The sequence below is a fragment of the Ischnura elegans genome, chromosome 11, assembly GCF_921293095.1.
Source record: "Ischnura elegans chromosome 11, ioIscEleg1.1, whole genome shotgun sequence".
Taxonomy (NCBI): Eukaryota; Metazoa; Arthropoda; class Insecta; order Odonata; family Coenagrionidae; genus Ischnura; species Ischnura elegans.
The window spans coordinates 15380862-15452950 of record NC_060256.1 but is presented as its reverse complement, the minus strand read 5'-3'; the positions used below and the strand labels follow the sequence as shown (position 1 = coordinate 15452950).

Below are 72089 nucleotides of genomic sequence, written 5' to 3'. Positions count from 1 at the left end.
TCAATCAATACGCCCACCCATTCCTAAGTTGAGACGCTGATGAAATAATGTTTCCCTGTTTCTAAGAGAGTAAATGGCTGTAGTATAATTTGAAATACTACCTTTATTGAAATATATGTTTCGTAATAAGAACCACTACTATTCATCTATTTAAAAAAAATGTTTTAACATGAGAACATAAAAAGACTATTTAAGCAAAGCACAAAATATGTCCTTTTGAAAACAACCTACGGTTTTGAAAACAATGCATCTCCGATAACTGCATAAATGTGCCCTACTAGGCTTTCTCCGTTCCAAATAGTTTTATGCTTAAGGAGTTTTCCTGATACCATGAGTAAAGGACAGACTGGAAGTGTTTAAATAATAAAATACATCTCGGATATAGATGCAGCCATCACAAACAAGGATTATAGCTGAAAATAAAGATCTGAAAAATTAACTTCAACTAGGTGTTCTCTATGATCGCTCAAGGTAATACCAACTAAAATATCACACACCAACCGAGAAAGAGTCACTTGACGTGTGATATATCGATGTAAACCTTCCGTTTTCACCTGCAGACCCTTTCCCTCCAGGCACCAGGTCACCGGCCGACTCGTTAAATAGATCGCCACGCTACCTGGGACGGACGGCGACTGGCTCAATCCCTTGACAAATGACGGCGCAGACCCGCACGCCCCTTTCTCCAGTTAGTTGGTCCCACGGACCGAAGGGAGCACCAGAGGGAACATAAATACACGGAATGGAACGGCGACGTCCACTTCACTGTGCACTGATACATTCACGTGTGCATATTGATTGGCAATTTCGCCCACGATCCACAAAGACAACTCTCAAATTAACGATTTTTCCATTGGAATAGATTTTTTTTAAATCCAATTTCCCGCGCAAGGACTGATAGATAGTCTTGTGAGAAGTTTGAGTCAAGGCATTTGTTAATATAAAGAAGTGTTTCAGACTTGACTTGGTGGAACTCATAACATAATAATAAAATAAAAGTACTCATTGCAAACTTGTCTGTATCTTTTAATTTATTGATGTATATATTAAGAGGGAGGGTCATAGCTTAGTGAATTATACGCTTAGCTGCTGATAATACTAATAAATAATAATTTATTTAGGTACTTCTTCATTTTGTTTCTGCAGCTGAATACAAGATAACAAAGTGAAGCAGCTTTAGGTGGTCTCCAAGGTCATAGGACCAGAATTGAGCCACCATCGGATAACAAAAATGTATGCCAATAGAAGAAAGTAATAATGCAGTAAATAATACATGAGCGTTTTAAAGAAATAACATAAAAGTAAATGTTCAATTATTTCTTGTGAGGAAAGGCAGTCTTTGGCAAGTCTTAACATTTATTTGGTGACTTAATTTTTTAAATTTTTGTGGGCAGTAAATGAAGTAACTTTGGCCCCACGTAAAGAAAACAACGTTTATATAATGTTAACCTTGGTCTGTTTGTTGCTACACATGACTCAGTCGAGGGGTTCCTGGTTCAAATCCTGGGCGAAGCCCTCAAACGCCCTCAAACACACTATCTGCTACACCACACTAACACCTCGGTTGAAAGCCGCTAGAGACTCGGAGGCTGCGCTCTAGGCTTAGATTTCTTAAGCAACTAAGAATTGCAATCTTTAAGAGCGATACGGAAAACATACTACTGGAACCCCGCACCATTTCCAGGTCCGGCAGAAATAATAAATTATGAGAGATAATTTGTCGAACGGATAGGTATGGGAATTCGTTTGCCCGCATGATAAAGGGCTTTAATAAATGCTAGGTGGAATTTCGTTAGGGGATTTCCTTTTTATTTGCCAACGGCTGGTGCCTCAACAACCTCCGCCACATACCTATAGAAGCAGCTAGCTGGATAGTCTGTAGATGCAGATGGAAAAAAATCCTCGAAGTGCGAGATGGCCCAGGGAAAGGAACACGTTATCTTGAATGTTTGCACGCCTGTAGCTTGGTTCAATATGAGCTCTACCCTCATCTATTCAAGCCAAAATGCGAGTTGAATCACTTAGTGAGTAAGTGAGCACTAGTTAACGAGTGAGCATATTATGGATTGCATAAGTAGGTCTTGATGAAAGCAAGACAACCTAAACACACATCGAATTATCAGCATATCACTAAAAAAACATCGACCAAGGGGAGTGTTTTCAAATCCTCGTAATTTTCCGTAACGAAGTTCACCCGAACTGAAAATTACTGCTAACCGCTACACTTAATACTACGTGTTTTATTCATTACTAATATTGACATAGTAAAAACAAATGCCTTCATTAATACTTAAATTATTATTCAAAATTCTGCGAGTGTGATCAAAGTAGCCTGGCTCTAATTTTCGGTCATATAAGCTATTGGTTGAATTCTGAAACAATTCATAGCTAACCGGTACAAATATAGGTAAAAACCATATGATTAACTAAGCTAAACACACATCGAGCTATCAAATTGTACAGAGAAATGATATAAAGCCAAAAGATGGATGTGGTTCCATCAAAATTTAATTATCGATCCAGAGGCGAAGAACTTCACTGAAACTTGAAAATGTTTCATGCCAATTTGTGATAAGGAGATTAGTCAGCCATGAGACATGATCGCCATCACTAAGATTGGTTATCCCTGCCAAATCATGCACATGTGCACTGTTAAGCCCTACCATAAGACATGCGGAAAGAAAGGGATAACTCATTCGACACACAAAAAATATAATTTGTTTCTTTTTAATCACTGATATAATTCGAAATAAATATTCTAATCGGCATACACACCGGAGTATGATAAATTAGAGAGATATACCCAATCCTTCCTTTTCAGAATTATTTCATAGTTTTTTTTAAGATTACTATATCGATGGCTAAGTTCTAACAACACTTGTCTCAAAATTTGGCCGGTTTGACACAGCTATCTTAAACAAATTGTAATAACATTAAAAAAATAAAATTCAAACAAAAAACACTTCGTTGATAAATGCATGCTTCTTTTCCAGCTTCATAAATTTTTTATTAGAAATAAAAAATTAATTACAATTAAAAAAGTAATCGTTTATTTTCTCACCTGAAAAGTTCCTATTTTTCAGATACGTGTTGTTAAAACTTAGCCATCGATATGCTACTTTGTTATAACTGAGAAAGAAACAATACCGTAACACTATAATCTCCCTCAGTTACATTTAATGCAATGAAGGACCAGTAAGTAAACGAAACGCTGAAACTCATTTCGAAAAAGTTAAACTAAATTTTCAGGATGACCAACGATTTACTAGATAAGAATATATTCAACGTAATCACAAATGAGTACATTGAAGGCTTGGATAAACCACAGTAAGGCGCAAGTCAAAAAGGGCACAATAACTCTATAAATATTGTATCAATGATTGAAAGAGTAAGTTTGCTTTATGGAAACGAATACTACACAACTGAAATGTGACAATCGAAAAGAATGAGATATACTACAACTGAAATTCTATTCTATTCTATGGATTCTATGCCTTAAACAAGAAATAGGGATGAGGAACAATTAATTGAGAGGTAATCAAAAGCAAAGAGGAGAGAAAGCGATCACCTAATGAAGAGACATCAAATGGGTTGAAATACTTCGGCCGCGTTGAAAACCTTATTTCCTTTTTTTATCCAGTGGAAAAAGGGGAAGCCTTTCCCTAAATTCATGTTACATAATCCGCATTGCATTTCAATTAGAACAGTTAAAATTGACAGAACTAATCGATCAAATCCCACCAACCGCGTTCTAAATTAACGCAAATGAATGGCCTCTCGTTTTTCACTTTTAATTGAGTTCTTTTTCGAACCATCAGGATTATCTCGTAAATCTTCCGCAAGCAAGGAAACAAAAGATAGAGGCCATAATTTTCGACAAGGGGAGGGTTTTTAAATCCACGTAATTTCCCCTAACATAGCATACCCGGCTGAAAATTACTGCTAACCGCTATACTTAACACTACTTCTAACTAACACTAAACACAAACAAATGCCTTCATTAATACTTTAATTATAATTCAAAATTCTGCGAGTGTGATCAAAGTAGCCTGGCTCTAATTTTCGGTCAAATAAATAATTGGTTGAATTCTGAAACAGTTCATAATTAACCGGAACAAATCTATATAAAAACCAGCTACATGATCACGAATTGCAGCTCTGCATTAATAAATAGCGTTTAAATAACTTTCTCAGATATACAGAAAGCAAGGGGGGAATAGTTTTAAGGTGTCAAAAACATAGCGAGAAAACATATCATGTCGATATGCAATAATGAGATCCCGATGTAAGATATATAACAGAAAGGTGCAATCACTCATCATTAACATATCTACAAGGTACAAAATATAATTTTTGACGTCACTACAAAGATTTCTGAACCAATAAATCCCTATAAAAAACTGGAAAACACAAAGAGAAACGGCTAAAAAATGTTTATCATAATGTTTTAAATATACGCTGTGTTTTTCAAGTAAATTGCCCAAAACGTTTCCCCGGGACTGGGAATCGAACCACGGTCATATAACTTCTAGGGTCTCTGCACAAACCACTACGCCACCCACATTCCTTCATTTAAACGGCAATTTAATGGATGTTCAGCGGTGCAAGATGTTAGGCCCTTGAGGTTCATCAGCAATGGCAAGGCAAGGGAATATGGACTTCCAAGAAATCACGATCCGAAAGTGGGACCCGATTCCCGCGCTAACGAACCAGGGGATTTTTTTGCCGTGGCAATTAATGTGAATTTCACCGTCGGGCTCCAGGCAAGCTTGTAATAAACCGCGTTTTACAAAGATGAATTTCGTACTCTTTTAACGCTGAGAATAAACACCGCTAAACGCGATGGAGATCTTGAATAAGTGAACTTATTCATATCACGAAACCCTGAGCAATGACAAGCTATGAAGAATACGCAAAAACTTCCCTTGAACAGTCCCATTTTGACTTTTTCTCTCAAGATTTGCGTAAAATTTGAATTATCATATCGAAGCGTGAACTGACGAAGTCATACGTAGAGTAAACCGATTTCAACACTCACCTGTATCTAAAATAGGTGATTATTCCGTTTCCTTTAAGGTAAAATTCGCTTTTTCAGTCTTTATACTCTCACAATTTCTAGATGAAAGCGTAAGACGAATTATGCGATGGTAAATAAACCCGTTCAAGGGAAAGTGAGGTGCGTCTTCTAAGATTTAAAAGAAATCAAGTCAGAGAATACTTATGGAGAGATCTCATTATTTTAATAAATTTAATTAATCATATTTATTGCATATCTCGCGTTGCGTGAAAATAAAGAATCTTTTCCCCACCTAGCAATGATAGGTTGATCTTGGGGCCCACAGGCTTCAAACGATCGCCTCCCCTCGGCGCAAAGGATCTTCCATTCAGCGATCACACGGAATACTGTCGAACGCGTCTATTTCGTTCAAAGATTTGACGGAATTCGCGCGCGAAGGGGTCACAAGGAAACCGCACGACATCAGTATAAAGAGTCGCGCTTCCGGAGCCGAGTAATGGACCTGTCATTGTTGACGGCTCGGTGCGAATGTCGCCCAGGGTGACAGGGCGTAGCGTCGCTGCGCCGTTACTCATCTGTTTCGGGTCGACACTACAGGAACACGTGCTTCCCCCTGTGTTCTGGCATCCGAGGCCGCATCAAAAAAGCATTTTTTTCCCGGTATAAAACTACTCCGAACGTGCAGGTAACAGATCGGTGCGGAGAGGGCTGGGATGAGGAAAAATGAACACTGGCTGCCTATATGTACCTGTCGAAGGGAGAGGATATTCATTCCTACCTACAAACGTCCCTCGCTTCATCAGAATAGGGGTAACATTAAACATAGACTTTAAAGCCTGACGTCAATCTACCAGGAGCTGAAAAATGTGTTTGCTCCCTAAGAGTAGGATATGTAAATTTATTCATTTTAATCATTATTTCGGGTTACATTCTATTATGCGCCACAATCTAACAGCAATAGTCACATAAAAATATTTTTTACTACAGGTTATAGCTCAATTTCCTTCATTTTCCCCATTCCTACAAGAGAAAAGGATTCCAAATTTCTAAACCTCACACCGCACAATGCAAGAAGTCACTGCATATAGCCGATATTAGTAATTACTACTGTGATATAGAAAAACTGCAAAATAAATCCCTTGTCCCATATTGCACAATAATGCTACAAGCCAACTTTTCAGATTTAAGCTTCGTCAGTCCAACATTTACAGATCAGAGAGATCATAAGATGAAAATATTTATTGCAAATTATATTAATTTTTCTTCAATTCATTTAAAATGTTTTAAAATGTGAATGAAATGAGCAGAATGATGTCTTTTCGTATATTTTAGTCAATTCAATAACTAACTACTTTATAGAGAATTGATATTAATCAAATTTTCCCCAACAACCCAACGAGTTTCCTTCATGATATCCTAATTTCCGTGCCGAGTTTTCATTTATCTGACATTTCCTGAGATGTCTATCTCGCCAAAATAAAGTCACTACTGAACAAGTCCTGTACTGCAAGTGCTATGCGTAAAACGAAAATCCATAGAATGAGTTTGGCTGATAGAAGATAATGATAGGCTATTACGAAAAAAACGCAGTTGTCTTCCTCATTCAGCCATTCTATCAATATTTTCAAATAACAAACGCGGAATTTTACGCCCATTGATCAACAATCGGTGACATTATTAGAGTTCCAGTTCATTAAATTGTGCATGTGAAACTAACCATTGAGCGGACAAATAGGTGATCATGAATTAATCAATTACCCACCACACGAATCCGATGATGTAGTTCAGAAGCAGTGACCTTCTCGGCACGATCACATGACGTCACCCACTTATCTGCGAGAGGGTTAAAGATGTCGATTTTTCATCGCAAATAATACGAGAAGTTGGCAAAAGTGGAAGCCTCAGTGAAAGTAAAACCAAACCTAAGGTTCCGGGTTCGAGTCACGGCTGGATAGGTTGCCCCTTCCCAGGGCACAAGTGTTTGTGATCTTCCTAAATTTTTGTTAAATTCCCCCGCTGCAGAGGCCCATAAATGCGCTGTTTCTGGAGCGGTGAAGATAAAACAAGGGAAAAATATGGTTCTCTATAAATTTTCAAACTCTACTACAATCGACAGTTGAAAAAATAATCCTTGAACGAGGCTTTTATGTTTTGGCGAAAGTGACAAGGCACAAATAATGTCAACTTTCATAAAAATTAGAGAAGTGGAGAGTATAATGCGGGGCTGGCGAAAGTTTGCAGTGGAGATGAAAGTCGCCCGTCACAATATCCGAGCATGACCGAGTAGAGATCGATTCTGCGAGCCGGCAGATGTTATTAACGATTGCACGTCGAGGAGACATTATTCCGAACCTGTCGCTTGTTTACGTGACTAGAGAGAGGAGAAGAGAGGACGAAGGGTGCAGGGTGGCCGGCTCGTACTAGAGCAAGAGAAGGAAGACTTAAACCCTTACAAGGGTATCCTTTTGGAGCGATATCATGTGTTTACGACACGATATAAAACTTCGGCAGCCACGCCAATCAATAAGGCGCAGGCCGGAGCATAACTACTCCGCCAATAAAAGTCGAGGGGAGAAAGAAAGAAAAAGAAAACTGAATCCTGCGATGCGGGCGAATGGAAATTGGAAAAAGATTCACGGCCAGACAGTGGCCAGCATAGATAACGACATGCTATACGCGTCTAGCCGGGAAGAGAGCGTAATGCCGGCATAAGAACGGGAAGGTGAAGTGCTGATGGGAGTAATAAAAATGAGACACTACGACAAGAAAGTGTGAACAGTGAAAAAAGACTTGGGGTGCAAATCTTTCGTGGTAATACCCATGGATCAATAAAAAAAAGGTGGATGGAGAGTGGCAAAATACTTATTGTAGCCCAAATACAGAAAAACACTTGAGTAAATCTGTCTCCACGGGCTAGATGAAAAAAATGTTGAAGATAAGATGAAATTTGACCCATATCTGCTCAATACTAAGTCAAAATGGTTTGCTTCACGAGTAAAAGCTAAGTTCGCCCTTTGCTAAATATGTAGCATGCAAGGGAAAGCATTGAGGCCCTCGGAAAATGTCAATTTTACAAAAAATCTGCAATTTGCCAGTACGTTCTAATCGAATGGATCACGAAAATTTGAACATAGGACCCTTGGGCCTAATAATAATAGGCCTGATTGTGAGTCTGTCCGTTATTCGATAATTGACGTTTTGAAAATGAAATGGTTATGTATTTTCAATTATAATGATTACGACCCAGGAAATCATTTTTTTTAGATAACTTTGCTGAAACGTTTGACCGATAAAACGATACAACGCATAACAAATCAGTCAACACGTACCTGTAAGATAAATTATATTTTTGTTAACCTTGTAGAAATATTTCCATCAATAGCCATTCGAGTGACAAAAATCAGGGAAATGGATGTCAATTCCTAATTAACAAATTTTTAATTAATTAATAAAATTAATAAGTATAAAGATTTAATAAATAAGGTAGGAAATTTAAGGCTTTTTATGCTTTACCCGCTGTTCAACATTATATAAAAGCAAAAAACACTTATTCACAAATTATTGATGCAGCAATAGGCTTATCTATATCTTTAAAACGATACATTAATGCTGATAAAAACGTTAATGCAGCCCCCATGACGGATCACGGACAGACAACGAAAAATTGTAGGCGGGATGAGCTACCTAAAACCATGACTCCATTCAATAATTTTACCTAACGCAACGTGATACCGATAGTCACACTGCAGACCAGGAAACACATGGGACTTAGTTCGGAAGCATTCCTGGAGAGATAGGGATACGGGAGACAGATATGTGATGCTCTCCCCAACGACAGGAACTGTCGTAGACCTGAAGGTGGAGAGGGTTGTAGAATAAGCGTATCTTCCTAGACAACTTTGAGTGACTGGAGGGAGAGATGGGGTCTAGGAGGAGCAAAGCCGTGGGGTGGCACTATGGAGGAAGGGCGGGTAAGGATAAGCACGCTGCTGGTGTGTTGGGGGAGGGAAGAGCGTAAGAAGACCGTGCGCTTGCCCGATGTCTCCGAATCGCTCCCTTCATTCCGAGAGCTTGTTTGCTTTCGGGGGGAAGAAGAAGAAATGCTGGTAAGGTTGAGATCAGAAACAAGACACGGGGGAGAAAGCGAAGTTGGAAGTTGGCTTGAGGGGCCGGATGAAGGGACGAAGCATAGATCAAACATGAGAACAGACATGTTTAATCTGTGCCATGCGCAAGAAATGTTTGCGATTAAAAGTAAAGTTCAATTCAAGAATTAGAGGAAGGACCTCAAACAGACTACCGGACTTTCAGCGGTCTGCGGGTTTACAAAATTAAATTTATCTACGGCTAGAAGTTGGATCCAATATCTCGTACAAAGATACGTTTGAGGTAGTTCTGCAAAAATCTAAAGTCTTAGGAAATGTGATAACGCCACATTATGTGACCGAAACATAGATTAAATATGAAAATAGACATATTTAATCTATTTCAAATGGTAAATACGTTTTCGCTGGAAAGAAAAGTTCGATTCATGAATTTGAGGAAGAACTTCAGAGGGGAAACGAGACTTGAAGCGGTTTGCAGGCTAACAATTTGTAATTCATCTATTACGAGAAGTTGGACGCAATTAAATGTTGCATCCAATGTAAAAATGTTGAATACAATTTCTCGTACAAATATAGGTAAGAGGTAGTACTGCAAAACTGAGAATATTTGGAAAATGAGAAAACACCACACAATAAAAAAAAATAAGGGAATTATTCTCTGGATGGGAAAAAAGTATCAAGCTCTCGAACGAAGTAATTTTTCGCATATAACACATAAAATGCCTGATAGTATTAGCCGTTTGAGGAAGCGCCCTGAGGCTGGAACGTTTGAGTGGCCAAGAATTCATTAATGTCACACTACTGCTATGATTGCTCTTATTTTGCAGTTAAGACTTTAAATTCCACTTCACTAAGGTTGTATAACAATGCAAAATGGACGCAAGCCTTTTGTAATTACACTCGCTTTGTAGTCGAACCTCTTCTTTGAACATTTATTCCCATTAAGACTTTTGGACGGAAAGCTTGCCTCAGTAGGATAAAACAGGATTTTACTAAAAAAATGAGTGTGCACGTTAGAGCTTTGTAATTAGCTATTTGCTGAGGATATGAACTCCATCAAGTCTAACAATGCGGGTAAGGTTTTGTTTCCTTTTTTTGGCCTGCATATCTGAGATTGATAAATGTAAGCGAATAATAATCCTCTTACTTGCTCATTCAGTTACGCTTCTTGTGTTCTCTTTTGGTTTTCACGTGGTTTCGCTGGGTGGTACATTTCTTTAGTTGTCTTCATTTGGAATTTTTACTCTATTTTTTCATTGTGTTGACAACAAAAAATTAATTTCACTGATTCAAATATCTTTCGTCGCTAAAATAAGTATTGCCTCTTATGGTGTATAAATAGTATTTTTGCAATATACTGAATGGTTTTCCTAGCTTATATTCGCATCTAATAAAAGCTTCATGGCTACTAGGTACTTTAAAGGAAAGATTCCCGTTGATTTTCTATAATATTTACACAAAGGCATCTTATACTTTTGGTTGAATACAACTTCTCAAAAGAACGGCGAAATTCAGGTCAATTGCGTGAGAAAAAAATTGGGAATGGTATTACTGACAACTACGCAGATCACCCAGCTGCCTAAGTCTATTATGTTTTTATGAATATTAGTCACCAAGTTAAGAGCAGACAGAAAAAAATAGAGCACACCAATGTGATCTATAAAATATTATTTTCCCTCGCCAATGAGAACAATAAAATAGGGAAGACTAGGTGGACAGCGCCTTAATTGCTCAAGAATAGTTTTGAAAAGGTTTTTAATGCAAGTGAACAAAGGCAAGGTTATGGGATGGAAAAAGGCAAAGAGGTCCCTGAGAATAATGCGAATCCAAGAGAAGGTCGATGAATTAACGGCCAAGAAGTCCAGGTTTTATGCAGAGAGCCCACGAATATGGGCTCGGGGTAAATAGGTTTGTAGAAAGACAAAGAGAGACCCCTGGCGAACTTGGAATCAAGCGTTCTTTTCGCAGTTGGAAAAAATGAACATCTCTGCACAAAGACGACATAAAAAGGGTTTGGGCAGCCGTGAAAGGAAGATCTCTTACACAGAAAAATACGCCTTACCAGAAGCACTGGAGGGCTGAACCTTTTCTTTTCGTGATGAAAAAAATACTGTGGTATTTATGCAAAGGAGTTACGCGTCACAATAGATGACCAAAATCTTTCATTACCAAAGCTATGAGAAGCAATTGGGGTTGGTAACTCAGATGTGAATTCGCTATTCTTTTAAAAATATTAAGATAAGGCATTTTTCTAGACTAGGGAAGCAGAGTGTCCACGACCAAAAAATTATAAGTCTCTTTCCAGGAGATTTCCAGGTTTTCCAGAGGAATTTCTTTGTTTTCCAGAGTGTTTTTCAGTCTGACAAGGTAGCAGTTTTGGAAAATATTACCAATTGCGTAAAATTCTTGACCACCTGAATTCATAGTTGTACATTCATTATAAAGTCATGTGTAAAATTATGAGATGATAGAAACTAATCTGCGAAATAAGTTACCCCAATTAGAAGAGTTCAGAAAACCATCCGGAAATTCCATAAAATTTAAACTTCTCTATGCAACGTAAGGAAAAAATAAACACAGGCTTCATCATACTTTCCTGATGTTTACAAACGAAACGATTGCGGATATTCTTAACAACCTTCTTCGGATGATATCCGCCTGATTATTCTCCTCGTGACTATGAATTTATGGTAACACCATTTAATCCTACCACAAGAAATTGCCGTCATCTGGAAATGAAATCCAGTGCCGGAACAGTTCTGCCAACTAGTTTCAAAGTATGAGCTGTATATAGCAATGTGAATAAGTGAAGACTTAAGTAAGCAACTCCTGAAAATTCTAGTAAACGAAAGTTATTGAAAGATTAGCTTATTTAATGCTTTAATTTTTATTGAAAAAATCTAATAAAAACTATTTTAGCATTTTCTTACAGTTTTTTATGGGCCTTACGGCCTTCCGGGCCACTGCGCAGATCACTATGCTATCCAGGTTCCAGATTTCCTATGGGAATTATACTAAGGCTATAGATATTAGAAAACATCATAACTCATATACAGCAATTAAAATGACTACAAATATTAACCCGTGATGATAAGATTACAGTCATAATATACTATTTTCAATCAAATATATTTTTTATTTTGTTCATATTATTCTCATTATACCACGTCCCAAAGGCAAGGTTTTTAGGGCAAGGAGAGAGTTAGTCTTTAAACAACAAACTAAATAGGCGATAAAATTTAGTTATTTTGGCTACAAATATCATAATAACTCCGGAAAAGTAATTTTCTAGATTTATGATGGTATTCCTAGCCAAAAAAAATAGGCAGTAAAGCCATAGATGAGAAAAAATAGTATTTTTATTTGCATTACAAAGGAATTTTGTAATCATATTTAAAAAGAAAGAAAAATATTAATTAAAAAGCACATTTTGAACAACTGCATTACACATTTGATTCCTCTATAAAGACAACATAGCTTTTAAGCACATTATTGAGTAATATCCGTAAAATTTAGCCTTCATGAAGTTGTAATTTAATTAAAATCATTGCTCTACCAATAAATCCCCATAAAAGTTATGAGAAGTATACTCTATTAATTATATCGGCAAGCAATGACACATACAAACAAAAAGAGACTCTATCTATGAAATACGAGAAACGGTAGCGAAAGATTCATATTACAGAATCTATATTTTGTTACGGTAATATCTATAAACACTGGGTTCATAAATAATGCCCCCAGGAAATGTAATTTTCAAGCCATAAATAAACTACGTTACCGCAGAGTAAACCGTAGTATTTTACACGATAATCTTATTCTATTGTTCATCATTTAACAATGTAAATGAACGCGCGAAATTAGCCTGTTTAGAATCGCAGTCGTTGTTAACGAGCAAAGGCGTGGATTTTGACATTAGCGTAATTTAAACAACAGAGTTACTTCCACGTTAATTACACGCTTTATAAAGCATGAATAGCTTATACGCATGCTGCTGTGAAAGCCAACAAACTGACTAATAAGCGATTCGTGACGCAAAATTAATTCCACAGAAATAATAAACCACAAGAACTCAGCTCAACGAGGGGTCTCGAATAATTTTTCACGCCCAAAAGAATTTGATTTCATCGCCGCGGTCTACTTTGATAGTACAATGGGAAATTAGAATAATAGAGATCTCCTAAAATAGGTACCTTCACTCCTAATTCCATTTGAGCCACATTTGTGATTTATTTATACATTCTATGAAATTATTTCACACTTTCCCACCGGAATGCAGGGGCGAACTCTTTTCGGGCTCTACACCAAGAAATGTAAATGTAATCCTGTCCACGTTTCGCGTTGTTACTCGTCACCCATCTATTAGGCATTCGTCCCTAATTTAATTCATCTTCTGCTTTCAAACGGACATTGGTGGTTGGGGATTGGTCGAGCTCAGATTTTTGGCCAACGGTCCTGTACTGTCTCCTGGTCCAACAATAGGATGTAGACAATTGCCTTGAGGATAGGTAACGAGTGTATACCCCGAGAAGAATTCATCAATCCATGAAATGAACAGCCACAACATTGAGATCACAAAGCAACTTTTAGTGATGACAAAATGCTCACTTGAAACACGGAATAATTTAAACTGACAAAAATAGCACATCAAGTGAATCAAGAAAAGAGATAATAATATATTGGGTGTAATAAAAAGCTACGGAAATAATATGTACCTAGTCCGCAAGAGTTAATATCATCCTCAGCTCATCCTCATCACATAGATATGTGGCCCCATGATTGAACAGAAAAGTAAATAGACCTCAGGCGAAGGTGGATGGGCATCAAGTTCATCAATAAAATAACTATACATGTATATCTACTACTATCTATACTACTATGTATATCTGGAACAAATCTAAAGTTTGCCAATCCAAGAGATATTTACGTTGCAATTAAAATCAATAACAATATCTGTACTTCCCAGAACCTGTATTATATAAAAACCAATTTCATTTTTCAGTGGAATAAGGAGAAAATCATCCTTATATGACGTTTGAAAAATATCTTCTTCTCTCAGATAACCATTCACAGCATTCCTAGTCACATCGTGTCTCTATTTCGAATGGCTTTATTATCCTGACCAAATGCTTTCCCACGTGGATTCGAATACCTCGGATATCTAAATAACGGTTGAATCATTGTTAATGACTTCAATCATGCCGAGAATCCTTTAATTGTATCACACCTAGACATAAATTGCGTGGTTCCTAATCAATTCAATCACAGCGCGGCTGCGCCTTCTATTGTCATGGAAATGATCTAATAGCTTCACGGCCACCATCACGAATCACAAGAAATAAAAGCGTGTAGGTTTTCGATAGGCTTTTAATTTTACAGCCTATGACTTACCCTGACAATCAATCAACATTCAAGCGTGGATATTGAAGATAATCAACAGATGCGGTCAATGCAACGTAACAAAAGGCCAGGAATGCTTTTTCTCATAATGTATCTACTACAGCTTCGCTGCTAGTAAAAATTACGACACTAAACAACCTGTAAGGGATCTTTTTGTCCACATTTACCTTTAAGTGTCTCATTAACATACATCAGTGCTTAAAGGAACAAATAAGTAACTTAGTGAGCACGGTGTAGTAAAATAAATAAGAAGATCAAATACAAAAAATTATAAAACCTCGCTCTCTTAAAAAAATATCGAAACTAATAAATTGTTCCACTTAAAAAACTTATTGAAATAAAATAACCAAATTTTGTATAGGTGGATATCCTTGAGGCCGTAATCTTTGATTGGGGAAATCATTTTATCTATGTAACAAAGGGCCGTAGAACGTCCAAAAAATAATATACCTAAATTCTGGTTAAAATAACGTATTTTTTCTGTCTATGAAAACATTTACCAACGGAAATGTACACAATTATGATTTTAGCATTGGAATGAGGTACTATAAACTTTTAATATAGTTACTTATATCAGGATTTAATTCAGTTTGGGATCCGCGACGTTCCTCACTCATTCCGACTCACACACTCAAGCCTTCCAGAAAAGAATGCGTACACCTTCAAACAAGTCGCAACACACATCAACACACCCTTCTCATTTCAAGCTTTGCATTCATTCCGCTACAATTTCAATGCTCCCACGGCATACGCTCGACGCGCGGGGAGACATCGGGGATGAAGACGCATCGGAAAGCCGACCGTGGGAGGCAAGAATAGGAGAGGATGAGGGCGGAGAGGGTAAGGGTGTAAGGCACGGTCCATTCCTGGCGAATTAGTGGTTTGGCGCAGGATTAGCGACGGGCTGAACAGTCGCCGTGAATCGCCCGGGACGCTGGGCGGGGAAGGGCAAAGTGTCGGATCGAGGTGTAAGGGAACGGGACCCTGGACTGATCCTTGGTGTACCCCTCGGCTAAGGAGCTTTCAGCCGCGCCCTACACGGACAAGACTCCACTGGAGCGTGCTGGTTGTTAGGCTCTTCGGTTACAGGGGTGTACCCTCATCCCTCAAACCCTTTCCCAGGTTACTGTGGGAGGGGAGGGTGTGGGCTTTGCGGATGGAGAGACAATGTATCGGTTACGAGGACGGGAAATGTCACTTGCGTCGAGGAATCTGTTGAGTGAGAGTGGCGGGATGAGATTGGGGGTGTAAAGGAGTTTGTACCACGCACGGTATGTGGGGAAAGGCCTCTCGCTATTCCTGGAAGGCATCCACACGCACCCTCCTCCAAAAATCCTCCTCTTCAATCTCCCGGGGAGGGAGGGGCACACGCGTTCTTCCATCCTGGAATGCGTGCTTTCCTCGCCCGCCCGGCTGGAGAGAATTTGGCTGAGGGGATGCGGACAGTGGGCACGGCAGCGAGAGGATCTGAGGATTGCCATTCCGACAGCTTGAGGATTCTCCTTCACTCAAAAAGGTTGATTAAATTGGACGCAAAACTGCCGCGGCGAAATTCGTCCCACAACGCGCCCCGACTGTTGATTTGCGGGAATTAGATTAGAGCCAAGCAGAGGCGGAGTGAGTAGAAGAGATACAGTAAGGAGGCGAAATACTGGGTGAAATTACTTCTTCCTCTCTAGCCACTCAGCGCATGGCGTACTAAACAGTAAGCAAAGTGTTGAAGGATATATGCTAATGTGAGCCCTTCAATTATTTAGGCTCACATTGTTTGAATAATTCAGATACAACATGACCATCAACAAAACAGTGCATGATCCTTTCAAACAGTGGAACTCCCTCCGTGCTTTGCAACCGTAGAATTAATTTACACCGATCAGAAAAAAATGATCGAGGTCATGTGGCAATGTGAGGATTCACCACAAAATACCATGTGAATTGTAGCAGAATGAAAATCATAGGAAATAGTCGTGAATCATAATTATTTATACTGATATTTCCGATAAAACTGCATAAATGATTTAAATTAATTTTTTACTGATACACATATCAAATTCCTTTTTGAAAGCCCGTATAATTGCAAGGAATGAGTTTAATCAGCTCTATAGGTAACTGGTTTCTTTCAATTATTGTCCTGATGAGGAATGAGAATTTTTTTAATATTCACTATAGGGATCTCTGTTTCACTTTGGACGGATGAAAGTGAACAGTTCCAAGCCTCCAAGAGGCTGAGATGTGAAAAATTCGATAATTATATGAATAAAAACAATTATACAGATCATATGTTAAAGTGCATTTCATGAAGACAAGGGTGAAATATGCTGAAAATAATTCTTGGTTGGAAATATCTCTAGGCATCACATTTTACTGTCAGATTGAGACGAGATAATCTGAGAAACCATTCAAGAATGGGAGCAAAGGGATGTTTGAGGAGAAAAAAATCGTCGGCCCATCATTCAAAGGTTCAATGTTGGAGGTCCCAAGGACGAGAAAGCAGTGAGAAGCAAAGTGGACGGACGGAATGAGGAGCAGAGAAGATGGTCGATCAGAGATGAGGAAGACAGGGAGGAATATGCGCGTCAGACGGATTGTTAAGTGGTCGTGACGAATCTGGCCAGTCCACGGTCAAGTGGAGGGCATCAGGGAAGGAATTAACTGAATAGCCAAAGCTGATCAAATCTCCGACAGTAAAAATTGTCGACCAAACTATTAAACATCTTTGCGACCGTGCATAGGACACCACAATAGTCTAAGTTACGTATTGAATTATAGCAAAATTTGGGCTTTCGGACCAGTTATTGATTTAACTAACATTAAAAATAGGAACACAAAACTGGAAGAGGAGAATGAATTGTATTATTTCGGAGGAAGAATATCTAACGGTCGAAGGAGCAAGGAAGTAATTATCCCAGGAATAGCTGAGGTGAGGAGAGCATTTTATATAAAGAAATATCTAACAGGGGAATATTTCAACTTTGAGGTAAGGAACGAACGAACTTACATTTCGTGTATGCTTTTATGAGTATAAGAAGCATGGAAAATGAAAACAGCAGAGATAACAAGAGTGGATGATTTCGATATGGAATATATTCAGAAGAATAATAAAGAACAAATGGAATGACCGAACAAATAATAATAATAATAATAATAATAATAACACGTCTTTATTGGGCGAGATTGGGACTAGAAAGTCCCATCTTCCATCTAACCCCTCGTCAAACAGTAAATAAATGCAGTTAAATACATTGTCTAGTTGCTCATGAAATAATGAGGAAGTCCAAAGACGTGTAGGAGGAACGAGATGCCTATTCAAAGCCATAAGGGGAAGGTGGTAAAACTTAATCATTCACATCTTGAGAGACATGATGGTCTGATAAAACATTCGTCGGGGAAAAGTGGATGGCGGGAGCGGAAAGAAGGAATTTGAATAAAATATGCGAAAGAGCCAAAATAAGCACGCAAAAGAGTAGAAATACGTAGAAAATATTAGAAAAATTGACTGGCGAGCAGCGTTAACCCAATCTTAGCATTGTTGACTATTGACGGTGATGATTGGCTTGATCAATACAATCGAAGTCAACGTCTAGTCACCATTAGGAGACCGAGTTTAAAGCCGCTGGGCGAATAGCAGGAACAGTTGGGTCATGGAGCCATGGGGTTAGGACAAAGTATGCATATTCTCTACTGAAGAAACGGGAATTAGAGGGCTGATTCCAACACTCCCTAACTTAACCCTTTAGAAAACTCCCACGAAGTGAAGCCCCGTTTCGTCTCAGTACTGCCTTACAACATTCTCATCCTTTCTTCCCTAGAACAATCTCATCGCTAGTCAGTCAGTAATCACACTGCTACAACAAATACTGCTCCTCCAATCCTCCTTCCACATCGTACTTTCACTTTCGTTCATAAATTTTACGCTTGAAGTCCTACCTCATTCCAGGCCGATAAAGTTAAGGGACTGTCCATCCGAAATTGAGTTTTATAGGCCATCACGACCACTATTTTTCATATTATATCTTTGATTTTAACATGAATAACATTAGTTTCGGGGCTTTATATCCGAAATTATTTCATACAATCCAACAAAATCGAATTTTTGAAAATTAATAACTACCGTTGTTTTTTTTAATAACCCCAATTAGTAATATCGATTCTCAATCGAAGTAAGTCAAATTATATTTATTTGGTATGTTAGCATAAAAACTCTTAACAAAAATCTGACGTTGGTTTAACCTAACTGATATTGGCTACCCTTTAATTTAATTTCAAAAAAAATTAGTAAGAATGCAAAATTACTCTCAAAAAGAATGAAAAAGAATTTCTCAGCAAAAGTCTTATTGCATATTAATTTAGCTTTTATTTTGATATTATATCTCTGATCATAACATGAATAACATTAGTTTCGGGACTTCGCATGCGGACTTATGTCATACAAGGCAACCAAATCGACATTTTTGAAATAGTATCTCCCGTAATTTTTTAAAAAGATCTTCATTAGCAATATCGATTCTCAATCGAAGTAAGTCGAATAATATCTGAGGTAGTTAGAGCGCCTCTATAAATGTAAAGTTTGAACCGAATTTGGTCACATATTCTTTGAAAGACCCACTGGCAATGACCCAAAGAGAAAGGGGTTCCCATGCGCCGTTTTTGATACTTGATGGTAAAATTAGGATAATTTAACATGAAGAAATGAAGAAATACGTTTTTTTTCGAGCTAGAGAAGCTGTTCGTAATAAAACGTTGCTAACACGGCATTCATTAGAACCACAATTTTGTGAGAAATCTAAAAATGTACGGGAAACTATAAGTTCGTGATGAAATACGAAACATATTCGCGATAAACTGCCTGAAACTGCCAAGATGGCTGCCGGGATCTCTGGTACCGATATCGCAAAACGAAAACCACTACACCGACTTTGCCTAAATTACGAAAATATATTTAGTTTTCCGGATTTCACAGACATCTCACATATTTTTTGCTTATTAAAATTTTTTATATAGGATTTACCACTTACATTGTGAATATTTAGTCAAGGTGTGTCATCAACAGTTCAGTGCCCAAGTATTCGATGTAGTGCTGAAACTAGCCAATTTAACTACTGTAAATACATTTTATAAGTCATTTTTGACTCTTGCATTGCGCAGAGGTGCAAAACTGCACCCACATTTCATTTCTAAGTATATTTTCTTTTGTTTCACTTTTTTAGCAACTCTATTACGTAAATAATAGGTAGTCCGACTGCATCATTTGACTTCAGCTCTAACTACTTTATACGATTCTCGATAGGAGTACATTACTATGAGAAATCTCACCGAAAGTCTATTTTTTTGGCTGTCATAGGCAACTGCTCAGCAAACTCCAACGAGGAGGAGCTTCCTATTCCATCACAATCCTGTCTTCCAACATTCTCATCCACAGATCCTTCCCATCGCATCTCAGCCACAAGCAATCCCACAGCGACAGCAATTACTCCTACACCCTTTCTCTCTCTCTCCCTCCACAAGGATCTGCTCCAGGGCCTCCGCCTTCCCACGCCATTTTCATTCGTGCTCGCAAGGAAAGTGATTCCCTCCCCCCCCTACTCCTCCTAAGACGATTGAACATCCCGCTCCGTTGGGGAGATCAAAGTTTTCCCAAGGACGAGGCGTGGTTCGGATTTCGGCCGCAAAACCTCGAGGGTGGAGCTCTCATCCCTAGCCTAGATCTCCACCTATCCTCCTCAATTTTCAGGCCACACAAACAAAGTAGGCATTTCTCAAGAGTTACTTGTATCTTAAGTTCTACCTTCGTAGCAGAACAGATAAGGTGAGATCTACGGCCTAAATCGTGAAATAGAAAATATTCTGCAATGGCCATAACGTAGTCGAAATATGTGATTTTGTGAATTAAAAGAGGGTAATCTTTAAGTACCGATTTGGACTGAGACATTTGTTGCCTGATTGGTATCTAGGTGACCTCGGAGTATGGACCGGTAGCTAATAAAATTGTGACCTTGCCAAAGTATTAGTCTTTATCACGGATAAATTACGCTACTGCCGTTGGAGACTACTTTCTGCTGTTAGCTCCATATTCTCTCATATGTAACTATTTTACATTTGATATACAAGATAAAATATTTACAAATTTCTACTCTGTAAACCCTAATTTTCAATTGAAGTAAATTTTTTTGGTACAGTACATTTTTTTGAATAGTGAATACTAGTTACAACGCGTTTTGAATCATAGCGTTATCGACAGGCCAAATCAATAATTGCCTTTTAAAATGAGTGGGCAATAAAACAAGTTTCCCTTATTTTAATATTCACAGGGTTTATGGAGTAGAACACTTCCTATTGCATCAATAAAATCGATCATCGTAATCACTAGTCAATAATTATAACATTGGTTTTACGATGCTCTCTACTAAATTCTACAGTCAGCTAATCTTTTCTTACCTACGTATTTCTTTTCTCTCACATCCTTCTATACCTGTTCCATATATTTTGTTCGCAGTCCTCCTTCTCCAACCCTGATATTTACTTGCCTTTTGATTCGTACGAAGATGCATGACTCCTTCTCGAACTGTTACATTTTGCCTTTTCGATGACGAATTTCTCGTCAAATAGACTTGAACAGGTTTTATTACAATTTTTATCCAATTATGCTACTACATACGATCCAACTTGGATGGGATGAAATATGTAAACACGGAGGGACCGTATTGGATAAATGAGAAAGCGATTATAGCCAGAGAAGAGGAGAAATAGTATGAGACAGAATAGACAGAGTATTATGTCAAATAAAGTGCCATTTTTAAAACATGCAAGTCACGCATATTTTAATTTTTATATCTCATTACCTCGAAAATGAAATAAGTTCAAATATGCTTTGCAAGATATGTTGGAACAAAATAATGAGTTAAAATTAAATAAAAGTTTCTACATTGCCTACTAATTTTAAAAGGCAAGTGTTAATTATATCATGTTGATGAGAGTTTTCATTGAAACGCGCGTTAACTAGAATTGACTATTCAAAGACTGCACAAAACAAAACTTGATATATTTTTCAAGAAAATGAGGGTTGATAATGAAGGACATATGCTTACACATCTCATGAAAGAATAAAGACGAAGTAATAATATCCCTGATAGCAGAGCGTAATAAATATTTGATCTCGTATCTCAAACTTTAAAAAGTTACGAATGAAAAATATCGAGAAAGAAGTTTTAAACTTGGGATGCTATTGAAAGACGAAGAAAACTAGAGATAATATTGAAAAATGCATACTTTATGAGGACTGAAAGTTTATCTCATGATGATAGAATAAGTGAAAACTAATAATACGTAACCAAATAAGAAAATTCAAGCGAAAGTATAGCACCCTTTTTAATGATGACACTGATATAATAATTTTTGATGACACTGATTTAATAATGATACCGATTTCGCGGTCCAGAACACTACGGTTTCGGTAACTTTTCGTTCCAACTAGATTTTTTATGATGAAGCCTCCTTCAAACAAGAAAAATACATTGCTACCACCAAAAAATGTCAACTGCATTCAATCATTTTTTCCGGCGAAAACTTTGAAGGCCCTCCACAAAATATCAAATCCCCACGAAAATGGAACAGATTTGCGAACGAAAACAAAGGCAGAGCTATTAAGCTCGGAAAGGGAAACTTTAAAAAGAAGCCGAGCTCTTTTAACTCCCGACAAAGAACCTTTCTGATGATTTTTCTGAGGCGCCTCCCCCCGCGTAACTGACCTCTGCGGTACCCCAACCGAATTTCGTCATGATTGGACGCCTGGAGCAAACCTCAGCAAACACTACCACCCACTTTTCCCAGCCCGAAACTCTTTTATATACCTACACTCTTCCCTACACCACACGTTCCTAAAAAAAATCCCTCCTCGCTTCACGTAGAAGATCCTGGATTAACCTCACCTCCGTCAGGGCAGTTTTCCAACCCCCCGTGGGCTTCCGGACGGACGCGTCAAAAAACAAAGCGGACCTACCGACTGCTATAAGTTGGGATGGACTCCCCATGCGAACGAGGAATTTAATCAAGCCGCCCTTCCCAGGCCTTTGAAGCGGGTCCGACGAACGTACTGGAGAGCAACCCGGAGGGCCACCAGATTAATGGGAGGAGAAGGCAAGGCGATGGGTGCATGCGGTGTGTGGCGTGTCTAGCAAAACGGCAGTAACGGTCACCTCCTCCCCCGAACGGGTTAAGTGAAAAAAAATAAACTCAAAAAAAATACGAGACCACCCTCACAAAATTTCCCTCGGGGATGGCAGCTTCTGCATTTAAATTCTGGAGCCATTTTATTAGTTTCTAATCAAAATTGGGGAATGATGCTATTGAGAAAAGATATAAGAAGGCCACATCGTGAAAACGAGAAAATTAAAAAAAAATAATTTTGGTTCTTTCATAGATAAAATTTATTTGCTTAATATTTCAAAAACACGAGATCGCCCTTCGAAAATTTCCCCTGTGGATACCAGCTTCAGTATTCATATGATTTTACCATTTAATCATATTCTAATTGACGTAAGGAATTATGATATTTAGGAAACATTAAACCCTCATATGTGTCAAAGTTAGCCTTTATTCACATGTTTTCTGATTGATAATGTTAGTTACATCTATTACCTTCACTTCGCTTCGTGCATTGCTAAATTAAACCCATTATTGTGGAAGTTATAACAAAAAATCTTGAACGCTGAATTCTTGTCCATTTGTTACCGCAATGCTCTCTATTCCTGTTCCCTGTTGTCAGGGAATTCCTGTTGTCTGTTATTTTCAAATTAAAGTTTGAATTTCCTGTGTAATGGTTGTTTTAAATATTCTTACTGATATGAAGTGCTGGAAAAAATTCGCTTTTTAATGTTAAAATTCTCTTATTTTTTATGTATACAAATACTAAAAATGAGGACCGAATAAAAGTCGCATATGCCCATCTGATATAATTTTGCTTCACTGCGTCCACCCATGTGTTATAACTTTGCAGTGTACATATGATGCAAAGTTCAAAAACGCTATAAATCGAACAGTTATATGTGAAGTGAGAAGATACGAGTGATACTTCGTGATTTTCACAGGATACTGACGATCAAGACAAATCTTACGAATATTCTGGGAGCTCTATCCTACAATTTCTAAAAATGAAGTCGCATTGAGGCCAAACAACAATCTAGAACAAATCCTTTTAGTAGATTTTTCATATTAAAATGATTTGCTTCCATAAATACGGGACCTTTCCTAAAACCTTTCCCCAGGCAGCTGAAGTTTCTGTATTCCAAATCTCGAACTATTTATAATAACCTTATTTTCTTTTATGCCTGAAATACACAAAGTTCGCACTTCTCATTCTGCAACTAGAGATCAACTTTGATGGCCACTAGGGCGTAGAGAAGTGATAGCAGGCCTAGTTCCAGTACGTGTAGTGACTAGAAAATCAGCAGGAACGGTTCACCTATCTGTATTTGACCAATGTGAAATGAAGTTAAAATACCACACTAACCGTAAGCATCCGTTATGGTGACTGGTAATATTCTAAGCGTTTGATAACCGAAACCCTTGCCTGTTCCCAGTACTACCAAATTCATACGAGAGATGCGGAGGTGAAATACATTTCAAGAATTAAGAGGAGAATATTTTCTTCACTTGTGCTCAATTACCAATTTACCACTTTCTTAGCTAAATTGAGATAAAGGATTTTGTAATATTTAATCATAATGAGAACACCCGGGGAATCCTGCATACGAATTCCAGATAATTTTTAAAATAGGGATAGTAGATTTGTAACACTTTCACATTTAATTTAAAAACAAGCTGATACTCCATCATCAAGCTGATACTCCTTCGGACATCAACATATCTTCAAAATACAAGCCTTCAACCGCTTCCTATTCACATTAAAGTGATTTCTTTAGGAGATACTGAGGATGAATACGAGCTCATCCATGGTAATAGACTCATGAAAGACGACAAATACGTCGGAGTAGAAAACGAAATATACCCTTCCACGAGTCCACCAAGCAGAGAAAAACCAGGAGGGATGCTTGGTTAGTGGAAGAAGAAGGCTGAAGAGGCGTGTCGAGCAATGAGGCACAAACTATCCACCCTCCCTGGGAGGTACGATGAAATAAATTAAGAGACCTCCCTCACTATATTTCCTCGGGGGATGCCTGCTTTTTTATTTATATTTTTCACCATTTTATAATTTTATATTCCATAGATAATGAATGATGGCAATGTGGAAATATTTAATGGAATTGAGAGGTCCCATGCAAACGCTTTCAAAAATTGATAGGTTTAATAGTGCGCTCACGCCATTACTAATGCCGGGCTTAAGGTTTGTAACAACCTTGCGCTGTTGGAACACAAATTTATTCAAAAAATTTCAAAATAATCATGCGCATAATTCTTCCCGATTAAAAGGAGAAAAAGAAAGACGATGATCAGTAGCATGATAAGAATTTCCCATGTAGCATTTAAAGACGCAGGCAGTGTAAAAAGTGAAGGTTTTTCGATAAAAATACTGAAATAAGGGAATAATAAGGAAAATAAAGGAATAATAAGTTGAAGACTTCAGCGATAAACTATCCAAAATTAAAGTTTTCTAGTTAATTTCATTTCAATGCATTGATCATACTAAAATTAAAATGGCTTTCGACCACTTTCAGACTAGCCGACATTAGATTCAATAAAACTGCGCTTCGAGTATCTTTATTTTCATCCAATGAAGAGGGTTTAACAAAGAAAGAATACAAAATAAAAAGAATAATTCGAATACCTGATCACCATGAAAATTTAGATGCTTCTCACGAACGTGTTTCAATTAATTTTAGGCAAACATTTATGCCATTTGAGCTAGTTTTGATCCAGCACTATTTTCATGCATATACTATAACTAAGTGTGTGATAGTAAATATGCTGCCTCCATTTCTGTGCATGTAATGAATAATGTAAAGCTTAGGAAGATGAGAGGATATTTTGAAATATAAACGATGAAATAAAGATAATTTATCACACGAAGGTAAATATGGATTATGGGACAGATATTTGCAAGCATCAACTTTTTCACAAGGGAAATGTAAAATAAACCACATTAATTACTTTCGGAATTTTCATGAAGTATCATTGAAAGAATCTTTAAAAACTTTTTAAAAGCTTTACTCGATTCTCCTGGAAAAAAATTCGATATTTTAGACAATAGCTTATGAGAAACCAGTAGTCTCTATAAACATCCCATCAGATAATAAATTCCCAAAGACTATTAAAACTCATGTGATACAATCATTAAATCGAGCTCTCCAGTTAGGTATCGAAGAGGGTGAATAGTACGAGAGAGTGGAAGAAGATTGAAAAAAAAAAAAAATGATTCCACACCACCTACCTCAAGTCCAATTTCCTGTCGCTCCTTTTTCGCGCTACCCGAACCCTTCCTATTATGTTGTGGCTACTCTCCCGGTGAGGAGAGCGACCAGGGAAAGAAAACCGTAGCACACACACATACAAAAAGAGACACTGCTCCCTCGCAAAGCTTCAAAAACCCTCGAAGGGTAGCGAGCCCATGGTACATAGAATATTGCGGGTGACGACGCAAAGGCGAACTAAGTTATTACGTTCTCTATTGTTTTGACGGGGGATAAAATAGAGATTGGGTATACAGTGTGAAAGGGCAAACGTTGTACGAAAAAAAATATATGTTGAGAGGACAAGAGCATCTGTTTTTTTTCGAGCTGGTATATTACCACTAGCCGAGGGCAAATCGGGATTATAAAGGACATAAGCCCACCCACCGTGAGCAAGGACACTGGACTTTGAGTGAGATCGAGGTTTTGCATACATCAGATAGAGAAGCATGATATTGTATCAGCGTCCGAGGTCCTAATTTCTTGCTGCGTATCCATGGTTCCACCAAAGGGGTCATAATCATCTTTTGCCTTTCTTGCGGCTGAAGGATCAGGATAAAACCTTTCAAGTGATAATACAAAATGACAATTATTCATGCTCAGCACTCGTATATACTAGAATACGCTTAAAATAACGTCCTCACACCCGTGGAAAAGGAAGAACTTTTTTCTTACTCATTTTTAAACAATAGAATGGAAATATCCCGTCATGCCTTAGCAGACGAGATATGAATCTAAGTGGAAATTTAAAATATCATGAGGATTTTCTGCATTCTGGTAGCATGTCTTTTTCTCTTATCTCTCGTAAGGTAAATTTGAAAAAATATAATTAGCAGAAAAAGCATTAAACAAATTTGCAAAATTGAATCCAGTCGCGTATCAAAAAAAAGTCTGACTGAATATAAAAACTATAAAGCTTTTAAATAATTTGGACCGATTGGATAGCTTAGTCTATCCATTCCGTAAAACTTAAGATACATGCGATCTCAAGCCTTTTTTAGGGCATAAAATGTTTTTTTTAATGTAGGTGCCTAAAAATAGACGTTATCAAGATTTTTTCCTATTACAAGCTGAACAGATTCAAAGTGCGTTAAAAACAGAATACGCAAAAAAAGTACTATCAATTCTTGATAATTGATGCTTCTACTAGAGACTGATTTTTTGACGCAAAACTACACTAAAAATGACAGAAAGATTACATAACCATATTCCTACAAATAAAATGAAATTTTTGCAACACTCATGACCATGGTGCTATTACCTATGGTTTCAATAGTATTATTTTTGATTCGATCATACCGGATTATCAACCGCTTAAAGACTACAGGAACACAGATAATCTTAGTAGATCCGCAGTTCAGGAAAAATGAGGAACCAAATGATCCAATATAGGCAAATAAAACATATTTGCTAAATTTATACGAACATTATCGATCCATCTAACATTTCTTCAAATAACTAATTGCTTATGTGTTAGTCTATTCACACATAGGCTTTGAGCATTAAATATTCAACTGTAAAATTCGATGTCTATATCACTTCGGATATTCACTTTTATATCATTGACCACCCATTACTACCAAAAAATCTACAATATCTATAACTAAGTATGATCTGTATTCACAGCTATGCGCTGGCTCTTTGCGAAGGGCAGTATTTAGGAAAAAATCCTATTAGGATAGGATTAAACTCTTCCTTAGAGACTCCAATATTATTACCGAGTAAATAGGATAAGGACGTAATCTCACAGATAACCACACCTCCAATGCTGTAATTGAAATTCTAATCGCCATACTTAGCAGTAAATATCCACTCAGGACGTTTACACGCCAAGTTGCATCACATTGTTTCTCAGAGTCCTTCACGTCCTTCTTTAGGCACCTGCATTTGCATGAGAAACCAATTTCCGAGGAACTATGAAGATATTGAACAAAGGTAATGTAAGGACCCAATTCCGCATGGTAATGAGGTACGATAAGCAGATTCAAGGGTTTTCCGGGAAAAGACCAAATGTTGAAACGCTCAAAATTCTCTCTTCTGCTCTATTCAACAGCCAAATCCAACATTTTACCCTCATTCCAGTACGTCAGCTACCTACTCATTTAGGAAAACTACAGCCTTATTCAAGTTGTTACCTACTACGGCGGAAAGAGAGCGTTGGAAGAAGAAGAGCCCGAGAAAAGAGACTGATGTTATTTCAATCCTCGCAGTGTCTGGTCAACGGACGAAAATTCCCAAATTCATGGAAGTGGATGAGAGCAGAAAGAATAATATTTGATAAGGCCCGAATATTTCCCACGGTGCAATTTCAGCAACGAATACCTCCCGACCAGAGGCCACTAGTGAAAACAATTTCGTGCATTCCTCTATTAAGACAAAAACTAAATAAACAAGCTGATGAGAAACAACGTTGTAGATCATGGAATATTTACGATTAACTACCTCTCCCGGAAAAAGGTATGAGGTGATTGCCCTTACCTTAATAATGTATGTTACCTATGAATGGAAACAATTGCTAACAATTAACGATATTACATTATTAATACCATATGAGTAAATTAACTATGGATTTATAGATAAATCGTAATGCCACTATATTTTTGGAATATCCAACAAATAAGTTTTCTAGAAATACAGTATATTAAAGACGTTATCTTGCCTGAAACCATCAATAATATACTTACGATTAGTGAATGTCCTGAACAGAAAATTCACATCAATCAACGTATCAAGATGGATTCAAGTAATAAATAGAGTTCAATTTATATTGTACATTTCATCCGATTAACTGTAATAAAAAAATGAAATATCTGGTGCTTTCCCGAAGAATAGACTGAAAAAGGCATTCTCGGGTTTTCAACCACGCGGGAATGTCCATTTTCTCCAACGTTATGAGGTCTCACAGTTCCGCATCATCAGGGAATAATGCTGCTCATTGCACTAAGGTCCTGGAACCAGCATCTTTCTGTAATGACGAGGAACCTTGAAATATCGGAGAAAATGGACACTGTCACCCATCTGGTAACCCGAGAAAACCTAATTCTGAATAATAAAGTATCTTGAAAACTAAAATCGTTTCAGGCATGGCTTGGTGGAAGTTCGATACATCCAAGATAAGCACTACAAATGGCAATTTCCACCCTTTAATTCAAAACTCAATCACCAACTTATCCTCTACTGTCTTACCACCGTTAAATTTTTTGCTTGATAAACATAATAAATGGAAATAAACACATCAAATGGCTATATCGAACTTCCACCAAGTCAAGCCTCATACGATTTTATGCGTTCGCATCGCAAGTAATGCGGTTAAGGACAAGTTGGTGGTTGAGTTTTGAAATAAAGTATGGAAATTACCATTTGAAGTGTTTATCACGGATATCTTGAAAAATAGTTTTGATGACTATCACAAACGGTTAGCAGGGCTAAAAACGATAGGACCGAGATACAGGCATATAAATACCCCCCAAGGTGAGGGTAAACTTTAGTGTACACAAAAAAATATATAAAAAGTCTCAATTTGTTAAGAAATAGCTATTAACACGGCACGAGAGCATTCTTAAATATTTTTCCCCACTTACGAGAAGAATTTATTGTAATGAAGGAGGTTCTGCATAATTTCCATAAAAACAACGACGTATAACAGTTTAAAATATTACCTTCATTACGCGGACGCGGATAAATATTACGAAAGCCTTGAGGGGAGACCAGGAGAAGGAAGGGTTTATCGTGTTCTGGCCGAGTGGCGTTCATGTTCGAAGGAAAGGACCGTGCTTCCACGCAAGTGCACACGCATGGACGAGAGCTCGGACGTGCGTGAGAAAGATCTTCGGACGCGAGCGTGATTCACAAGTCACGCCTTATTTCGTGTACGCCGACCAAATCGTCCGTCTGAGGTGTTTTTTTTTTCTCTCTTCGCCGACTGCAGGAGAGAACGGATGTCTCAACTGTTGTGGGGTGAGGGGCAAGTGACGCTAGGGTCGGACTTCTGGGAGAACACGTCGATAAGCCCTGATATAAGAGCCAGGGAGAGAGGGTCCCCGGTTTGTTATTCGACATGCGATCCCGAAAAAAAATAAATAGAAATAAAATGAGAAACTAATAAAAAGGCAGGAGAGAAAATGTCCCCCAGGTCAACCAAAAAACGACACAGCGAAGGAGGAGCAAAGAAAACAAGGCCAGCCTCTTACACCATTTAGATTGTTTGCTCTAGGATCGCGAGAGCTACACAGAACGTTGTACAGCAAATACCTTTCTGGACGGATATTTTTGAAAGATTATTCAGCAGCAGCATTTCCTGAATATCATCGGTCTATGCCCATGCAATTTGAAATAGTTGCATAATTTATAAAAATAATAATTAATAATATTCATGAAATTCCAATAGCATCATTAGTGATTTGCGAGCAGTGCTTTTTAATCTCGAGTCGAGTATCGTGTCGAGTTGAAAAGTACTCGCGAGTATCGAGACGAGTCGAGCCATGGTAATTTCTGGACCAGGCAATTCAACAATGCATGCTCCAGCACATTCTCTTTTTTACAATCACTTTGCATACATTCTATTCTGAATGCTCATTCTGATGTAAAAAGGAAAAAAATAATGAGGAACATTGTGTCAGCATTAGGAGATGAATGGAAATTCTGTGTCTTGAACAGTTGAAGCTCAGTCTAAATTAATTAACCCCTAGTAATATGCCCAAAATATAATAATGTGTGATTCGAAACGGGTTGGAAGAGCCTTGAGTAAAGGCATTTGCACAATAGTAATAAAGATTACATACGTAAATTAATCACCGGCTTACTGGCCTTGAAAGCTCTGCAACAGAAACTACTCGACTCGACTTCACATTCGTTATTCTACTCCAGGGGCGCCGACTTATAAAAAATATTGGGGGGGCCCATATCGGAGGTCTTGCCCCGGGGAGAGGTTAAATTCAAAGTGTGTCGCAGCACCGAAACACTATAATGATTCACACCATTTGTTTTCAGTTAACCTGCTTACTACCGAATGTATTTGTTTTAACACCTTGCTGAATTTATTTTAAAAGGTAACTATCGTCAAGCATGGGAAATAAAAAATACCAATATATTTTTGTGATTTCACAAAGCATAATATAACTAAATTATTTTCTTGAATTATTGAGGGGGCTCCGCCCCCCCAAACGAATCTTTGAGGGGGCCCGGGCCCCCTCAGGCCCCATGGAGTCGGCGCCACTGTTCTACTCGAAACATTCGAGTCGAGTACCAACTACTCGACTGGTCGGACTCGAAATTTTGAGTACTCGCACATCCCTAGCATCAATGCTTATTAATAATAGACTACAATGGCATTTGAATTTTTCATTTCTTTTAAAGCTAGAAAAACACGTAATATTGCGACTACATATTCGGAACATTTTTCAAGTATCGTCGAGGCATTAGCAATTATATTTCCTGAAGACCATCACTCGCTATTCAATATATTCAATTTAATTCTTGCAACATTCATGCATTTACAAATGTACGAGACTGACAATTTTAATCTTATACCTTCAACTACGGACGTGGGAGAATACACAGTGCTAACAAATGCGTACTATTTCTCGCTTGTCATTGTAGGATTTAACATTTCGAATATTTGAATCATTAGTACATTTTTTTGATCAGTAATACTGGTTAAATATAACTTAAAATGTATCACGGGGATTTGAAGACTCTCGTAGGCGTGGTAACATATTTATTCACCATGTTTCATTAACTGCAGAATATTTTAAATTTACCGGCTAACCATTCGTCCGTGAAAATAAATGTTCAAGGCACTGAATGTCTCTCTCCCCATTTCAATTAGTAATTTTGTGGTATTATCGTCTTCCTCGTATAAAATTGCAATATCGAAGTAATTCTTTGCAAATATCAAAACTGTCAATAGGCGCTGAGAGGTAATTATAATAACGGAGTTCAAATCGCATGAAATTCTGTGTGAGGACTTTTATTCATCCGTAGGCATAAGATTAGAAAATCTTAACACAAATTCTAATGGAAAAACGGGTTTATTATCTTCTTTCCATCAGAACTTATAATTAAATAGATATTAATAATAATAACAGTTTATAATAATAAATGACCGTTTAATTATTACCGATAAAACAGTCCACAGCAATAGACCTGATCTAGTAGTGCAAGATAAAACTCACAATGAAACTTACTTGATAGACATTGCCGTATCTAATTCGCATAATAACAGCCTACACCAACAAAATGGAAAAGTATGAAGTACTTTTTTAGTAAGTAGTTTATTACAATACAAAAAGCAGCAATTTTAAATACTTGCCGGATTGTCAGAAAATTTTTCAACACAGAGTAAAGAAACGAGAGTACTTGGTGATACCCGTACCTCGCCTAAAACCAGCAAAAATGCTGTGAAAATATATTTTTTTTTAAATAATAATACTGTCGTCTTTATTTCACAAGCGAATTTAAGACTAGATAGTCCTCTCTTACAATTAAATTGTTGGACAATCACATACATCCATGCCCTGGATGTTGGTCAAACCACCCAGGCGGGATTCGAACCGGCCACCTCTAGGTTAGCAGTCGAGGACTTTACCCCGGCACCAACGAGGCCGGCAAATTGGCATCACATGAGAAGAATAAGTCACTAAAATTATTCAAAAACATTATATAACAATTTGCACAAGATATTTACCAGGGAAAGCTTACCCGGATCATCTTTCAAAATCCGCACGATCAAAGAGAAATTGCCCTCGTTCTCTTGAGGGATAAAAATAATTTAAGGAAAATCAATCTCACCCAAGGGAAGGCGCATATTTTGTCTCGCTGCACGTACTGCATATGCAGATGACTCACCTGAGAAAAGAGAGGAAAAGAACACGGTCAAAGGTTTCCTTCTAAAGTAAATAGTCCAATAAAGGCACATCACAACGTAAAAATATAGTAGAAACCAGTAATTTACACTTTCAAGAAAAAATAAGCATAAAAATCAAATAATGACACACATTCACAATCGAAATAGAATAAAAAATGAACACGAGTGGAACAGAAAACTTTTGATAGTCATCAAACGACAAAAATAGCAATAATAAATTCCTACAAGAATATTGCGTTTGAATTCTAATTCTCAAACTCAGCTTTGGATGAATTATTTAATACTATATACTTAACAACTATAACTCAGATTTGGATCAATTATTTAATAACGCCTTCCCTGATTCATTTTATTTGAAAAGCCAATGTAGAAAGCTACATTTAAGAGCTGTAAAGAATGCAACACTTACGGTATGAAAACGGTAGGTAATTAAGTTCAAAGGGCCGAAAATGATAGTGCATTTTGAGACTAAAATACTGTGGTACCTTTTATCAAGAGCAATTTCTTATGCAAGGGTTCCAGGCTTTACCATAGTAGGTCTGTTGCCTCCGCAAGTCTAGACTATATAAGGTACGTCCCAACGTTTACCGGGAGATAATTTTTCCCGTTATCTCTTGAGCGCATATCACCGCATACTTTTGGATCCCTGAACGCAAAGTTCTCCCAGAAATTAAACGGAGCTCTATAGCATCAAAGCAATATTTTTCCCGCGCCGCTACCATCCCTAGAGCTTTTGGAGACCCCGTTTGAGGACGCTATTCCATTATTGCAGCCCCATTTAATATCTTTAACTCGGTACCTGCGCCAAGTAGTCTCCTATGTAATATTCAATATGAACGACAGGAATAGATAGCACACAAACTCGGCTGCAAGCACTAAAAGCTAAAAGGAGCTTCATTTGACGTGAAGATTGCTTCCTGTGAAACCATTTGAGAGAGTATTTTAAGATGGAAGTTAATCCTAGCCCGAGTTTTTCATGCGGAGGGCATGGAAACTAGATGATGAAATTGAGAGTTGGTGTACTCAAATAAACTCAGATAGATAAAAGTTACTTGTACAATTTTCAGGGAAACTCTCCCCTTCTCTCTTCGAGTTAAAACATTTTTTCACTAGATATAAAAGCATTGGAGTGGAATGTAAACTAGCGAAATGTGAAGACCCTTATTCCAATATTTGTGATCACTGCGAGGAAAATATAGTCAAGGGAAAAGAAATTATGAAAAAAGCAGTAAAATATCAGTTTCTATAAAAAGAGAACTTTAAATTAAGAAAATTTACGATTCACTCAAAAAAAAAGTATTTGAATTCAGTGAGCGCAAATTCCACAATAATTCCATTGAAAATTACGCTCCATTCTTTGTAACCTTCATTAGCACACGTGTGCATTTTCTGGAGATTTGTCAATTCCGAAAAATTATCCGACTCATTTTCCCTCTTCCCATTACCTGACATATCAATTCCACTGAATTTCATAATGCACACATTTTATTGCAGAAACCTTCATTAACAAAAACCATTATTTCCAGAAAGTATCACTAGAATTTTTCCATCGGCCATGACTATACACTATGTACCCGAATTAGTTGATGGATACGCATCAATTTGATGACACTGGCAAATATTTTGAAAATGGGTAGCCATACAACTCCAATGCGAAATTATGTCTGGATATGTTACAGCTGAAGAGGGAAATATTCTCACATTTAAATCGATGCGCGATAGAAATAACAGCTCAAAATAAATGACAGGTACCATCATTACCTGACTAGTGTAACTAACTATTTTTCATTAAAACTCAAGTCATCAGTACAGAATTACTGAACTCAGTTTTAGCATCAGATAACACGAAATATGCAGTAATTCCATTCAGTGATGGTAGATTACAAAAATGAGGGTAGCTGTAATAGAAATTTAATTAGTATATTCCACAAATAACAAGGTCTTTTTCAAGGTCCATCACCTTTTAAATGATTGACTAACGGCCAGAACGTCCAAGTTTCGATTGTCAACTGTTTAAAATTAGTAAGCCTGCTTCTATGTACGTCTTTATGGGGATAGTTACCCCGAAAATTTTCTTATATAACGTTCTTTGTTGTTGGTAATATTTGGTTACTTCGGTAAATTTGTACGTAACAGTCATCAAAGTTTCTAAGCAACCGCTACTTAGGACTCATTAAGCATTTAAAACAATTTTTTTAGCACATCGTTCAAAAAAACACGACGAATGATAAATAAAAAATATTGAATTTTTTCTATAATTATATTTTCTGATTATTTTTTCCCCTAAGACATAATTATTCATTGGTAACTTGAATGAAAAGAAGGAAGCCTCCAGCCTCGAGTCATATTAGCAGAAAAGACGCGCTGAGCTCCCAGTGATGACGAAATGCATGTCAAATGTGTGAGGTGACTCATTCCATTTCCTGAGCTCGTTAAAGGAATGAGAAAAGAACAATGCGGTGACTGTGGCAAGAAGATTACATAGAGGAGGCTGCAGTCCGTCACGTGTTGGCTTGACGTAATTTTCGGTTTCCAAAAATGTTCGCAGACGACCGATGAAGGCAGAGAAATCAGTTTTTCTCAAACTTCACAATGCAATACTTCCAATTGCAGGGAATAGCACATGGGATGTAATGAGTTTGACATATCACGCCATCGCGAGTATGATGTTGGTAAACAGCAATAGTTACGGATTATTTATCCGTGATATCCTAGCCCTCTGTCCGCCAGCGATACGAGTGACGACATTTGTTTACCCATTTATATGCCAAATTTATATGTTGACTGGGAAAATCTATTGGGTAGCATTGGTGGGCAGTGGGTTCAGAGTAAATGCATAAAAAACTATAAAATCGTTTCAGGCTTAATTTTGAAGAATAATGCTGTATCCATGATTTAAACACAAATGGTAATTTCCACACTATTTTCTATGACACTTAACGTCCGACCATGGTTTCAAACTTCTTGTCATTTTCTTCTACTCATTGACTTTATGTAGCTTCTAGGTAAGCAAATGTCAAGGCTAACATGGAAACCAATAATTCTGAGAGATAGATAATAGAGAGAAATGGAAAAAGTTGGCACATGTGATCCAAATAAACACCTTCTTTTGAAATGCCTATTACACCTTCTCGAGAGAATAAAATTCAACGTTAAAGAATCAACAATAGTTAAATAATTCAAAAACAAATGCTATCGCCGCAGGCAGTCGATCAGACCCATTACAATATCTCGGACTGAAACGCGTGAAAAACATTTCCCCATTATAAGCTTGGAAAATAACGCACTCGAAAGATAATCAAATCATGCCCCTCCAATGATTAAATGAAAATTTACTGAGCTTAGTTGAAATAATACCGTTATTATATTTGACGCATTTTACGCCCCTTAGTGAAATGAGATACATTGGAAATGAAAAATTGGTTCGGAAATACGCACGATAACAGATAGTAATTAATTACAATGGGTGAAAAATCGACATTGATCATTTAAGCAGCTAATTGTCTATTACATTTTTTTCTACTTTTATACGCAATTTAACAATTTCGCCACAAATTTCACAGTATATTTCACACTCTGATTGCGTTTTGAAGTGAATTATTATGTATAATTATATTGTCATTAAACTATACATGTTTGTCGGTAGAATGGAGGGAAAAAGTTAAATTTCCACCAACAATGCTAAATTTATATTACAAAATATTATTCATGAATACTTTGGGGAGATTCATTAATGGAGTCGATGAAGCCATTGAGATATAACATTAATGCGTGATCACAGAGTATTAAGGGTAAAATAAAACGATCAAAAAGTTTGATTTTTTTCAAAGAGGTAAAATTCCGACGCCAATCATTTCATTATTGGCAGAAAACCCATGTGTAACTCACATTTTCAGGGAGAACACACATTACTCCTCGCACAGCGGAGGCGAACGGCGAGATGAGGGTCAATTACGAGAAATCCGGGCCCCGATTTCAAAAAAGCATGACCTGCTTACGACCCATTACTGTCACATTCGCAGGGGGGGAATGCAGCGAGTTCACCCGCCAAAATAATGCTGCTTCACTCCGTGCATCGCATTTAAAAGGTTTAATGAAGTGCTGCTGTATGGGGTGAAAGATCCCACAGTGCATGCAGAGCGTTGGTACATTCAAGGGCTCTCGGGAAATCCATACCGTCTACCACTTCGGAGAGCTCGACTACTCCCGACATACCTATTCCATCTCTCAATTAGCTTTGTTAAAATATCCTCAATTAAAGCTTCGAAATTTTACGGCCGTCAAATGTTTACCCGTTAAGTATATTGCATTCACTTCCGGGGTTGACTGCAGTTCAGATTCGTTGAAATCCTTTCCTGAAGTTATAATTCAGTAACGTTACCCATTCAAAAGGGAAGCAAAAAAACTAGAAGAATTTTGATTTTTATTTTAAAAAAATCGTACCAAACCATCCGCCACAACGTGGAAAATAAAGGGAGTGAACAGAGTGACTACGTAGATTTCCGCGGTGTTCAGGTTCCAATTTCTCCATATTTCCGGTGCAACCGCGTCGGTTTGTTGGTGATGACAACAGTTTCGCTGGCACTGCTGCCAGCGTCTTCAGGTCGAAGATGATGCCGGTCACAAGACGCTGGCAGCAGTGCCAGCGAAACTGTTGTCATCACCAACAAACCGACGCGGTTGCACCGGAAATATGGAGAAATTGGGAGTGAACAGAATTCATATTGAAAGCTTATTATTAGCTGAAAAAAGTTTACCACCGGTAATTCAGTCTAGATATGGATGCTGGCTTGCTATCAAAACAACTAACTCGGTGCCATATTAAATTCTATCCGAAAATAAAACGTTTATACTTCCAAAATACACCTAGGTAGTTCGGGAGCATTAATTTCAGATCATCAGAAAAATTATTCATGCTAATACTGACTTGGATCCAAATGAAATATGTGAGGTGTACAGAAAATCTGAAACACAGAAAATACGACGTCATAAAATTCCATAAAAGTTTTAGTTTTGTCTAACATTGAAGAGTTATATTCAAATTATTTGCATGATATAAATATTAAAAAACTATTTACATTAAGAATGAAGGCAAAATGATAGTTGTGAAATTTTATTTGCCTTCGAATGTCAAAGCCAACATATTGCCTACTTTCTTGATACTTCTAGCTTCATAGGGCAATATATAAATCTGTGCACATTATTCTTTACCCAACAAAAGAATTTAAAATTATCCAAAAGATAGAAGGCGAGAGTAAAAATAAATCCTCCCACAGAAAATGGAAATAAATAACACACGATGAATTTCATAATTAAATTTGTAAAAACCATTTTGTCTCAAGAGCCAGTGGTATGTTGGTATAGTATATGGAGGAGGCGACCGACAGTTAAGATCATTTGAACCATGGGGCAAGAGTAAGGGAGTAGAGTGGAGAAAAACCCAACGTCGGCACTAGCTTGCTCTTGACGGAAAGCGCCAAGGGGACCACGGCTTAGCGACCCATCCGACGGACGGAGTGCTACATTTAAATGCCCCTCCACAAGGCATTTAATACGGGCTGGATCTGAATAATCTCTACCACCGTCGGGATTTGAACCCAGCTAAACTGGATGGGAATCCATCACTCTAGACACCACATCAACCCGATTCCCAAGAGCCACGAGTATCTCCGTTTAACAAATTCGAGAAACGTGAATAAGATATAGTAACGCTGCCATAAGTAGTGGTGAGCTAACGCAGAATACTCGCAAATTCTCAACTCCTAAGTCACATAAAGTCTCAAGTTAAGCTGAACGAGGCTGCATGCCTATTTTTTAGTTCAGCAGCTGGAAAGAGATGGTGCGGTTTCCTTTTTTCTTTGAAAATTTTCAGAGGTGAACAAAAAATATCCGACGCCCGGCATCTCCTGTCTCGGAATTTGCGAGGCAAAGGGCCACAACAATGATTTTTTCCCAGCAGGCGCCCCAGGGTCTTCCCGACCTACACCGCGCGCGGCGGGAACAGGAGACAAGGGAGGTGTTACGCCGAGCGGGCCGCGATTCTTTTCTTTTTTGTTTTTCGTTCCATTTCAACCCACACCCTGCACTTGGCCCTGAAGGGGAATGGGCCCCTGTACCAATGTAAAAGTAGTAAGACTTCAAAAGAAGAAAATTATACTCGACCTAAACCGTATCCTTTAACACAGAGAGGACTCCTTTGATAGTTTATAACTGAAATAATTCGCGAGCCCTCTCAATATTACAAAGTGGTGCACCTCTTTTCATGGAAATGTAAGGATATTTCACGAGGAGGGAAATTTTACAAGATCGATATTTTTTTCTTTAAGTATTGTTTGTTCTCTCGCATAATCATTATGCTAAAAATATTTAAATTGTAAATTGGAAAGGTGGACTGAATAAGTTGTACACGAAGATATTTCGTGAAAAAAACTTAGCCTAAACACGAATAAATCCAGAAGTATCAAAGCCTTCGTAACAGTAAATAGTTATTGTATTGGTAATGGCTGTGGCAGACCCAAAATCGTAAGACTATACAAAACCAACCCATTAGCGGACCTTTTTAATAAACGCCCTAATTGACTGATCACCTTCACTACTCCATTCAACAGTTTCTAATTGCCCATGAAAGTCTTTTAATTAAACGGAATATTTTATTATAATGGAAAAAAATGATGGAATAATCTTCAATGTTGCAACATTTGAGAACCTATTATAATATTTTAAGAAAACAACATTTCCTTTATCATAAAAATTGCCTTTTGATACACTGACGATATAACCTTAAATGATATACATGCATGGGCCCATACGTAACCATATCCCGCAAGTGACTAACCCCTCCTATTTAAATGTGGGGGGTAGAGGAACGTGGGTTATAAAACAGTAGAATAAGAGAGTAGTCAACATGATTTGCAAAAAATATTTAACGCAGAAGAATAATCACCTTGATTTTATTTAATGTTTGGGAAGTTTAAATTTCATTTACGGAAACAGGGATGCATTAGCAAACAAAATAGTCCTTTTGCCAAAAGCTCCTAAATTTATAGATATGATCGCCAAATTTTGTAATATTTCATTTCACTATGGTAAAACTCTAAAACCTTTCCCGATAAATTAACTCCATTCATTCATCTAATTCACCCCCTCCCACATTATACAGCAAAATTACCATCGGGTATCTCTGATAAAAAATTAATTACGCTGTAGACCACTTGAAGAGGAATGGCAGGCAATCCCCTTTTCCCTACATCTTTAACAGTATCATAACACACGATTACAATTGTAACCGAAAATAAAACAACAGTAAATATCTTCCTGAGGTATATTAAGGAAGTATGGTTCGAAATTTGGGGTAGCGGACTCGGGGGAAAAATGCATTCTGTTGGCCACCACATTAACGACCGCTTTCCTGCGTTCCCTCGTAAATCATTGCTTTAACATCCGGACTGAAGTAAAAGGAGTCCTTGATACGATCGAAACGGACATTATTTCTCCCGAACCCGAGTCAGGGCCAAAAGGGATAGGAGCACAGATTACACGCAATAAACACATCAGACTTCGAGACAGACTGACTGCAATGGCTAACATCGTCGATGAGTTTTACGAGACATATCACACACGTACTGACATGGTCGACACATGAAACAAGCATTGATCAATTACCTGGAAGCACTCCTTTATCACGTACCTTAAAATGGTTTCCGAATTGCATTCACATGCAAAGGAGGTCTGCTTGTAAGACAAACCAACAGATCCGGATAAATTTAATGCTATCGATGGTCTTAGTAAGACGTTTCTATAGTCGTCATATTTGATAAGTATACAATAAATGACGTTTTACAGCTTGTTTAGTCGCTCGATTCCACATAAATTTACTCTGATAGAGATAAAATTTTGGGTAAGTAATAATAATCTTAAAAAATTTCTATTGGTTTATTTTTATTTTTATAAAAGGCCCATTTTGGTGTAAATTTAAGTCTTGAGTCTTTACTTATTTATTTGTCCTTTATGTATAATACTTGAAGGAAGCTCACAGGAGCAGTTATGCACGATGTTAATTATATTATTCGTCTAAGTTAATTTTATTCATTTATTGGCTATGATTGCAGGATTTTTCCGAAGAAAGTAATGGATTTACATACCTATTTGCGTTTGATTTTTTAGGCTTCTACTCGTTTGAACCAAAATTTACGTATTTTTCACACACTGATAACATTTCGAATATAGCTAATGCGACATTTCATTTTGATGAGCCGATGCAATTGATTTGAACGCTAAACAAATATAAAAGCTATTATATTTCCGTAGGGAATCGATGAGCTACTCCGCTGATAAGTGACACGATCACTTAATTTTTTCCCCGCTAATGAGATATGAAAGCACTTTTCCAACTATTCTATCACGATTTTTATCATATAATCATCATTCATGTACATTGACCTTTGATAATTGGAGGAATGAATGAAAGGGCTACTGCCGAAAAAAATGCCGTCAACTTGAAAAACTAAAGTCAGTTAAAAGCTATCAAATCAAACTAAATGAAAGCAGAAAAAATTATCCGACACGACCACATCAAATCAAGGGTATTTCCCTCACGTACAAGGGGATTTCAGCTTTAAGGCATGTCCAACAAGATACTTAATTTCTCCCCACTTTTTCCTTTCCATAATTTTTTATGCATGCCCACTGAACCAGAATGCCAAATGTGCTTCCATTGGGACACATCCAAAAAGCGGCAGCGAGATCGAGAAGATTGTAATGCCGACCACGCTTGTCGACTTCGGTCTAATCGTCCAACCCACCAACACTGCAGGGAAAGGCCGGGATTTCCGAGTACCCCCGTATAGCCCTCGGATTAGCTCCAATATTTTCGTCCGGGGAGCCATCATAAAGACTCCTTTATTATTGTTATGCAGCCCTGGAATAAAAAAAAAATCCCCGCACGGCTTTCTCCGGTCTCCGAGAGGTGCTTAGTTAATTTTTTGCTCCGAAATAACGCCCCGACCACGGGGGGAGGTCAGGAAAGTGAAGGGAATAAACAGAGAGCTTGTCTCTGGAAAAAAATCCGGAACTGGACGGAGTTTTAACATAGTAACGAAAGCTTATATCGCGACGACGCGAATCACAACTAATAATCTTTGAGCGTGACAATGCTTTAAATAGTTACTATTAAGGCCGTAGGTATGCGACTACCACAACCAAAATAAATATTTTTTCATATGATGCACATGTTAAGGAAACAATTAATAAAATCCTTTGCAATATTGCAGAAAATCCATTGAGTTAAAATATTTACATAATTCTATAGAGAATAAACTCCATATGATATGAATAAAGATCGGATGATTTCCCGGCGTATGCTGGTAGTGAAGGCTATTCGAGTTCTCCACTGGGTAATCTCCTTCATGGCTGCCGACGTTTCGGGGTACGAGTCGTACTCCATCTTCAGGGCTGTAGAAACATCGGCAGCCATGATAGCTAGCCAGATTTCATTTTAAATGCATCATTAATTTGCTTGCAACTCAAAAAGTACTCTGATCACGGGCCCAAAGTATAATATTACGATGATTCTTAAGTTATATTTAACGAGCATTATGTAAAATGTTGTCCAAATATCAAATATACGACTGATAGTAAAAATGTATGGAATGCTAACAGGTTCCCTCTAATACTTTCATTCTTGTAGAGACCAAGGCACACAATACCTCGATGTCCACGCGAAATTGGAACCCGCTACCTTCGGTTTTTGAGGGCTTATCCCATCGTCAGGGAGGACGGAAAAACCATTTTGAGAACATCCAGATGTTATAAGATCAATTTGGTCCCATCTAGAGTTTCTCGGAATATTTGTCTTGCGAATTGCTCCATTTAGTATAAATAATGAACTTTAAAAAATTCTTCCTTTAACTCTTTTGCTTCATTTTTTTTAGGTAACGGCTATAAATTATCCAACCACGTGTTCTCTTTGCATTCACCGGTTCGCAAAGCAAGGATTAAAATCTTTTTGCTCTAGTTCAAATCCTTTAGAGTGGGTTAAGGGACTTGAGGTACTCTGCTACTGAAAGGACGATGTAAACTTCTCCTTCAATTAAGAGAAATATCCCTTCTGGGCCCTTGCTGAGCATAATCTCGAGGATAAGGACTAGAGTTAAGTGGAGAGGATAAATTGTTGAGAATCCAGACGACACCACCACCGCCACCGAGGCCAACGAAACATATACTGAGTCATAGAACTTTTCCATCTTATTTGCTTAATCAATTTGTTTCTGAATTATTAATTTTCTGAGAAATTGTGCATGCAAGGTAAAAGTCACTAAATATTTCTCTTTCCAACAAAGGTGTCGTTGAATAGAAACCAATGATGCTGAATATGTTTATGAGCATTTTAGCCACTACTTGACAAATAATTAGCAAGCTAATGAATTAAATTCTGAGGGCATTACTCATTTTATTAATTTGTTTATTTTAACAAGCTTAGTCTCTTTTCCATTATAGAATCTTAACGGGTACTCACGCTAGATCTATGTAAATATTCCGTGCAAGTAACAACATAATAGAAGAGTAGGCAAGGCAAGGAGAAGGCAAGGCAAGTTATTCTGATATTAAATTAATAGATCTTCAGCAATATACAATAACAGATAAAGTCAAACTTTTCCCAATAGAATAAGTGCACCATTCAAATTGCGGGGAAACTTTTTTGACTGATAGTATGTACACGACCAGAGATTTTAAACAAATATATTGCTTGTATTGTATCTAAAGATATAAAAAAATGATACCTCAAACGGCTTTCATAAAGTTAAAAAAAATATCAAACTCAGAATTACGTAATTCAACGCTCATATTTTTGAGTTAACACTTTTCCAGCTATATGAACTAATTATAGCACCATTATCGGATAAATAACGTCTTTTCACTTCAAATACAGCGCTTAATAGCTTATTTCAGCATATTAGGGCGTTGGAAGAAGGGCTCCATCCCTTTATTACACCAAGGGCCAAAGCCTTGTAAATTAAAACATTAAGTATGATTGACAGGGATATTTCGCACGGATCATTTCATAGCAAGCGTAACATAATTTACCTTATTTATTGCAGAGGTTGTTTTACTTATTCCCTAAGCTGCCATCTCAAAATTTTTAAGCGAATAAAAACCGACCCACCATTGGGGCACGAACGAAAAAGATATAACAAATTTCCCTCCACGGAGGAGCCACCGTGGTCACAAAAAAAAACACACCTCGCCGTAACTCGATTAGCGGTCCCGTTGGGCAAATGCACGAACACGCGTCGACGCATCCAACATGCGAGGGACGAAATCAGAGTGGATGGGCAGAGCCACCTGGGAGTAAGAGAGTGGAAATGAAAACAAAATACACCCGGAACGCGCCGCTTCCTAAAAAGTGAAAACGGAAGACAGAAGCGGCGGAATGTAAGCAAGAGCATTAATATGTAATATGGCTACATCCAGCTCCGCTGTGGAGGGGATGGTCGACCTTGAGTCTGAGGTTTATCGAGAATCGATTAATTCTTGAGTGGCGATCACACCGCCTTCTAGCGGTCAAACCCTCGCCTGCCCACTTCCCAAACGAGTCGTAACAGAAGCCACTACACCCGCCTAACAAGTCTTTAGTTTATTACTTTCATTAATTTTTTTATTAAAATACGGGCATAAGCCTTTTATAAAATGCATTAAATAACTGTTGTTTTATATCCTGGTGTATTGAGCTCCTATAATATCTAAATTTTTTGTACAATTAATTTGCAACATATAACGGCACACAGAGTTAATGAATAAAAACCATCGAACACACAATTACGTAATGCAACGCTTTTATTTTTGAGTTAATATTATATTACAACATAAAGTAAATATTAGTATGATATCAGCATGAAATAATGCACTTGCGTAAGCCAAAGTAAATTATGGCATGCAGAAACGCAATTTTTAAAGTCTCTCACGTATAGCACAGCGGAAAATAGCGGAAATTTTGAATTCATGCGTGCATTTAAACATATACGGGTATCACCCTTTTCAAAATGAGTTTCATAATCATCATGGTGGAAGTAATTAAGCAAAAATTACATGATTATAATTTTGAAAAATATCAATTTTTAACATTTCCCTCTCACGTTTCCACGTAGGGAATGATGATTTTCATTTTTTGGTACACACCAAGTCCAGTAATGAATATAGGTACTGACAACGGTTTCGTCAGTGAACCGAGTCCTCTTAGGTTCTCACTTTGAGACCGAGCGCCATCTAAAGATGGCGGCCGACAACGCTAATAAAAAATTTTCGGATGCGGGCAAAGTTAAAATATTTACCTACGGGCTGAAAGTGTTAACTGGTATCTAATATAAAGCACTGCAGGAACAAGTGACTTTGTACGCAGTCACGCGCACGGGTGCAAAGTTAAATACACCAACGGATGAAGTTCGCCATAAAAAATATTTGACTTAGACGGGATTCAAACCCGGATCTCCCGGATTACCGGTCAGATGTGTTAGCCAGTTACACTACTAAGCCATTTCCTTAGAGAGATCTTCGGGAGGGATTTTACCAAACAAGCTGTGGACGTCACAAGTCCACACTGTGGCAAACTGGCTAACACACCTGACCGGCAATCGGGAGATCCGGGTTCGAATCCCGGCTTAGTCAAATATTTTTTCATGGCGAACCTCATCAGTTGGTGTATTTAACTAAACTAAAACTAAATAAGGTATCACAATCAATACAATAACACTGCTTTAATGATAAATCATGAATTGCCTTTACCCTGAAACGGTTTCATCATCCTTCGCATTAAATTTTCTAAAGAATTGCTTGTTTAAAACTCGGTAAACTGCAGACACTCCGGCTCATATACACCTCCATAACAAATATGAGAAATTAATGCTTATATCCGAGGTAATATTTTAATATTTGAGACAAGGGTGTACTGAAATATTGTGTTATTAAATAGATTTTCAAGATAATAATGTACATTTTGATTTATTTGTAAGATATTCCTATTCACATGACAGATCTATGCTTCTTTTCTCAAAGTACCTTAGCTGAACGGTAAGTTTGAAAAACATAGGCAGTATCAGTTCATTTATATTAATAGAAAATCATTTTGTTAATGATTCGGTAAATTATGGCACATACGAACGTAATTATGATGTTTCTCGCATATTACATTGGGAAAAATGGAGAATATTTTCGAAAAATATCGTATTACATTCCATGTTGTAGCTATTATGTTAATAAAATCCATTAATGTAAGCTGTTTTCAAATATAAATCAAGTACAAATCTTATCTTCTAATTTAAGGTTCGCGGCATCTTGCTTCTGGGGTCCCGAATTGCATTCATTATAATATTGAACTGGTAATATAATATCATTTTCCAGACGGCTACTTTAACTTAAATTAAGATTTACTCGAATCTTTTTAATTAATCTATAAATTACTGACAATATGATGATAAATTGCATACCCTAGGCAATATTATTTCTTAATAAGTGGTATGTAACACATATTAAAGAGGCTATGTAATAATTAACGTGGTGTAACGTAAGACTATTAATTTTCAGAACCCTTTTTATTTCCTTCTATTCTCTCCAAAATCCTCCACAAAACCTCTCCTTTTTACATCTCACTCAACAATCCCCCCTCCCCAAACAAACCCCTCACAACCAAAATAACAACTCAGATCAAACAAAACATCAGACGTTTCAGTCTTTCCTCCACCCTTTAAGAATTTTGTCCATAAATGTTTTAATGCTTCAATCACTGGACAAAATTTTATTGCGATGCCGTTGGAGTACCCCTTGCCAGATGGTGCCACACCCGAACACTTACCGACTTCCAATCTATTTGATGTCGCTCATCGCCCTGCTTAGCGCATCCGCGTTCTTATGAGCTGACCCCGGCTAGACCAGCCCCAAGGCTGCATCCCAAACTGCCTCCAATACTGCCAATGTCACCTCCACCGGCCAAAGCTCCAAGACTGCCCACTCCCACAGACAGCCCACCTGACAGGGCAACAGCTCCACTGCTATAGCCAAGGGCTGATCTCCTTGGAAGAGGTGGACTATCAGCAAACCGACCAGTACTATTCAATCCTAATGATGGGGACACCACACTTGGCAACACTGCAGCACGAGAAACATCAAGTAGAGGGTTTCCACCAGCACCCAGACCCATACCAATTCCACGTAGACCATCAGGTAACTTTGAGGGCAAGCCTTCAGTCTTTTCATTCACACGGTCCATTCTCACTGTAATTTTTCTATCATACAACAGCTGATTATGAAGCATAGATATTGCTTGCACAGCTTCAACTGGATGCTCAAATTTCACCACACCATGTCCACGACTCTTTCCATCTTTGTCTCTGTTAAGTTTTGCATTAGTGACTTTACCAGCGAGACGGAAGACATCCCTCAATTTCTTTTCATCAACTTTGTAGTCCAAATTGGCAACAAACAATCTACTGACTAGGGGTCCATTTATTCCCAGGCATTCTAAAAACTGTGGGCTCAGTCCATACGTATTGCCCCACTTGTTCTGAATTGCAGGTGAGGTAGGTGCTGGTGCCTGCCAGCTAAACCGTGGTTCATCTCTGGGGCGACTACTTCCTCCACTCATACCAGCATTTCCTCTACCCCCACCACCACCACTGGAACCTCCCTTCATTGGCCTGCCATACTTGTCCCTCTCAATATCAAAATCCTCCTTAACAACAAGTTTTCTTCCTTTCAACTCCCACCTATGCATTTTCTCAACTGCCTTCTTAACAGATTCTGCATTTTCAAACTCAACGATACCACACCCTCTAGGTTTTTCTCCATCATCACTAAACAGCTCCACATAAGCAACTTCACCAACTTCTGTTCTAAAGAGGTCCTTCAACTCCTGCCAGCGGAATTCATAAGGAATGTTGGAGATGTAAATTCTTCTATCTGCGGGAGCTCTCCTTCCTCCCCTGTCACGATCGCGACCGCCACTGGAACTTCTGGGTTGGAATCTACTTTGTCTTTCACCTCTTCTCTTTGCCGCTCGAGTCTGCACCGTATTTATCCAATGTTTTTCTTGTTGCTCTAATTGACATTTTTCAATTAATTCTGCGGTGGTATTTCCCAAAATATATACACCGCGATCCAAATCATTCTGTACTACCACAGCCTTCCCAAATACTCGACCGAACTCTCCAATTACTTCTACTTCTGCTATAGGAAGAAAACGATCGCGTACTTCTAAAGCTTGCTGTATCCAAACAGTTTCTCCTGTATACATGTGTGGGGTAACATACTTCTGAGCCACTACATCGATTGTTGCACCTGTATCTCGTAATATCTTCATTGAATACCCATTTACCATTCCCTCTGTCAAGTATTTGCCAAACATATTTTTATTATTTTCAATTTTTAAAGAACCAACGAATTCTTTTTCTTCGTTTTTTTCTTTGGGCAATTTGCGAGAAAATGTTGAGTGGAACCACACCCGTAGCACTTGGGTTGAAACCTCTTTTCGAAATTAAGTCCCGAAGACGATGATTTAGGCATCTTTTCCATAGCCAAGTCACGCCTTTCTTCATCAGAATTTACAAAAACAGTCTTCGGCTTTGTAAACTGGATCCTTTTATTTCGTTGATCCTTAATGTAATGATCCGTGGTTTTCCGTCCCATGCTTTCTCTAATAGCATCAAAACTATCCAACTTCTCAGCCAATACATTCGGATCCTTAAAATTTGGCCATTCGTCTATCAGGAGATCTCGCACCTCTATGGGTACTTTTCTTTTCATCTGATCAGTCACCATCAGTCCTTTTAACTCCTCAAAAGAAATTATATCCATCCCGTCAATCCATCCTTGGAAATAATTAGTCATTTTATATACTACATCACTCCACGCCATACCATTTGATTTGGACTGCTTGTAAAATAACTGTCTGAACATTTCTGAGCTCAATTTGTATTTCTTAAGCAGTAAATTTTTCACAAATTCATAACTATCAGCTTTTTCCCTAGGTTCTCGAGAAATTATATCATTAATCTCGTTTGATAGTAATCCCGTCAAGTAAAATACTAATTGGTGTTCCGGAATACCGGCCCTATCTGCCTGCCTTTCAAAACGTTCGAGATATAAACTAATGTTTTCCCCGTGAGGATCAAATTTATCCATATGTCGAGTTATATCTATTTTCGGCAGTGTCCTCGGAGCGGTCTCCGTCTCCAATCCATCACACTCGCGGTTTAAATTGGTTTGTGAAAATTTTAGTTTCTCCATTTCTAACTGAAAACTTCTGTCTTTCAGCGTCTTCCCGTTCCAATCTTCTCTCTTCCGCTTCCCGTTCTAATCTTCTCTCTTCTGCCTCTCGTTCCCGTTCCAATCTTCTCTCTTCCGCTTCCCGTTCTAATCTTCTCTCTTCTGCCTCTCGTTCCAATCTTTTCTCTTCAGTCAAAAACTTCAGCATCTCTTTAACAAATTCCTCATCATAATCTTTACTTTTGAGTATCGCTTGTTTGTACTCTACGACTCTAGCTTCCCTCCCCACATCAGCTCCTACTTCATATGCGATTTTGCACAAAACATCTTTAGGGACTCTAGCCAAATACGACATTGTTTAAGTTTTTCCGCAAATCTATCACCTAAACAACTCACTAAAATGAGGAAGTCAGAAACAGCACCCAGTATGCTCACACCATCCGGCAAAAAGGGTACTCACCTTTCCCGAAGCAAAAACGCCACACCAGCGAATTAAACTTCCACTTCTTCCGGAAAACACCAAGTCGTCTTTGCTTGCAGCTCCAACTTCTCAATGTGCGTCCTTCCTTGAAGCAAATACCATCTCCAGTCCGCCTCCTCGAACCAGCAACCGTTCCAACGCTCAAACCGGCTGCTGCGTCTTCTCAATTTCACTCAGGCTAATTTTTCCAAACCTGTGTCAAACATCCCATCCTCATCGCCAGAAAAACGTGGGCTCACACTTACGTCTGTAACGTAAGACTATTAATTTTCAGAACCCTTTTTATTTCCTTCTATTATATCCAAAATCCTCCACAAAACCTCTCCTTTTTACATCTCACTCAACAATCCCCCCTCCCCAAACAAACCCCTCACAACCAAAATAACAACTCAGATCAAACAAAACATCAGACGTTACAGTGGTAAATATCAAGAGTTGCGTGGTTTCTAGGCCCAATTTGTACTAATTATCTCGATGTTAACTTCATTCACGCACTAATTACGAAAGCATTTTCTCGAGATGAAGGCAAGGGTTATTTAAAATATTCGTGATTAAATAAAATAAATCTAATTTGGTTGAAGGAGCTCACTGAATTGTAAATGAAGGCTGAAATATGCTTGTTATAATGAATCTGAAGAATGAAGATGACATTTCAGTGAGCAATCTAAATCATATTTATGAAGCATAAAAACGAGAACGTGTTTTGACTATAAGCTTGCGATCGTTTTCAAATGTGATTGTAGCCTCGAGTTTGGCTCCGCAATCAAATTAGCAATCAAATATGGGCAGAAACTGATAGGAGCTTCGACACGAAGTTCGCTGAGATTACACTGCTAGCTAGATATCATAACATTATTTTTATCTCTCACTTTAAATTTCCTTCAGTATCCACTCTTCCATCACAGAATATCTGCGGTATTACTACTCCCATACTACCTAAATAGATTAGTTTTCACACTGGGTGCAAGAAACGATTATGAAAGTTTTTCAATGACTCATAAATGGAGGAAAATCATGAGATTTATGCAGGACTAGCAGGCCACCCGGAGTTACTGTGGAAAGGTAATACCCAGAGAAGTGGGAAACTTGGAACTTGGGATTCATAATCGCACAACAGGATTCTCAGATTTTGTTTTTTATTGTGCCAAGAGGTGTGCCTATCCGGCAGGATGCCCAATCATAGAAGTTGTATGACGTCTCGTAACAAAAGCTAATGAAAAAACGACGCAATAGACGATCCCGAAAGTAGCAAAACGGTGTTTGGGAGAATGAGATGCACTTATTTAATAACTTAGGTTGAAATGCGAGTAGTAGTATGGAAACGCATAGCAGACAGACAGACAAATAGATATCCGCTTTTATGTAGTACCTTCTTTTATGTAAAATATTCAGGCACAATTGTAATTCATTGTCAAGTGATATGACACTGATAGCTGAGTGATGGATAAATTCATGAACTGAGCTTGCAATAAATCCGTATGAATAATGAAGGGAGATTAAAAATCAAAAAAAGTGGATAAATCAAAGAAAATAGGTGAACTATTTAATTACTTATCAAGTATTTCCTTGAACAATGATTGCTTTGATGAACCCACTTGAAAAAATTCTAAAAGCTAAAAGACAAAGTTATTACATAACAATGAGATAGTCAATACATGGACTGAGTAACTAAATATATATAGATACAAATATTTCCGAACTAAGAGTCTCGCACACAATTCACAAAATTATCAGTTAGTAAAGTTATTTATCTTTGAATTTGCACATTAAATAAAAATTAGATATAACCATAATCATATTCGAAAAAATAAGTATTTACGATACAAACGAGGATTTTTAAAAAAACTTCTAAAAAATTATATTTAAAAGCGTTAATCACGCAAATTATTTCATTTGCGATAGTCACGAATCCAGGCCTTATTGTCATGCTTCAAAATATTCATCACAAATTCTTTCTCTGCGTCCAAAAACAGACATCTAACATTTCATATCACCCTCCTCCAATACTGAAATCGATAAAAATTAATGTCCCGTGAATAATGGGAAATATGCAAATTGAGCCATTCCATTTAATTTGATCTGACAACCAGTGAAAGGAGTTTCCATTGCACATCAAGATATCACGCTGCCTCGTGATCACGTAACCGCAATGCAGTTGCACTCCTAAAGAGCGACGCAGACGGCTCAGAAGCACACGCATAGCAAGTCCGTACGACGTATACCCCACCGAATATAGGCAGCTTATTTTTGTAAGTTCCATCAGCGGTGACTGGCGAATGAATTAAAATTCTGCCTGAATGTTTCATTGGTCCTAATTGTGTGAATCCAAATGCAATGACATAGGTCGCACAAGGTCTCAACGGCTTTACTCAAGAAAATTGCACCTCTTAAATGAAAAAAATTAACTTTTTTATTGCATCATTGAGTTTTCATTTTAAAGACTGTAAGTCACTCATAAAACCACCGGAAAAATTTTTGTCGCAATAACGTCATTGTTTGCTGTGTATGAATCATAATATTTTAAATCTCAATTATTGGGAGGAAATATTGGAATAATTTAAAATTATTTTGAAGAAATCTAGGAGAATAATTCTATTCGTCGGGTTTACGTTAAATTCAGCAGAACCTCGGATCATTCACAAAACCATGACCGAATTGCAAGCTATGGTTGGCCATTTTTGAAATCGATATCCGAGAGTTCACGAGAAAAATGAGTATCACCTCTAGCTTTAGATACATGTATGTCACAGATACCTAAGTTGAATTTGTATCGTTAAATCACAATACTTCATGGTTTTAAATAATATGCAAGGAAATTCAGTTTTCCTGCTAATTATACTCCAAACGGAGCCACTAAAGAGAATTATATTCAACCGAAATGTCAATTACAATTTTATCGAATCAATTCACTTCAAAAAAAACATCTTCGAACATGCACTCTTCATTGTCTCTGTTACTGCTTTTATTTTGCATAAAACAATATATCGCAGCGATCACGTTATTTTAGCCGCCATATATCTGAGGAGCAACGGTAACAGTATTGGCCATGACATTTCCATTTAAGTTAGTCCGATGCAAATGTTCGTCGTTCAGGTATCATTATTTTGAATGCATCTTAAAATGATAAAAATCGCATAGAAATATATTTTTGGCTTTGTCCGACATTAAGCTATGACCTTCGAATTGCTATTTTTTATTTCATTAGTTGAACCATGAAAGCTTATTAAAATACGAAGTTATAACGGGACCTAATGAACCAAGGTTTTACGTTTGAGGACCAAAGGGGCACAGGAGCAGAGATGTAGCTTATTAAGCCACTGACTGGAAGAGTAAGCCCCGCTTTATGGTCGATTAAAGACAAACCCTTTCCAAGCCACACCGTAATGACAAGGAGACGGATAACTACTGCGTTAGCATACGTAGGGCCGCGCACGAAGTAGAGTGCACAAGAGCAAAGTTATACACAAACCTACCTTTAAGATGTGAAAAAATAACACTAAATGGCAAAAAAATTTAATTGGAATTCAATCTTTGACGCGTTATTTTTCCGCCAGAAATTCAATTGCAACGTCAAAACTGATTTCCAAAGTTTTCATTATTCGGACCTCGTGGATTTCAAGCGGAGAGCTTTTTTTTATCAATTTGCTTCATTCGACGGTTATTTATGCTTAAAATTACGACTGGTTAAGAATGAGAAGAAATACGTAAGTGTGAAAAGATTTGGTGATGGGAGAATTGATTGGAGAGTTGGGTCAAACCAATCTTGGGTTTGTTGACCGGTGATGATGAGATATTTGCTGTCTCCCAGCCTGAAATCGATAGTTAACGCGTGGGGTGGCTGAGACTGGAGTCGCCCAAAGGGATGACAAAGGGGAAATGAGATGACAGGGGGGGGGGAATAACCCTTCTCTCCCAACTACTCAAAGAAACCCCTACCCTCTATCACGCACGCAACTCCCTTGACTAACAACAACACTTCCACTGGAATCAGGAGAGGCGGTCCCACCCCAGGGGTACTCCCCCCCCCCACTGTCGTCCCGTGGGATAATAAGGTGCGGTGGTGTCGAAATGATGGCCCGCGGTGAGCGTGGAAATGAGGGTGGAGGTGCGAGAAGGGGGCGGAGACGAGAGGCAAGCCTTCGTGCGGGGCAAAGCAGCCTCCAGGCCACGCTTCTCTCGGGTTAGATGGGGTGGGCGGGTTAAAAGGGGATCGCATACCAGCGCAGGTTCACAGGGTGGGTATCACGCATCCATCGTCGTGGAGGGTGCGGAGCAAGGGATACGATACAGGTGATGTGCAACGTAGGGTCACCGATAACCATGTTCACTCTTTACGAAATTGTTGCCGAATAACATTTTAAAAATCTATATTATTTTATTTCGAAATTTATCGACAGTCATACAAATACTTAGCGCCTAAATTGTTTGGTATGTTGCCAAGTAATGTGGCAAACTCGGAAAAAAATGGGGATTTGCATCCGCTGTAAAAAAAATGGCTTATGAGGTATGAGGAAGTAGAGTTTCTACTAAGAAAGCTGGCATAAAAAGTTGACAATAAAAGGCATATTGTATATTCTATGTATGTAATTATGCGTTTATACAAGAAAAATAGTTATCTTTGTGTAAATATTTCAAATATAACTATAATATTATAATATATTAATATAATATTATAATAATGAATGCAATCGGTAAGATAACAAATAACTGAATATAAAGAAATAAATTTACTTCTCATGTGTGTTAGCACCAGACCTGTGCAAAAAGTGTAAGATGGTAGCCCCATAACTATTCAATAAGGGGTACCTATATATTCCATAATTATATTAATGTTTTCTAATGTAATATATTTGAATCTAAATGGAATAAAGTTATATATTATTATTTATTTATATATTATTATTTCATAAAATTAGAGAAAACCAAGTGACGTTACCACTCTACCTAATGGTTAATTTATGATTTAGTTCTTTCCCGGCGCATGATACTGCTGAAATATTCTCGGGATTTCCACCGGGTGACTTCCTTATAAGCCGACGTTTCGGAGCTCTCGAAATGTCCTACAAGCAACTCATGGGGCGGTAAACCCGAGAATATTTCAACAGTTGTTGCTTTATTTTTATCAGAGTCCTGAAGAAGCTATGATTCGTCTATCGTGTTGTAGGAAGGTGTTCAAATTAAAAAATAAATGAAAGTTGCTATCCCGCACTCACTCAGTCCACCACACCGCGAGTATACAGCGAATTAATGGTATACATCGAAAATAATATGGAAACCTGCGTAATTCTTCAGAAACTGTTACGGGCGAAAAGAAAATGTTACAATAAGACTCAACAAATTAGGCTGGGAGACTTAGAGCCTCGAAAGATGCGTGCTAGGCTAAGATTACTCGAGTGTTTGAGAATTGACATACATAAGAGCGACACGGAGAGCATCATATAAGAAACCCACTATATTTCAAGGTCCGACAGACACGATATATTAAGAGAGATATCTTTCCGAAAGATTTGGCATGGACTTTGTTTTTCCCCCGAATAATAAAGGAATTTAATAACTGCTGGGCGTTAGCGGGGTTGTATTTTAATGTAAACATAAAAAGAAAAATAGACGGCAACTTACTGATTATGAAAGAGTAAACAGGAATCCAAAACTAAGTTGAAAATAATACTGCGAATTTGACGAAAATTTTCCTCTTAGTTTCCTGAAAAGTATGGGTCTTCTGTTTTGCACGAGTAGCGCTGTCAAATTTTTGTACTTTTGAAATTCAAAGGTGCAGTTTGGTACTGCAGAAAATAATACTTCGAATTCAAAGAAAATATCCTCTTAGTTTCCATAAAAGTGAGTGAGGTTTGTTTTGCACGAGTAGCACTGTAACATTTTTGTATTTTTGACATTTTAAATGCGGTATGGCCCTTTGTGCCGCCTCAGCTCACGTCAAGGCACGCTCGTGTTCATTCGCCCACGAGCTATCGAGAAGGAAGGACCTCTCGTGCCAAGCGACCCGGGTCAGCGCCTAATCGCCGCCGGGACGCAGAGCCGTTCGCCGCGCACTTTCGACAACCCCTTGGGAATTAGGTCGACTAGGCTTTCGACGCAGCGTCCAACAACCAAATCCCACTCCACACTACAACCGCCTTATGTCACTCACCTACGGCCAATTTATTCCATTGACACGGAAAAATAAATAGCTGTGCAGGAGGAAATCATCAAAGAGGTTTCAGTTATCGAATTCTACCGCCTAAAGTCAGGGCAATGAGGCTTTTTACGTCATAACATATATATATATAAATTCGAATTGTTCTAAACTGGCAGTAATGCTAACCGATGAGTAGAAAAAGCTTACGACAAACCTGTTGGGGTATTTCTTTTCATGTTTAATTAGAGTTGTTTTTATGTTTAACAAAACTTTATAATAGCACATTAATGTACTTAAAACAATGAGGCTTTTTACGTCACAGCATGAATATGAAATGTATTTTTAGCACTGGTAGTGATAAACAATAAAACGTTATGGTACTTTTTCGCACAATTTGTTTAAGACGACCGGTTTCGTCGCAGTGGCGACATCTTCAGGTACAGAAATCGTTATTTTTTACAGTTAACTTGTTGTTTATTTGGTTGCTATTACGCGTTGGTAATAACTGGTTACTTCGATACGGTATCAGACAACAGGATTCCTAACAAATTCGAGTAGGATTGACTTTTTTTAATAGTTACTTCAAAATAGAGGATAAATTACTTATTGTCTTGGAACAAACTACCACTTTTATCGAAGCGTAAAAAATTGTAATATAAGGATTTTTTTCCTCTCTAAGAATTCGGTTTTGGCTGACAACAGCATTATCAAACAAAAAGCATCAGCTACTCAGCCACTCAATTTACGACACGAAATATTAAAAATAAATTCGAAATTGCCCATGTGTGTCTAAATTTGCATTCGCAATATAAGTATTATAACCGAGTTGTGATGGAACAAGAATCAAAAGATGCTAAATAGAAATTCCCGCTTTGATTAAAGTAATTTTCGTTTTTCAAGGGTAAAAAATGGGCTTCGTAATGACTCGTCAATCATTCGGACTATTAAATTTCAAAATCAATGAATGAATAGATTTGAATATTTTATTGCCTTGAGTAGGGAAGACCTCCTGTCAAATTATAGCATGATGAATGTAATACAGTTATGACGGGAGTCATCAAATACCCATTTCGCTCCAATTCATAATTTTTTTTACTTTAATAATGGCCATAAAGAAAGTTTTAAAAACAAATTTTTTACTTGTGGCACGTACCAGGTCGGCGACCTGGATAACTAATAGGAAGGGCCAGCGGAGGTATAATAAATAGGATAAAAAAGTACACACGTTCCCTGGCGGAAGCATAGGAAATTGCATTGAAAACGGTTAAATATGTTAATGCTTTAATTCCTTGAATTTTCAGGGATGGTATCCGTCATCAAATGCATTCAAAGTATTAAGATTTCAAGTTTACGTGATTCTTTGTCCGGTAGTTTTAACTGTATCATAGAACGATCTATTCAATGGAGACAACCTGACCTGGTAACATACACCACGTCTCAGAGCAACGTTTAGCTATATAATAAACTGCAAATCACAGTTTATGATGGTGAATATTCCTTGATTGACAACGACACAACACCACGACAATAGCGTGGTTTCCTATTATTTTTTATTGCCTAAATCGAAAGATTATTACTCCTGGAGTACGTATTTCTCGCTTTTAGATTTTTCAATTACGATATCTGTTTTTCGCGATCAAATGAAAAGTGAAAAATTTCAAGCGCGCGAAAACGCGACGGGCAAGTTTGAATGCCGGGAAAACTAGTGTGGCGTCATTCTGGTTCCCGCTGCCGCCGTGTGAGGTGACCTTGGGGAGAGGTTCTGAGCGCTGATACGACGCAGGATGGTAGCAGGTAGCAGAGTATCATGATAGCTGGTAGCGCTTGGCTTAAATAAGGATTATTAATACCTTATCAAACGAGGAAAACTTTCCGACCTTTGCCAGTTTTAATAGGTGTGTATTAAGACATGTTTCCCTGAGCTCTGTGCCTCATGCATGCATTGGTAACCTCAGACGATGTAAAACTCCTATCTACTCGTATAGAAACTAGGTCCCTGTGACGTCACGTGGAGTGGCATCGCATGGGCGCCAATCTGGCCTTTTTCAAATGAGGATAAAATTGACCTTTGCCATTCGTCTAAATCGGTATTTCTAAAACCAAATAATAAGTATATTATGAATACACTAATGGTGGCTAACGAATCACAATCAATGCCTTTCGTTTTCTTTGATAAGGAAACTACCCTATTCTAGACGACATGAAGAGTGTTAAGGGTGTCGACCCACATCCAAATGCTACCCCGCTGGCAACCCAATTGCATTGCAACAATATTATTACGCTTCCCGTGGAGACATTTGAACGATTTTCATTGCATAATTAGATGAGCAATGGTAGTTTATGTACAGAAAGTAAATCACTTACACCCCCTTGATACTTCAATTGGACCATACGAAGTAGTTCGCTTTTTTCGTAGATTTCTTTAAATTTTAACAATTTGAATGTGAGATATTTTTCCTCGTATACAGTCTTAAGCTTCCTAATTTTTTCTCCTTAATTACGTGATCTTTTACACTAGATTATGCGTCGATACAATATTTCGCTACAATTTATTTTTACCTTCCTCGCCAGATGGTGATTTCAGCTTAAAATTAAATAAATTTAACGGATTAGGTAAATGAAATTAAAAAAAAGAAATAGACCCAACAATTTCCCGAAAGAGGGATCATTTTTTAGCAAATGAAAAGCCACGGCCAAACGCTCATCAAGGTGCCAGCGAACAATTAGATTTCTCGCTGTCACCAATTTCCACTCGAAAAAAAATGCATTCAAAGGGGAGAAAACTGCTCCAGCAACAGTTCGGAGGAATGGTGGAATGTCGCCATTAAATGCCTGTTTAACGATCTTTTCAAACTCGCTCGCTGCATGCCATTCCTAAAGAGAACGAAAAGCGGTGGCAGATGAATGTCACTAGGCTCAGGTGATTGAGGTGAAAGATTAATGAATGCATAGCTTAACGGTCCCTGAGTTTCACATAGAAATAGCGAGAGGAATTTGACCAATTTTATGAAAGGTTCAGCAAAATAAGATATTTTCAAGCTCATGCATAAAGGACCTTTAAATAATACACGAAGAGAATATCACCCTTATTTCAACCAAACTAGAAATGGCTATATTCTATAGAACTGTACATAGAGAGCTCTAAACACGGGACAAGCAAATTTGATGAGGACATATCTTTAACTAACAGGTTAGTTAGCATGATAATTATTGTAAAAAAATTGGGACAAAGATTTTGGGGACATTCGTCACATATCGAGAGCCACGAGTGAAGAAGCCATTAAGAGCTAAATAATATTTTATTCGTGGTCTTTAGTCTAAAATAAGATCTTAAACCTTCTGATACCTGAATGGCACGCGATAATTCCAGGATAAAAAAAATAGGTTTAAGTGCTGAATGTGGCTGAGTGAACAAAGACTCATTGCATTACTTTCAGCGGAGCGATTTTATAGCTCCTCAATTTTGTCAGTCTCAATAAGGTACTATTATCTCCACATAAAATAATCCAATGCCTATGACTTTTATAAAATATTACCTATCTTAATTATTACCATCGTCTTTTAACCATTCAACCCCATTCCAAAGAGCACGAAATATAATCTTATCCGTCACTTACGGTACGTAAAATCCTGATAATGCAATGACAGATTCACCTTCGGGTAATATAGTTCATTTCTTTCAACATTATTGTAGTATAGGGTAAAAATAACCCATACAAAATCACTCACAATTCAATGACCTATTTTAAGACCCGCATGGTCCTATTATTTGTTGACCTGATGAGTTACGTGACTCACCCCAATCAGATAGTTTACAAAAATATTTATTGCTGCTTATTTGTTTGCGTGGTCGGAGTAAATGTGATAGGTGTGAAAGAAGATACTTAAATCCAGCAACTAGACAAGCGGACAATAATATGTACACTTAGTTACATAAAATGTAGAAACATTAATTAATTTAACAAAATGACCTTTAATTTTTTTATCACAGTATCTTTTTCCAATTTTTTTAGTAATACCTAACTGCTATTTTTACTATTTTCTTTGTATTAGAATTCGTCAATTCGGAATTCAAGATATTACCGTTTTTTTCCACATATTTTTCCAAGATTAAAATTTATTCACGTAGGTACCTAAGATTAGAGAGAGGTTTAGATATAGAATAGACATATAGTAGGTGATTTGTTGAGGCAGTGTACATGGAGTTATCCCAAACAGAAACCTTAAATCTTCAATTAATATCGGTGACCGCCACAAAGGACGACCGAGCCGAATTAAAAAAACGCTCATCGCATAAATAGGTGGATGGCACAACGTCACTATCCACCCACAATGCATCGCGGGAGAGCCCTATCTACTGCCAAGCTCCGAGCCTCGTAACTACATTCTAACGCCGATCGAACTATCCATGGAGTTACCCCATGCTCAAATTCGCCGCTCGTCCCTCAATGGGTGAGGAAAATCGCTCCTTTGTGAATATATTTAGGGTTTTGGCGGCGGACGGCGGCCGAGTGTCGAACAAATGAAGCACGCGCTAGCGACGTTCCCGCGGCGGACGGCGGCGACAATCATTAAACAGGCCAATCACGCGTCCGCCGAGGTGTGACGAGGCGATCATTAATACTGTCGCCGGGGCAAACCGCGTGTTTGTCCGGAGTAGGTATCGTCATAGAGGAGGGCTTCATCGCTTCCCGTTAACGCCGACGCGGGCCAGGCGAATGAATGGCTCTCGAAGCGATATCAAAGAGCATATTCCGAGAAGTGTCACGCTCAAGAAGAATATTCTTCCCGCCCACGAGGCCTTGCGGAATCCCCAGTGCTCTGGCGCGTCCTTATTCATCACCTCGTCAGTCATATCGGCTGGGCAAGGTGTTAGCACAGTAATAACCTGCGCATAAAACTGTTAATTCTCAGATTTCGAATTTAAAAAATGGCCAACTATAGCTTCAGTAGCGGCGCAATGAACAGACCTTCAGGAAATTTCAGCGCACAAACCGATGGTAGGAATAATTTTGTTAGCTTAAAGTTTAAATTTAAATTACTTTATTATTTACTTCTAATTTTGAAGATTTCAATTAATAGGCTTCGTGCACAGTTAACAATGACGTTATTAAAAAAAGTATATCTGGTAGTATTATAAATGACTTTGTTTATTAATTATAAGTGGCTTAAAAAAACGTAATTAAGGTCGATATGGTCGCAGTGCTGTCTACAACAATTAATACACAAACTGTATATACACCGCTAAAAAAAGGAATAATTCCACTCAGATAATACCCCATTGAATAAATTTATCCGAAATTATCAAATAAATAATTAGATTTAAAATAACTAATAAATAGGTGATCTAATACTATCGTCTACATTAACACTAATGTGAATGTCAACCCATACGTGATGACACATTGCACATATTGAGTACTCATTTTAGAAAATGAGGACATTGTCATGCAAAAATGGTAAAAAAATAAATAATTATTTACAAAATGAATTGATTCCCTTGCTATCAACGGCCAAAGAGAAAACAGACACCCCTAAAGCTTCTTCGCATTGGCAAGACATATTTATATGCAGGTACACCTCTCATGCACCTGAACACTGTAGGACAATATCAAATAACATGGCGTGTATCGACAAACGCAGCGTTTTAAAACTTCATGGGAAATATTTTCGCATATTTTGATTAATTTTAGTTTTTGATGTCAGTGTGTCCGTCCGTCAATCCTGTATTGAATGTATTGAATGGATATATACATGCTTAGTCGGAGCTTGGATCTCCTTCATACCTGTGGAACCATAATTTTTCTTTCCGCGACGCCCATGATATGCACTATTAAGAGGAAGTACCTTAACATGACGTATACCTCCCACTAGATAGGCGTTTTATGGGTACGGGTGACTTGCTGCTTATATCTTCATCTACATAACTTAAGCTATCATCTCGAAATCATCAGGGTACTTAATTTGAGCGTGTTCAACATTTGTTTGTACCTCAAAAACGAAAGTTTTGCCTTCTAACTATTTTCGTAGTTATAAATTTTTACCCAGGTTTTACGCGTGTAAATTCGTCACATCAAAACCGGTCTAGAAGGGGTATACCTTGTCTTCGGACATTTCAATGGAAACTCTCCCCATGTCAAACACCCTTGAGTCGTTTCGAAGGGTATTTTGTCCGAAAAGGATGGGCTCAATTGGACCCTAGTTCCCCAGTTCATATACCTACATCCCTTCTTCGAGTTAGCCACTTGATAACTCGAGTTATGACCAAACAGAGAGTGTGGGCACGCATTGGAACTTTGGAAGGGCGGGCCCTTAACCGCGTGCCCAATGGCTGCTAAGCGTGACTCTCCCACGCACTCGAAGGGACGTCACTCAAAAGAGGATAACGAGATTATACAGTTGGGTCCCGAGTTCCGATGCCCGAAAATTGGGGAACGTGTAGATTGGATAATGATGGGACGAGAAGACCACTGACCCAATGTCCTTCCTCTCGCTATTTCGACAGTGGCGCCAAGGTCGGTGGGGGACCAAAGTGAGGAGGAACATGATGGACTAAAAGATGCGACAGCCGCGGCGAGGAAGCGAACTCACTTAAGTGAATCATGTCACTCTTAACATGTCTGACCAGTGGATTTCGTGTAAAGCGGTACCTTATCTGGGAAACAAGCGATGGCGATACGGTCTTATGACCCCCATCTTGCCAGCAGTTCTATCCATGGTAACATGAGGTGTGACCATTAAATTCCACAGGGTAATATTCAAAAATCTGATCCATTACATACGCACCCACTTTTATATATTTTTTTATTTGATCTGAGGTTTCCGCGGCGTTTCTTCACAAGATTTTCTCGGCTTCCGGACGTTCTTCCGCGTTGAGTTGTTCATAGGTGACGACAGTTTCTCCAGCCATCCAACCGGCGTCTTCAGGTCATCTATAGACAACTCAACGCGGAGGAACGCCGAGATTCTTTTATTTTTTAAATTTTTATCCAATAAAAGAGGGAGAAATTCATCCGATACCACACATGGAACACGTTTCTCTAAGGGAGCGAGGCCTGGACGTTGACAGGTGCAGAGAAGTCAAGAGCGGAAGCATTCGAAATGTGGCACTACTGAAGATGATGCAGATTTAATTGATCGACCGCGTGAGTGTTGAGGAAGTGCTAACAAGAGTAGTAGAAAAGAGAAGTCTTCTATAAGCCTTGAGGAGAAGACGGGATAATTTAGTTCGCCACACTATGAGACAAGATGGCCTGATGAAAACAATAATAGAAGGACAAGTGGAAAGGAAAAGGGATAGGAGAGTGGAATGGAGAGCTGCATCAAACCAACCTTAGGATTTTTGACTTGTTTTTATGATAAAAGCAAACAAAACTATGTAATAGAACAACCCTTAACATTTCTGTACGGGTGAAGAATTTGAATAAAAATATTCTCCAACGATCTCATATTACGCTTTGTATTAGCAATAATGAATATAGGAAATATTTCACCTGAAAATAAGCCACAGCACAAGCGAGTATAAATAAATATGACAACCTTGGTGTTTTTCACGTTCACAAGGTTAAAGTGGCAGGAATCAATGGTTTTACGCGACGACATTTAAAATTTCTCTTTCGACATCAAATAAGTCAACACGGAGTCCAAGTCTGCGACAAGGTGTATGTAAAGGAAGGTAAGTAGGCATTCCCATTGTGTCCTACTTACCAAACTAAGGACAATTTGGAAGGGGGATGAGAAATGACTGAAGCCGTTCAAGAAGTGGGTGCGGAGGGAAATGAAGAAGGTGAAGAGGACTGAGAGGAAGAGGAAAGACGAAGAGCAAGACTTGTTGTGCGAGGAGGAGAAATTTCTGAAAGAGATGCGGTGGAACAGTGGCATTGGCTAGAGCTTTAACTATACTAATCAGTCGTCCACGTATACAAAGAAATCAATGGAGCGAATACTAAGCGGATCGGGACATCCATCACTAGCATAGACAAATAAAAAAAAGAATGTAGGTAAGCGATGGAGGAAAAGCAGTAGAATAGGTTATAAGGATAGCATGAAATAAATTATTTTAAACTGAAAACGGAAGACAAAATATGGATGGGAGGCATGCCGCAGAATGGTTCTCACAGACCTATTTTACCCAGCAGAGTACTTCAATAATAATACTAGGTCAGATACTTAATCTTTCTGCAAGTATGAAAATGTATTCCACGGCATTGTCTCACCGTCTATTGATAAAAAAATGATCGAGTATTAGAAACTAAAATAAATGTGCTTATTTATTTACACTATTTAATCATATTGGGGTTACTATAACGTTTACCGATTTCAATATCAAATGAGTATTAAAAAAAGCGCCCAAATAGATGAAAAAAAAACAAATTAGAGAGTTGAAAAGAGCTTACTAGCTACTTACTTGCATGCTCCACCATTCCCATCCACGTGTTGAACTCACTCATCCAAATTTTCGCCCAACTAGGCAGCTGCCTAATCAATCAAAAGCTTTAAAATTTGAACCGTTTCCATCCACTCATCCTTCATTTCTATAATGGTGCTCCATCATGCAATCCTATTCACCTTCCCTTCTGGGCGCGAATCGACCTAAGGTTTTAGATTGCCTATCAAAGGAACTAACCAATCAATGAAGCCTTTGAATCCATTGCTTTTAGGGCTAAGAAGAAACGGCAGCCAAACTCGATGCGTATGAAAGAGAATGCAGCGAAATAGTTCAGTGGAAACGCACTGCCCCAGGGGCCTCTTCGCTTCGACCGATTCCAACAGTTTCAGGTCACTGCGCTGACTAATCTTGGGAGAGGCCAACCACGCTTACATTCCCCTTCAGCCTCAGGTGACGCAGTATACGAGGAACATATAAAAAAACTCATTTCAGTGCATCAAAACTACCGACGTCGTAACAAGCGAAAAAGTGGGTAGCTAGCACGAAATGAAAAGCCCCAGGCCACTGGATCATGTGATGATGAGGAGGAAAGGATCTGGTAGTATTTTGAAATTTTCAAAGACGTTTGGTGAGAGACAGATAACGAAGGACTATTATATTTTTACGAATACGATTTTTTACAACCTCATAATTATAATCAGTACTCTCTTGATTGCGTAGGGTATGAAAACCATTATAAACCGAGGAAAATTTCGCAAGAAATCGAAAAAATACTACAATCACCTACGCACTACCCCAAACCCAACTCAATTGGTGCGCGGCGGTAGATGTTATTGCAGCAGCCATTGATAAAAAAACAGATCAGGAGATACGATTACTGGGCCCCAACCAGCATTCATTTAAATCATCCACAGTTCGGCAGAAAAATGAATTCCTATAAAGCATAAGCATACATGAATGGCGCCGATTCACAGTTAAAAATCAAGTACGAATGACCGACGGATTAGAATGAATTTCTCGCATCGATCCGCAATTTTTAGTTTTATTTTAAACATAATCTATTTCAAAATGAATACTTACTCCAACGATCGTTTTCCACCAGAAAATCTGAAATTTAGCGGAAGTTGAAGCCATCATTTAGCATACGACGCGATAATCTGCGTCTCAAATGGAAGGGATTATGGAACAAGAAAATCACGTCTATCAATCTCATCATCTCAATAAACGACCACGATGGTATGGCAACCAATAGCTGAGATCATCTGTGTCACGAAGGAAAGGCAGGGAGGAAAGAGCGGAGAGAAACCTGGCGTCGGCAGTAGCCTGCACTTAATGAAAGGCGACAATGGAACCACGGCCTATCGTCCCATCCGACGGACGAAGTGCTATTACTGAAGAGCCCTCCACACTGCATTCACAGAGGTATCGGGAAGTCCTGAAAAAATCTCTGCCATCTCCAGGATTTGAATCCGGGCCCACGGAGCAGAATAAAAGACCGACAAGAATTAGGCTCCACATTCTATCCCTGAATACGATGGTAGACTCTGTCTTCGAAACGTTGGGACCAATTACCCAAAAACCACACACGGAGGGAAACCTGATAATTATTCCTTAAAATTGTACGCTGAGAAAAACTCCAATACTACAAGCTTAAACACTACTAGCCCACTGGCAAAAATAAACGAGATGATGGTCAACGGATGTGACTTGGAAGTGGAAGAGAGAGAACGTGCGACTCTGCGATGGCGTGGGTGTTATTTGTGGGAGTTAACGCCTTCGGTTACCGAAGGGTAGAGTGACGGAGGAGGTGGGTGGGGATTGGACCAGAATAAGGCTGACTTCTGATGGGGTCTGCGGGTCCGTTACGGGGGTTCAAATGAGAGGGTTTTGTAAGGATGAGTCAGGCAGGGGCTTTGGGACCTTCGGTAACAATGTGATCGGTCAGGCGTCACAGAGCCCCAGGGATAACTCACAGAAGCAAGTGTCAGGGATCTACAGCATGAAGCTCTAGCATATCAAGGTGATGAACTGTCACCCAACACAGTGAGGAGATATTTGCAAGTCTGTACACACTTACCAGCAAGCCGCCTCAACGGAAGTGCTGCAATCTGCCGTACGAGAATACTAAAGAATTTAGAATTGCTGTGAGAAATAACTACATACCTGAGTTCGACTAAGCATTTGTCAGAGACCCTTGCTGCACAGGGGAAAAACGAATACCTATGCATCTATCAATGTGACATAATATCTCCCATATTTTGCTTCTGTCAGACGCTTCTGTTAACAACCAATATTTGAAGTAAGTACGGTTGAATACTGGAACGAGCGGGTACATTCCACATTGGTAACTTTAAGTTTGGACGGAAGTAAGAATGGCACTAAAAATCTTGCGTTGAAAAATCATCTTGCAAAGTAGCTTTTTTCTCAACACTTCTTCTTGAAACGTTTCTTGTCATGTACCTACTATTACCACAATACGACTGTTTAGGTACTGTTGATCAACTATTTTATGGCGGCTGATTTCCTGAAAGTAATTGCTTCATAACTACCGCGATGCGTGGAGTAGAAGCAAGCAGGTAAATAATTATAGTATTATTTACCTGCTGCTATTATTAAATATTAAAAATTATATAACGAACGTATAAGAACAATTATAATAAGTTCTCAGTAACGATGCGGAACTTATTAGATAGTTTTCCCCATTCGGCCGGAGTTGAGATCCAAATGATCGTTAAAGGTAATAAAAAATATTTGATAGACACAGAAATAAGTTTCAAATACTACTTACGCTGTATTTACTGGAGTTCCTGTTTTTAAAGCGAAAACCACCAAAAAAGATTCGAAATTTTAGGTTTTGCGTTGACATGCAGCGAACGTTATGGGCATCACAGTAGGTAGCAAATATTTAGTTTACCTCGCCAAAAGTCTCATATTGCCCTTATATTCCTAATTTTCCCCATGGTTTAACCGTGATTAGTGCTATTCTCGTGAATAAGCACCATCCTTTATATTTAATCCTACGTTGGGAAGACTACTAGGTACATTTCTAGGGCTACTTAAAATGTGAAATGAGTGATACATCCTAAGTTTGATGGACATTCGAAAAAAATTCGATAAGACCCTACGGTAACCCTAATTCAAGAGTGCACTTACGTTGAAATATATCCTGTTGACAATGTAGTTAAAGTATTTCACTCTATTATGTAGGCCATAAACCACTTTCTTCTCTTATTTTTGTCCTTTGGGACACAAGCAAAAACTTTCTCCGGCGAGGAAATAACGGTACTTGAGCGACAGGGCACTACACACGATTTATATGGTTTTCACATATTTTCTTTTGAATATCCATGCAGATACACTTATTCCGCTAAGCAAATCATGTAGGTGTGTCATCAGCAATCAACTTATTTTCATTTTATCTTTCCAAATCTCCCTAAACAATCCCGTTTCTTATTTCCAACAACGCCTTGGCAACCCAGTATATTCACAATCTGCAGTTCGACGTTAAAACAGCGATAATTTCCGCCAAATTTGCGTTTAAGCCCCTACATAGACCGATTTTCTATCTTTTATCTCAGTCTGTCATCTGTGGATACCGTGTTGTGACGTCAAGCTCCGATGATGTCCTGTTTTCAAGCAGCCGATAAAGATTAATTTTTAAAGACTCATATCTCTGCTAAAAATATTATTCATCCGCGAAATTGTCGGCGAGTACATTTGAGGAAAGGACCTTCTTATTCCAGGCTTTAAAAAAAATGTGCTTGTTCCCCATTAGAGATGACAGTGAAGTAGGTTGCTACTTCACCACAACTCTCTGGGCTAGAGATGGGAGCAAATGGGGTGCTGAAGAGATGAACTGTACTCGGGGAGTAGGAAGAGAAGCGGTACAGAGATCACGCAATGGTTTCTATATTCATCCCCTTCCTCCCGCTTGTTGCGAACAGGAAACCCCGGCAACCCATCCCGCCCCCAACTTAGCAGTACGTCAGTTTCACAGGATGTGGCTCCGACGGAGTTACGACCATTAATTACTCATGGTTATAGTTCCAAATGCCGCAAGCCCTAGTTGGGGAGGTCACGGCGGGGAAGGGGGGAGCTCAAAAGTTCTGTTGAAGCGCAGACTTACCTCCCGAAATCCAAAAAAGGATTTTCGGCAACCTCTCATTTCGAAGTGACTTACGATATCGTGACCGCATAGCGGCGTTCGTATGAGTTACGCGGTCTTCGCTAATTGTCAGAGGTTACCAGCGGCAGGAAGGAACATAGAAGTTCATGCAGGGTAGAGAAATAAGGCGGTGGTTACCCAAATTAAAAAAAGTCTTGCAACCGCGCAGCTACGTAGAAGAAGGGGATATGAAAGCAGAAGATGAAAAGTAGAAGTATGAAAAGACGAAAGGAGTTAGGCTCCACATCGCAGTAATTTTGAATGGGATTGAAGATTTTAATTTTATGTTCATTATATTACGAAAAAATAGGACGAGGGATAAAGTTGGAATTTAAGTCTTGGTTTGAATAAAAATATTCTCCACAGATTACCCACTACAGTCGAAAAGGTAGCATTACTAGAAAAAAGACCGTTTTCCACCGACCGATCCACAATATTATGACTACGATGATGGTAGGCGGTTCAAACCGAAATGCATTACAATTAATGAGACAAATATTCACGAAAATTCACCAGCTAACGAGAAATTCGTTAAGGAGATAGGGTCTATTATTGAACCGAAGACAGTCAAATGAAATAAATTTTCAAACTACGCGGCACGACGAAAAATTAATTTCACAACTAAAAAAACGTCGTGCGATTACAGTTGCAAATGAGTCAAAAACAAGGAAACTAAGAAATTAGCTTAGCTATAAGTAATACGCATTCAATAGTAACATTGCAGGTTCGAATTTTGTTGGCCTACAAATGAGAAAATACAATTAGAACTAAAATTGTACGAAACCCGTGTTCCAGATTAAAATATCATACATCTATACCATTCCCCAGCGATAGGATTGTTTTACAGATGATCTGATTGGCGGAATTAAACAATAGCCGTGGTGACCAGCATCTGTGACTCAGAAAACGGCAGTCCATTATAACCAGGGTAATACACTGAAATTATATTTTTAACATAAATTAGTCGCTAAGCTGGATTTGAAATTAATATTTTAGGTTTAACTGAACAAAACTAACGCTCACAAGTTTTAACGCTCGGATTGCAAGGAAAACAATGCTTAATGACTTATGCGTGGGAAACAACCATTCACTCAAGGTATGCCACAGGAAATCGATTTGGATAAGTGGATTCTCCGAAGTCCAAACGACAACATCTACTATTCTTTCCCAAAATAGGCTCAATCACTTTTTCCACTTTTAAGAACCTTCTGTGACAAGTGTCAGCCGAAATTCTATCAAAATCGACCCTGAGATAAGAACGTTGATAGTCTGCTTAACGTGTCACCAATTCCATCGCTAGTCAAAGCAAAACAACAAGTATTGGAGTCAACTTCGATCACTGCAGGAGCGCACGAATGATTTATTTTGATTCTACGTCCACAAAGTATTTCTACCAGCACATGGAATCTGTTTTTAAATTTTACAAATAGCGGCTAACGAAAAGTGTTCTAAAAAATGAAGAAAGGCTTAGTGCTTTCCCGGCAAATATACTTCGTAAAATGTTCTCGGGATAGCCACCAGGTCAGGAACTGCATAACTGCCGACGTTTCGATGTCCGACTCGGGCATCATCCTCAGGGCTGTGAGTGTCGAGTATTCTAAATAATGTTCTCACAAAGGCGTCTGCGATGAGTGGTAGATGCTGCCATGGTTTCCGGTTCTCCACCGCGTGGTTTAGTGCCTAATGACGACATTTCGTCGGCAATAGATAGTCTCAAATAATTAATTACGAGCGTGCTGCGCCCGCTCCCAGGGGGCTTCCCCCGCTCTTTTCAATGCAGGTCCACAGAGGGAAACGCGCGTTTCTAATTTTAAAATGTAGAAAAAAAAGGCACGGTCTTATGTACAAATTTAATTGGAATGTTCATGTACAAATTGAGGTCAGAGGACCTCTTTAAACACAACATTGGAAGTAATTACACTATCCTCTGTTAAACGCACGTGATGACTCATACTTACGTATCAACAGGAGAATTGAATGTGGAATCAGCCTTATTTTGATAAAATTTATTTAAAGAATGCGAGATATTGTTGCAAATGAACAAATTTATCGGTTGTGCGCCGTTAACGCCAGGAATATTTACCGGTTTTTGTATTATTTTTATTTTTTTTAATATTTAAAAACCAATTTTAGGAAACAATAGGAATATTTAGGAAGTAAGGTATGCCGTCGCATGTTCTCTTATAAATTCTGTGCATTTTGGTACCTCATTTGTAGAGCTTGGTTGCGTATAAGTTGAGAAAAAGGTATCTATACAGTAGAAATAATATAGAAGATAAGTAGGCTCTATCCCCGCTCGTTTCCATCTAACAAACCTCCCAAATGATCACATACACAGTTTCATTTATTGAGCATACATGTATCGAGAAAAAGTTCAAGATGCACAGGAAAAAAATTCGAATCAATAAAAAATTTCTTTCTTTAATTTAGGCGCCATGAATTCAAGAAAAATATCATTTGGAATGCAATTAACAAAAACCGATCTCATTAAACTACTAATACACATTGAAATGATAACAAGATAGCTCCAATAATTCAATTAGCGAATAAAAGAATATTTTAGCCTATCACCTTAATTTACATGCGAGATGCTACGAAATGCCATTTGCTCAATTTATTTTAAAACAGATTTATCGCTTCAAAAAGGAAACACAAAATTGATTATTTTCTATTAAAAGCTGGATAAACATTGCTGAGTCCGTTTAACTATTTCCATTGACCTTTCGGAACAAGAACGATAGAGTTACTATAGCCCAAAGGGTAAGCAATTACCTGACGGCTCAAATCCTCTGGTAATTGAAAAACAGCCATCCAGTGTGGACAAAGCAATCATTTTATTCCGAAACTTCTAGCAAACTAAATTTACGGAGAGGACTACTACAAACTTAAGGGGACTAATAAAAATGGAAACCAATTACTGTTTCGGGTGCAAAAAGAGTTAATAAATAACATTGAGGTAGTTTTAGGCGTCCGGCTGAGAGGCATGGATAAGTTTATTCTGATGCAAAAACAAGATAAACGATGGAATCAGTTGCACATCTATGCTATTTGTACGTAAACAGTCGCACCTGCTCTCCCGTTGTTATACAGTTCAGTTACCATATGGACCCGGAGGCGTGATCTGACGCATTAACCTTTCACATGCCCAGCAGGGGTAGTACTTAATTGAGTCGTCGAAATAAAATCTCCTCCCGAAAGAGTAAATAACCGAGGAAACAAAAATATAAAGACTAAGCGAGCAAAATTGGTGAATTCGTGGAGACGACAGGCGCCTGTCAATAATGATTTCCCATCATCGACTGACGGGTATGAAAACGATCCGGTACAATACAGGGAAAGAGAACAGGGAATAGAAAGGCGGAAAATATATATAAAAGAGCCTCGCCACACAGCCTGCAAAACATTTTTTTCTCAGGCAGTTTGAAATATCACTCAATTTGAAACGATTTTGACACTGGCAAACATTTATATTGGTGCTGGAGGGAGTGTAAGAGAAAATTGTTCGGCCTTGGTCGAAATTTATCGAAAGCTCGCGAAATTTTGTTTTTTTTTTTTGCTGTTGTCCATCCTCTTTTTATTCCGTGACGGAAAGTCGCTCGAGAGAAAAGTCCGGAGTGGACTCAGCAATGGATCCACGCGCGATTTCAATTGCGGGCAATGTTTACTGGATTCCCAAAAAACCCATTCGTCAACGCGCCACATAAATGCGAGCGAAAAATTTCATCGCTCTATCCCTCTTTGCGCGCGTGGAACTGAAACGAGGCACAACGTAAACGATCATGGCAAACGCATGCATCACTGCAGGAATGGAAGCTGAAATCGTTATGACTGGTGAAAAATGCCGAGTGGCACATTTACCATGAACAATAAACTATCT

The 72089-nt window shown here is 38.2% G+C and overlaps 1 protein-coding gene across 1 annotated transcript; it reads right to left on the bottom strand.

The window, feature by feature from the left end:
* Positions 1-46687: 46687 nt before the first annotated feature.
* LOC124168420 (myelin expression factor 2-like) lies at positions 46688-48224 on the bottom strand. Its single transcript, XM_046546641.1, has one exon. The coding sequence runs from the start codon at positions 48179-48181 to the stop codon at positions 46688-46690; it is 1494 nt and encodes a 497-aa protein (XP_046402597.1). The 5' UTR covers positions 48182-48224.
* Positions 48225-72089: the final 23865 nt, after the last annotated feature.

Coding starts and splice junctions, on each gene's coding strand:
- LOC124168420 (XM_046546641.1), bottom strand. CDS start 48,181: ATGTTTGGCAAATACTTGACAGAGGGAATGGTAAATGGGTATTCAATG.